Source organism: Mytilus edulis, chromosome 9 (assembly GCF_963676685.1).
Source record: "Mytilus edulis chromosome 9, xbMytEdul2.2, whole genome shotgun sequence".
Lineage (NCBI taxonomy): Eukaryota > Metazoa > Mollusca > Bivalvia > Mytilida > Mytilidae > Mytilus > Mytilus edulis.
In genome coordinates this window covers 83,104,152-83,176,240 of record NC_092352.1, presented here as the reverse complement: position 1 = coordinate 83,176,240, position 72,089 = coordinate 83,104,152, and the positions used below count along the sequence as shown (strand labels likewise).

At 33.2% G+C, this 72,089-nt stretch overlaps 2 protein-coding genes across 2 annotated transcripts; both read right to left on the bottom strand.

Annotated features, from left to right (window-relative positions):
- Positions 1–29,052: 29,052 nt before the first annotated feature.
- On the bottom strand, positions 29,053–42,760 carry LOC139489191 (uncharacterized). Its single transcript, XM_071275376.1, has 5 exons — positions 42,201–42,760; positions 34,615–34,728; positions 33,506–33,646; positions 31,779–31,894; positions 29,053–31,243 (listed from the first exon to the last, which is right to left on the bottom strand). Exons 1-5 carry the CDS (start codon positions 42,433–42,435, stop codon positions 30,866–30,868), a joined length of 984 nt encoding a protein of 327 aa, XP_071131477.1. The 5' UTR covers positions 42,436–42,760; the 3' UTR covers positions 29,053–30,865.
- Positions 42,761–48,297: 5,537 nt separating this feature from the next.
- On the bottom strand, positions 48,298–61,372 carry LOC139489190 (uncharacterized). Its single transcript, XM_071275374.1, has 5 exons — positions 60,819–61,372; positions 53,226–53,336; positions 52,301–52,438; positions 51,368–51,468; positions 48,298–49,761 (listed from the first exon to the last, which is right to left on the bottom strand). Exons 1-5 carry the CDS (start codon positions 61,045–61,047, stop codon positions 49,381–49,383), a joined length of 960 nt encoding a protein of 319 aa, XP_071131475.1. The 5' UTR covers positions 61,048–61,372; the 3' UTR covers positions 48,298–49,380.
- Between the last annotated feature and the right edge of the window lie 10,717 nt (positions 61,373–72,089).

Below are 72,089 nucleotides of genomic sequence, written 5' to 3'. Positions count from 1 at the left end.
TGAAATAGGTTTTTTTTCTATGTCATTCGAAGAACGAAAGGAGACATAATATTATAGAATTCATATAGAACTGTTGTTTTTTTACCATTTTTGATATTGAAACATCCCTTTTAACGTAGGCATTGCAATTGAAACCCTATAAAGAACTTCATAAAACTACGTTAAATACACTTTGAATTAAGCTGATTCACAACATTTTAGATTTTTTATGCGTGACCTTTGATTTCTGACGTTTACCTTACATGTATCGGTATATGACGGGGTCAGCAAAAGGTTAAATATACAAAACTGTTAGAGGTACAAAGGTTATTTGTTTATCTATATTATATATTATGAAGTCCTGTAGAATAACGAGTAAATAAACTCATCATAGATACCAGGAGTAACAGATGGTTGTTATTACTTTGATTTATCGTTTTATCGACCCTTGTTTTTGAAGCACATCAACTTATTTCAAGGAAGGCAATAACTGAATTTTTTCTAGGCAATATGTTCCGTCTACACAAAATATGTTGGCCTATTGACAGAAACGACGATGATTGTGTTTAAGTTACCGTTCACCCAAATTTTTTGTTAGGGGTTTGTGTTGTTTAGTCTTGTTTGTTTGACTTATTTTTTCATAGCCATTGCATTTTCATTTTTTTACTTATGAGTTTGAATGTTCCATTGGTATCTTATACCTTTTTTTCAGAGTTCGAGATATAAGTATTCAGTTTAAACCCCAAAAGACAAATGCGAATTTTTTTAATAGATTACATAAGCAGTGTTTTCCAAATCTGTGGGAAGTGTGGGTCCTCAGTGCTCTACCTCTTTGTACTCTATTCGGTCTTATCAACATTTTAAATGCAAGGGTCAACGATGCATGCTATAAGCAAAGGGAGACCACCAAGAGTGAAAAATAACCACTGGAATTAAGGGTTACTCGATATTTTGAATAAATGACTGAAAAACGAAACAGACGATATCAAAGGAAAAATAATAATAGATTATGTCAAACTGAATACAATCTCATGACCAAATGAAAACCCACGATCAACGACTACCAATAGTCTGCAAAACAAATAAAACCGGAAGAATGAGAACCTCGAAATCCATCAAAAAGTGAGAGTGATTGCAGGTGTTCATGAAGAATAAGCAATTCCAGATCTACTAGTGGACCCTGTCGTATTCCACATGTAAAAAAAATTGTGTAATAAGTTGCATTCGGGGATTTCTATGATGGGATTGTTGAAAACACAAATGAAGCATATGGTCGTTGTCATATGTTCCATAAATTCCATAAAAGCCAAACGATTCATAAGGATGCCCATTAAAATTGTGGTGGAACACAAGGTTCAATAGTGTCGATATACAATTAAGCAGGCACCTATATGAAAGAAATAAGGAAAGGAAACACAAGCTCTGGAATTCCGTATCAATTAGAGATATGGGATCAGTATACATGCGCTGTTTGAACGATTATACATATTAATGGAGTATTTGAAAGGCTAAACTTATATTTTTTGTCGTCAATATTATTTCTTAACCAATTCTCTACACGTCCTTCATACGTAACAAATATATTGAGCATATGAACAACAATCATCTTGATTATGCTACTTTCAGAAAACATTTGTTTGAATCAGAAGATTTCTATGTAAAAATATGATTTCTTTTTTTCGAAAAAACATGATATTAAGTCTTTTTTATGAATCATACTTTCCTTTACTTCTGATCAATGATTCAGATGTGACATGGGAAGGGTCAATTAACAAAAACATCTAAATTTAAGATAAAAATAATTTAACATTCTAAAAGATCGCAAGTCAAATACATAATGAATATTAAAACCAAATATAGATAAATAGTCTATAGAGAAAATATACGTTCCATAATGTAGTATTTGAAAGGCTAAACTTATATTTTTTGTCGTCAATATTATTTCTTAACCAATTCTCTACACGTAACAAATATATTGAGCATATGAACAACAATCATCTTGATTATGCTAGTTTAAGAAAACATTTGTTTGAATCAGAAGATTTGTATGTAAAAATATGATTTTTTTTTTCGAAAACATGATATTAAGTCTTTTTTATGAAGCATACTTTCCTCTCCTTCAGTGATTCAGGTGTGACATGGGAAGGGTCAATGAACAAAAACATCTAAATCTAAGATAAAAATAATTTAACATTCTAAAAGATCGAAAAGTCAAATACATAAAGAACATTAAAACCAAATATAGATAAATAGTCTATTAAGAAAATATACGTTCCATGTAACCTTCTTGTGTATATCTGATTTTAAATACAAATGTTTTGGCTGAAAGATAAGAATAACATATTTTTACAAATTGATCTTCATCATTAACCTTCTTCTTGAAAGCTCAAACCAAAACATTCGAGAGTCTGTGATTTGTGCTGGAACTTAAGGAGCTTTGTGTCAATTTATTACATACAGCAAAATTCATCTAAGGTCATATTCACCTAAGTTAGTTGGAACCTTAGCTTCTTTAAACATAAACAATTTTGGTTTACACAGTTGAAAACTGATAGTTTAAATACCACATCATACTGTACGATAATAATCATAATCATTAATTGAAAAGGGAAATGAAAGGTGTTTCATAGTTGTCGAACTATGAACTATCACTATAAAAGTTTTACTGACAGTATTCAAGCATTATGAACATCCTTTCATATTCATACACGTACATATTCAAACGGTCCAGCAAAAGGAGTAAAAAGTAATTTAACCAATTTGCTAAATCAATTAAACGTAAAAACAGTGGGAATCACATCCTCTCCAAAGGGAGAAAGACCGGGGCGTTAAACGACTAATGGTCTTCTGTAGCCCACGCAATGCAAATCTATAGACTCTTTTTTAAACTGGCGTGAAAGGCTGACTAAATACTATTAATCATTGGTATCATTTTGGTTTCACATGGGGGGGATCTAGAATCTGCTAAAATTTACTTAGCTTCGTTTACACATCATGTTTCATTTCCTGTTATTTTATACTTAAAACACAAACGAATGTAAAAACAAATGTGGTTTGACGTCAATATGCTTTGGAAGTGTCCTTCATGCTAATGTGATGTTGTTAGTCGTTTTCCTCTCGTGTTTATTATGAGGACTGTCGATCCTAAATTCAAAACTAGTTTGAATGGTTAATATTATTACTCATCAATGATATGTCCTTGTTTTCGGATACCAACATTTGATGTATTATTCTTTATGGCTTTTTTTTGGGGGGGAAAAGATTACCCTGGCTGTATTACAAGTATAAAGAAATGATGACAAACAATTCCTCAACCGGTGACGGGCTTCAGCTGGAACATTAACAAAAATGTGTACGTGTACAGTGAAAATGGACGTCTACCTAAACTTTAAAACATATATAAGATTAACAAAGGCAACATACTTCTGACTACAAGCAGGTGCATACATGCAGTGGAATGAAAGATTTTTGTGAGATCTCAATCCCCTCACCTTTACCTCTAGTCAATATAGAATATACAGCACACAACAATACGCACAATAAAACTGAGTTAGAAAAAAGTCTGAGTTCGATAACCGAATAGTTAACAAAAAAAGCAAAATAATAATGATACATAAATTAACAACGGATAACTAGCAGTTAATGAAATGACAGTTTCAGACATCAATTAAACTGATTGAAATGATTATGTTTAAGTTTCCTCACCTTAAGGCCTATTAATACAATTAATTGTAGGCTCTCCAGGAGACATCTAGCATGGCTAAAAAGTAAAATTACAAAAATAGTGAATTCCGAGGAACGTTCAAAACGGAAAGTCTTTAATCAAAAACTTAATCTCATCAAACAAATGGATAAAAACTGTCGAATTCCTGACTTGGAATATGCATATTCTTATGTAGAAATTGGTGTATAAAACCTGGTTTTAAAACTAGCTAAACCTCGCACTTGTATGATAGTCACTTCAAATCCCCCCTGGTAAATATTTATTGTGAGTATAATGGCAGTCCACTTCCTTGTTTATAGAAAGTTTATATGTTATTTTTACAGATATTCTTAATTCTCTTGTTTTATCTATGTAGTATATGGACAATAAAAGATTTTGCCAAATAAACATCAGTAACATGGTTAAGCAAAAGAACAAAGCATTTTTAAAATTGAGAATGGAAATGGGGAATGTGTCAAAGCGACAAACACCCGACCATAGATTTAGGACATTAATCTAAAACAATAAAAGGGATAAAGATTGGTGTACCTAAGTAAAGCCTTCTGTCAATCATACTAAACATATTCTTAAGAATATACTTATAAAAGGTGAAACAAAAAAGTCTAAAATGAAAAAATGACACTACAAATCTAAACAACATTAGTTAAGCATCGAGATAAGCTAAAATAATGATAAGTTATGGAACACTTCTTTAAGATATTCGTTTTTTTTTTAAATTGGCTGGATGAAGCTGACGTTTTATATATCATTGGCATCATTTTCGCGTCTCTCATTAGGGAAACATCTAACATCTGCTTGAATTCATATAGTTTCGTTTACAAATCATCTTGCATTTCCTGTTATTTTGTACTTAAAACACCCACAAATGTAAAACACAAGGTGGTTCGACGTCTATATGCTTTAGAAGTGTCCTTCATGCTTATGTGATGTTGCTAGTCCTTTTCCTCTCGTGTTTATTATAAGGATTGTCGATCCTAAAATCAAAATTGTAGTTTTATTCAATGATCAATATTATTATACATTGGTAATATGTCCTTGTTTCTGAAAACGAACTTTTGATAAACCATTTCTTTTGTTTGTGGAAAAATATGACACTGGCTGTATTACATGTATAAAAAAAGTATGCACAGAGGAAAAATATGACACTGGCTGTATTACATGTATAGAAAAAAGTATGCACAGAGGAAAAATATGACACTGGCTGTATTACATGTATAAAAAAAGTATGCACAGAAATGATATTAAATTGAATAGAAATTAAATTGAAAAAAACAAGATTTTCGAATATTTAACCGAAAAGCGGTAACTTATTTTAGATAAAGTTTAAAAAGAGGGAGGGTAGGAGGGGCCCTGATCCCGAAATGCCGGGCTTAAAAACACGAAATCCCGCTGTCCCGAATTTAAATTAGGTAAATCCCGAAGTCCCGAAATTCGAAAAAAAATTCCCAGATCACGAAAGGGTTAATCGCGAAATCCCGAGCTTAAAAACACCCGATCCCGGAGTCCCGATAAAGGTCCTATCCCCCCTCTAAAAAGTATTGATATATACCGTCAGTATTGGATAAACATGTTGAATGTATAGACTATGAAGCAATTGTATGAAATACAAATGTACGATATAGTTGGGGAAGAGGGAGAGGTATTCGATATAGACAAGAAGGAGACTAAAAGCGGTTAGATATCCAATGAGTATTTTTGTTACATTTTCACATTTATTAGTTAAATCAAAATGTAATAAGTGCAACACATTGCCGTTGAAGATGTTCACATGTTCTATAAAAATAAGGCGGAGGTGGTATAATTGCTAATAGGAAAACTATGTTCACATGTTCTATAAAAATAAGGCGGAGGTGGTATAATTGTTAATAGGAAAACGATGTTCACATGTTCTATAAAAATAAGGCGGAGGTGGTATAATTGCTAATAGGAAAACTATCACCAGGAGGGTTAAGACGAAGGATATAAATGTCACGGTTGGTTCTTGAACTGTAAAACATATGTTTGGACATTTGTTTTTAATCATGTTGCTCTAATTGATCAATAACTGACCTCTTTTGTCTATAAAGTACCATTCTGGAGAACAAAGAGTGTTTTTATTCGAAAAAAATTCATTGAAAAACTCTTATAGTAAAATTTCTTGTATACACATTTACATGAAACAGCTGTAAAACTATTAGTATGTATATAGATCAACAAGTAAGTTTTGATGTACTTAAAAGGAAGATCTACAAGAAGTCATACAAGCAACTAAATAACATCAAACAGTCGGCTGGTTGATAGATTTTAAATCTGATATCAAGGATGAGTATAGTTGTTCAGCTTGACAGTTCAGTAAACTTTTAATCAAGACTTTGGTGAAATATGAAACGAGATAGGTAAACATACCAAAGGGATATTCAGATTCATCAGTCGAAAACTGACAATCACTAGACAAACAAGAAATAAAATGACGGAAAGACAAACACAAGTACACACACAATGATATAGAAATCTGAATACCGTGCAACACGAGTATCGGAATGTCGCTGCTCTGCATTCAAATAAGCTTTTATTCTATATCACTGTGCTGATTTTACATAACCTTGCCCTTTTATAGTTCTGTTTATCTGTATAATTGGTTTAATTATGTTTGTTCAGAGTTTACCTCTATGCGTGCCTTTATGTTTAGTTTGCTTGTATTGTTGTGTTTCAATGTTTAATGAATGTATGCTTTGTAGTTTGAAGCCCTACCGAATCTTAATAAAGCTCGAGCATATTTGTATTCATATTCATTAGTAGGATTGTGCTACTTTAAAGAATATCGACACTTCAAAGGTTTGAGTCATTATGGCGAATTGGCACGACATGTCTCTGTCTAATTTCACTAGTGTCATGTTTTTCTGGTACTATTTCTGCTTATACCAGAGAAGTTGTCCAATTTGTATTAAAACAATTATGTCTTATTGCAATTTTGACATTTTGACGGACTTTGATCCGCACATTGCGTGATGTAAGCATATCAGGCGATGCTTTCTCTGTCGATACATCCGGCATTGAAGGCATAACACTTTCGAGTCAGTTTTTTGTACTCATACTCCAAAATAAACCAATAGAAATGTTGGATTTCATGTTTTGATCATTATTTGTATTTGCTCTGAGCACTGAGCAAAGCTTAACGACTTTAATCCCCGGTGTTGTTTTAAGTTTTCAACTTTGCCATCAGTTTTTGTTTGATACATTGATTTGTCTTTTTAATCGATTTATCAGATTTGAACATCGATTACCTACATAAATGTATCTTTGCCTTCATTGCCTAAACATGTTGAAAGAGAAGACACGTTTTTTGATTGAGGACATTCATTGTTTTTATAGATACTCTACAATTGCCACAATCTTGCAAAATAGATCTATTTTTTATAGACATTTCTACATACAAATGTATTAAGTTATGCGACATGATACTGTAAGAACATTGCAGAACTCCAGCCATGCTCCTTCATTATTGAAATCAATTACCGAAAAAATATTCCATCACGAAAATAGACCTGGGCAGAAATAAATCCTAGGCAATTTTGGCCTACCTCTTATGTATCATACAAGATTCAAATAAATTTGTAAAAAGTATATATTACATTTAGGTTGACTGCAATATCTTCTAGTATCATGTTATTGTAAAAATTCCTTACTTCTAATCAGAGAAGATAAAGATAGAACATGCATTAATAACTATGTAACATACAGGTCAAACCAAAATATGTTAATTGACAAATCTATACAAATATAGAGAACAATTGTTTGTTTCGGGAAAAATAAATGAAGACATTTGAGAGTTGTTATTATATCTTGGCGTGAGATAACATATAAGTATATTATTAGATTTTATCTGATGACATATTGGTATGCAAATTGACTCCTAGAAATAGTTGGAGAAAGTCACATGATTTTTTATGTTCCAATCGTCTTTTGTTTAAAAATAGAAATCAACCCTTTATCAGAAGACGATCTTTTCAATACGGATCAGTTCAAACGCCGGCCTGGCTGCAACAAGTAAGTATTATAACTCTAGTATAACTGAACTCAGATAAAATAAAATTGTGCATAAAAAGTAAAATATCTAGCAAATTGTGTTTTTAATGTTAATAAATCTTACGGTTATAAGCGATTTCTTATTTTCAATATTATTTGAAACAAGATATACTGAAATATTTCATAAAAGGACAGAGGTAATTATACAGAAATAATTTGTAGAATATTTTATTGATCAGGACATAGAATAACATGCCTTTTTCCGTCCAGTTGTCATAAGATATTTTTTTTGCAGAAATATTTTTTACACCATCTCTATCCTGATCATGTCTTTCTCCCCAAAATAAAAATAAAAAAAACCTTTATATCCATTTAAACTATTTCAGTTTTAAAACTATATCGTTAAGTATGTTAAATGTCCGTATGATTAATAAAAAAAAATAAATAATAATAATACTATGTGGTCATATATTCATCCTGATAGTGTTATCATTTTTAAGCAAGGAGCATTTCTAGACAAATTCTTCAGTACACAATCAGATAGAGACAAGCAGACGACAAGGGCATTGTGACAATCCAAATATGGTAAGGTTATCATACAAGATATCAATTAATGACTATTGAACATTAGTATACTACTGTTGCCTTCCTTTATTGTGTATTGCAGCACTGATTTTGTTCATTCTATATTCTATCAGTAAATTTATATACATTGTATAAAATTGAGAATGGAAATGGGGAATGTGCCAAAGAGACAACAACCCGACCATAGAAAAAAAAATCAAAAAAATCAACAACAAAAAAATCTTATCCATAAATTATTCATTTAATATTTACAGATAATGAATTTCTGTTGCAGAAATTTCACTAAACAATATGTCCGTCAGTATTCGTCAATTTGCCATTTCAACTCTATTGCAATTTGGGTAATATTTTCAAAAGTGAAATGAAACGTAGTGAATTGTCAACATTGTTTTAAACAATGATCGTCTAGCTATCAAACGAACGGGTTTTTTTATTGAGGGTATGCATAAATATACTACACAGTTAAAACGTCAAATTTTCAATGGATAATATTTTTCATTTGATTTTATGTTTGTTTAATCAGGAGGATATTACAGATAGAATGTCGCTTTTCGTAATGAGAGATATCAATAACGAGGATGGTAACTCTGGAATAAAACAAAAAGGTGAGCTATACAATAAGTTTAGTTCTCTCTTTTGGCATCCAAGCAAATCTTCAAACAATGACGTCAAAGTTCGATTTGAAGAACAAATATAACGTTTCATATATAACCACCAAAATATTCACCAATCTATATTTAATACATTTACGTAGCCGTGCTGGTTTTTACCGTTGGTTCCCAGTAAAGATAAATAAAACAAGCTCCATATGTACGAAATGAACATTCACATCTTGTTTGTGTTTTTATATTTATATGTGTATTAATTTGCTGAAATGGATTTGCGACTGATGTATAAATACCTTGCCACGTAAAGTCTGTGTTTTTGTAAGATGTTTTTTCTGCTTTATATCTAACTGATGAGTTACGCCTTTTTCAACTGATTTATAATGTTTATTCTTTATGATGTACTGTTACAACACTGTTTCACGTAAGGGGAGAGTTCATCGCTTACAAACACGTTTAACCCCGCCCAATTATTTGTGTCTGTTCCAAGTCAGAAAACTGTGATTATTGTTATTGTAAGTCTCATATATATATATGTTTCGTGTCGGGTCATTGATAGCCGGCCATAAGGTTTTTTGTTATTATTGTTGAAGGCCGTATGGTTGCTTGTAATTGTTTACATCCACTTCATTTAAACTTTGATGAAAGTAGTCTCATTGGCAATGATACCACATCTCCTTGTTTTTAAATCAATGGTTTGTTTTCCGTCAAAAGTAGTATGAAAATTCTACCACATTTAACGTTGTCTTGTCATATATTTTGTCACATGACGTGAATTTGCACGACATCACAGAGCCTGATGACTATTTCGGCGTTACATAGTACGTTTATTAATTACGATTAACTAACCAGATTTATTTTGGTGGTTGAAATGTTATTTCATATATGTTGTTTTTATTTGTTTATTCCTATTTTTTAGTGACTACAAAGAAACAAAGGAAAATCAGAAAAACGAGCGTCACGTTGCCAGAGTTACAGAGTATAAAACGCAAACGCAAAATATCCGCCCCAGATCAAATAAAAATGAGACCACTCATATACCCACGATTTCCGGAATGCAAGGACGACCTAATGGTTTCACGAAATACTTCGTCAGCTAATTCAAAATGGTCTGGAGGTGATGACGTTTTGTCCGAGGAAGAAGTTTCATCCCCAGAACCATCAGAGATGACTCCTCATTCGCCTGTACTAGAAGAGTCTAGTTTACCATCTGGTCCCACTGGATATGCAGGCACGTGTACCCATAAACCAGCCACGTGTTTATGTATGAGGTGTCAATTAATGTCAAAAATTTCAAGAGAATCCGAGAAGAATGTCCAGTTCTGGGGGAAATCTCAATGCTTTAGATTCTGATCTGCATAGTTCAATGTATTTTGTCTACAATACATTTATATACAAACAATCAAAAATAATTCAGATTGTTTATTTGTAGTAGTTTGTAAATTAAACTGTAGTTCAATACTTTAACTACTTATTGTTAGAAGACTTTGCAAGATTACTTTATTTGCGAACTTATGACAAATAATCTTAACAGAAAAAGAAAAGTGTGCTACAAAACTTTGATTCTATTTTTATTGTCGCACAGAAGACTCTGTATCTCTCTATCGATATTGTGTTTGTTATTGTTATTTTGAATAAATTTGTTATCAATTGAATGCGATTATAATATATTAGAATTTAATAATCTTTTATTTAAATGATGCATTGGAACACGTTGAACAAATGACTCAATTAAAAAAAAAAGAATTCTATTACTTATGTGTCGTTCCTTAAAACGGAAATAATCTGAATTGGAAAAGCACATCCATTATCAGTGAAATTGAACTATATTTCTGAACTGTTCCAAAATTAAGATGTAAGGGACATATCTGAAGAAACTAGAAGATCTACTTCTCATCTTGATCTTTGCCGTGATATTGACACATAGGAAGACTATAATATAGTGAGGGAAAACGATTGAAATTGACAATTCATGATTTTTTACGGTCACAATCACGAATATGTTGATCCACACATATTATTACGAATATTGTAAAATAAGTTATTTACGGAATAAAGGGTATATAATATGTGCTCCAACAGGCACTAATTTTTAAAAAAAACCCGAAATGTCGTCTATTCAATATTTTTATCAACTGTGTCCTAATCCGTAGTAAGACATTTTGAGTATGAAAAAGAATAGCAAACATTCTGATCTTAAGGCAACTGTAAAAAGGGGAAGGCAATAAAACTGACAAAATCAACAAGCGAGCTGCATCGCTGATGTTGGATGCATAATAGATGACACTTTCTCTGTCGACGTTCTATCTCTTGTAACTTTTGGAAGTCATACAAATCTCGCCATTCTTAACATAATCATCTTTGAGGGCCCTCATGGGGTTTTTGATTATGTGATTACTTGGCCGTTTTTTTAATGATTATTTGATTATTAAGCCAAATATTTCATGATTATTTGATTACCTAGGACTGTATTTTTAGTTTATGATTATTTGATTACTAAAGATAAGCAAATATTTAATGATTATGTGATTATATTGGCAAAAAAATTGTGATTATGTAATTACTAGGACCCCCCCCCCCCCCCCCCCCCCCCCCCATGAGGGGCCTCATCTTTTTCGTGGATTTGTGAGATTTGAACATTGGACAACTGCTTCATCTTTTTCTATTTGATGAATGATCTTTTTAATTGTATTGCCGTATAAGAAGGCATCTGTCTATACTTTTATAAACCATTTGACTAACAGTGGAACCAAAATGACTCTAGATAGATAACTGACTAAAGAAATTAAACTCTAGAATAGCTATATGTATTTCAACATAGACTGGTTTTAAAAAAAAAAGGTTACGTGTAAATGTAGATACGAGTTGAAATAAGTTTTAAAATATTGTTTCTGGAGAGGTATATATCTGTTCCGAAATCGTGTGGTCTTTTGTAAAATCTAATGAGTTAGATATAAGTTGATTTACGCCGGTATATATACATGTAATGGACTTATAAACATCGGCAAAAAGTAAAAGCACAAAAATACTGAACTCCGAGGAAAATGCAAAACGGAAAGTCCCTAATCAAACAACAAAATCAAAGGATAAAATACATCAAACGATGGACAACAACTGTCATATTCCTGACTTGGTACAGGCATTTTAAAATGTAGACAATGGTGGTTTGAAACTGATTTTATAGCGCTAAACCTCTCACTTGTACGACAGTCGCATCAATTCCCATTCTATTAACAATGATGCGTGAAAAAATGTCACAAATACAACACGAACCCCACCACAACTACGGGTGATTTTAGGTGCTCCGGAAGGGGAAGCAGATCCTGCTCCGCGTGTGGCACTCTTCGTGTTGCTCATTTTGTTCAAAAGCAATGTGTCTGAACATAAATGAGTTTATTGCAGTGAATATGTTTAGGAAATGATTGAAAAACTGATCAAGATATACTTGGTAAGTTAATTAATTTTAACAATTGTCAACACATCGGCAAAATACCAAAGATCCCCATGTTGATCAGATCTGTTCACCCTTTTTCATAACCTGAGATCATTCGGGTTTTAATGGGGTCCGTGTTGCTCAATTTTTCGTTTTTCGATATTGTGTTTAGTATTGTTTTGTTTGTCATTTAGTCATACAGGGAGGTATTTATAAACCTGGGGCCGTGTCAATGAAAGTATCCTAGAATATTTCCTAAGACATGTCTTAGGACATTATTTAGGATGGTCTTAGGACGTGTCTGAGACATGTCTTATGATGTAAAACAAAGCTGTCTTAGGACAGTACTAACTACGATGGTCCTAGGACCATCCTAACACACTTTTTTAAGAGAAAAAAAGTAGATATTTGTATGTCATAGATTTAATGGTATTTTAGTATCCACTCTTAAACGGAAACATTTGACGCAAAATAAAAGATAAAGTTTTAACGTCATAGTTAATAAATTATTAAATATGATAAAAGATATAAATGAATTTTATACGAAAACGAAAGTACATAGTCACAAAACTTTGTTAAATGCGATATTCGTGCTGCAATTTTAGTACATAAACTAGTTTCACTCGATTTCATTACATGTATGGAATTAGGATTAGTTAAAAAAATCAACTTTTTCCCATGTCTAAATTAGTATTGCACCGTTTTGGTTAGTCGCAAAAATGTTGCTTATAATGATAGTTTTTGTTGGCTTTAAAATAAACAGCACGAAATAATTTAATGTAATACAATTGAATCTATAACAAATATTGAAAATAATTCGATTATTAATTCAATTCTAATAACAGTATGATAGTTTACTATTGTATTAGTATTTTTAGTATTAAGTTTGTGCTGTATTTATTGTTTTTATTTCGTTTTAGGACATTGTAACCTTTAGGACTATCCTAAGACACCTATTTGTATATTCTAACTTTAGGACCAAATTTAAGACATATCTTATTTTAGGAGACTTTCGTTAACCTGACTTAGGACGAAGACGTGTCCTAGGACCATCCTAATAGTTATCAAAGGTACCAGGATTATAATTTAGTACGCCAGACGCGCGTTTCGTCTACATCAGACTCATCAGTCACGCTCATATCGAAATATTTATAAAGCCAAACAAGAACAAAGTTGAAGAGCATTGAGGATCCAAAATTTCAAAAAGTGGTGCCAAATACGGTTAAGGTTATCTATGCCTGGGATAAGAAAATCCTTAGTTTTTCGTAAAATTCAAAGTTTTGTAAACAGGAAATTTATAAAAATGACCACATTATTGATATTCATGTCAACACCGAAATGCGACTACTTGGCTGGTGATACCCTCGGGAACGAAACGTCCACCAGCAGTGGCATCCACCCAGTGGTGTAAATAGTTATCAAAGGTATCAGGATTATAATTTAGTCCTAGTCCTTGAACAGCTTCGTTGACACGGCCCCTGATTGATATCTAAATATAAAATCTTTCATACCACGTATTAAAATACACCAAAAGTGCGAATGACGTAGATATTAACATTCAATGAAATAAACAAAATTGCGGCAGCTGCATCCAAAAGCGTGTGACAGAATAAACAAATCAACGGCATCTAACCCATACACCGCTACTTTTGCATAGGTATTATTTCTGTACTAAAAATCTGTAGTACTGGAAATTTACTTTTAATATTCAGTACTATTTTGTTACTTTAAAATTATTGTAATATTTAGGTACCTGTATTTTACAGAACTTAATTTGTACTTGAAATTTAGGTACTACAGATTTTTGGTTACTACCGTTACATTTTCAGCATTTTGAAAGTTTTTCTATTTCAAATCTCTTAAAATTATGATTTTCAAACATAAAATATTGTATTATTTCTGTACCAAAATATTTAGGCCAAATCAAGTACTGTAAAATACAAGTACCTAAATATTACAATAATTTTAAAGAAAAGAAATGGTACTAAATATTAAAAGTAAATTTCCAGTACTGCATATTTTTAGTACAGAAATAGTACCTATGCAAAAGTAGCTGTGTACACTGATGAAATAACATAGGTTTGATTTGCATATATATTATTAAGTAGGCGAAACAAATAATGACATTGTAAACTACACAGATATTCTTGATTGTAATTTGGCAATCACATATTGTAAAATTTATTAAAACAAACTATATATTTTGATCTGTTTTTTTATCAGTTTTCTCTCAAGCCAAAGGATAATCTATAAAGGCAAACACATTTAGATTCTGTTGATTTTTGTTAACCAAATTATACTTTTTGTTAAATAATTTCCGTACTCCATATATACATTACAATAAAATAATTTTTATTTAGCGGAGTACGTTAATCATTTTGTCAAAGGTTGTAATCAGGAAATAATTATATACCGTCCCCGCCCGACCCTATTGTGAGTTACGTGAATGTTATTCAATAGAATATAAGAATATCTTATTAGTTGATCATTTGATAGAGCAAAAGGTATAAATAAATTTCAAAAAGTTGAGAATTGACACTAGGACGAGTATAAATACATGTAGGTCAACGTATGATTTCCTATCCAGTGTGTATCGTCTTGAACATTCATGAAATATTTGCCACTGAACGTTAAGCAACCAATCAACAATCAATCAACTTATTCAGTGTGACTCAATAAGATTTTCAAAATCTTACACACGAATAAGTTAAATGTGGCTTTATTTTATGAAAGTCTACATTAAAATTCATCTCGCATATATGATGATGTTTCTGTATTGTAACGATAAATAAACAAACCTTAACGTTATATTTGTTTATAAAATTAAATGCGGGCAATGACGATTTCTATTCAGCCATGATCGATTGAACTTTAAAGAATAAATTCCCAAATCGGCAACAAAAAACTATTAGACGAATATAATTTCGAAGTAACTTATCATTGCATGTTTAGCAAGGAAAATAATGACCTCACACAGGTCATTATTTTATGTCTTTGAGCATATTTCTTTGAAAATGGTATCGTCCGAGTTGATTCTGAGAAAGAATAACCTAATAACTCAGTATAGGTATATAACTTCATATAACCCCTCTTCTTTTAATTAATATTGTATTAACATTGTGTCATAGATTAAACTTATTCGTTCGTGTATGTTCACGTGTTAAATACGTTAATATGTCTTTTGACTGAGTAAACCATTTCAACTGATATTGGTTAGTATTTCTTTGTATGTTGTGATGTAACATCATTGTTTCAGCATGTTCAGGTAGGGTAAAGGCAACTTGGCGTCTATAAAAGGGTTGGACCCGCTGGAGGAACCTGGTATTCAGTGGTTGTCATTTGTCAATGCGATTCATTGGTGTTTCTTGATTCTCATTATTTTATATAGATTAGACCATTGTGTTTCCTGTATTACACCAGTCATTTTTGGGGCCCTTTATAGCTAGCTGTTCGGTGTGAGCCAAGGCTTTGTGTTGAAGGTCATACTTTGACCGATATTGATTTACGTTTACAAATTGTGACTTTGGTGGAGATCTGTCGTATGTTGCATTCATACCAACAGGGTAGACCCTCTGAAAAAAAGAGGTAGAAGATGAATAATATTTTGCTTTAAAAGTCAGATTTTTAAAAAGTGTAGGTAAAACATTTTGAGGAAGTAGAGAGTATAGTTCCATCTTCATGATCTTTCAACAAAATGTCTGATGATGACAAACAAAAATTTAAGTTCACATTTAATGAGTATGGCATAACTAATACTATGTTTAAGGGAGTTCATGATTTATATGTATTAAGAAATAACATAGCTGATAAGAAATACGAATTGATGTATTACAAAGTTGTGACTATTTTATGTTTTTCTTATATATTTGTTATTTTATATTTCATATCAAATACATTAGGAAAATTGTAATTTTACTTTCAATTTTTTGCAGAAAATCACTTCCTCCAAATTATCTAAAAAATATACTTATAGAATATAAATCATGTTGCAAGGCAACAGTAGTATACCGCTGTTCAAAATTCATAAATCGATTGAGAAAAAAAAATCCGAGTTACAAACTAAAACTGAGGGAAACGTATCACATATAAGAGAACTACGACACAACAGAAACACAACATTAAAATGTAACACACACAGAAACGCGCTATAATATAACAATGGCCATTTTCCTGACTTGGTACAGGGCATTTTAAGAATAAAAATCGTGGGTTGAACCTGGTTTAAATTTAGATATTGTATGTTTGTAAATATTGTCATGTTTGTCTTGGAAAAAATCCAATTTTTGGATTATACACTAGTATAAAAATTTGATTGGATTTGATTTGACAAGATTTGATTCCCCACATCTTCTTTTATCTTCCTACATAGATATAATTCAAAAGTCGACAAAAATCGAAGAACAGTTTAGTCTTCCAGAAAGGATACTGTTATTTCACACAATCTGTGTTTTGACATAAGTTGTTTAATATACTATATGTGTGAGTGCAAAATGACTCATCTATGGTATAATCGTTAATTTTGTATTAAGTGTAAACTGTCTTCGCTGTTGGTATTCTTTTACGATTGTTGTGTTAATGCTATGATTAAGGATAGCCAAGGTGTCTAGTCAAAATACCACGCTCTACATGCCCTCTTTCGGAAACGTCGTAAGAAAAATAAATATAAACTATTATGTCGGAACGATACAAACTTAGACATTTATTATCATCTTCGAAACAAAACACAAACAAACGTATATATTTAACATTTCGTTAGAAATAGAGCAAGTTCAATGTCTTTACCTTACAAATATTGTTGTAGACCTTTAATTTTTGTAGACCTTTGTAAAAAAAGTTCCCTTGAATCATACAATTGACATACAGGAACACAAAAATATTCTGACCTTAAGCTTAACACTTTTATATTACATAGTACTTAATTTACCTCTGAGATTTAATTCGATTAAGGAGTTCAATGTCTTGGAAACAAGCTTGGATTTTTCTTGGGAAATAACATAATTCCCCCCTTTACTTATCCATGATATATTAACTGTTTAACGTCTATTATTTATATGATAGATTATTTTATTGTTCAAAGTCCTGACAATTCATGAATATATTATACTTGTGTTTATGTTTTGTTTAGTTCATGAATCATTGTAAATATAACGGAATTTGATGAGACTGCCGTTTGATTGTGCCATGTGCTTATGGTCTTTCCGATTTTATTTTTGTGATTCTACTTTTTAACTCTTTAAATCTATTTTTATGATAGATAATATACTTAATTATAATTCTGGTACCTTTGATAATTATATGCTGAGGACATGCATTTTTAACGCAAAGAGTTATATTAATTTAGTTTAGTTTAAACATATTTATTTATAATGGATTGGAAAACAAGTTTTGCAACTTATATTAATCCCTTTCCACTTTTCGGGAGTGAGTTCTGCCTTTTAGCGGCATTAGCCTGCTCTTTTTCGAAATCTACAAGTGTGTCTTTAACGTGCAAAAGCTACGGCTCTCTCTTAACACGGGTCAGCCATTTATCGTCCCCTTCCGACGGATTATCATCGTTTCCTTAAGACCATACTCGCAAATGGTGTCAAGAGAGAGCTGAAAATTCAGTTCCTGACATTTTCATCCCGGGCGGGAATCGAACCAGGAACCTTTGTGTTAGTAGTCCGATGCACTAACCACTACACCACGGCTCTTAATAATTTAGTTTTATGTATGGAGAAAAACACTTTCATTTCTAGTGTTCGAAACAGTTTTCAATGTCCACCTTCATAAGGAAAGCTCACATCCAAAAACTTGAAAGCCAATATTGTATAAGGCTAGTTCACTTCAGGAGATGTACATTTTATATTGAATCTTTAAAAAAAAGCCAAATTCGTCTAAGGTCATTTTCCTAAAGAATTTTAACTTTATTTTCTGAAAAAATGATATTTTTTATGGGTCTGTCTTGTTACTAAGAAATGAATCCAAAACAGTCCGTTTATAGTTAATTTGTTTCCTCGGTTTTGGTTTGTGACCCGGATTTGTTTCACTCAGGTTTATGATTATTGAACAGTGATATACATTAAGTAATGTTTACCTATATTAATATGCGACTATAATACAAGTGAGAGATTTAGCAAGCTATAAAAACAGGTTCAACCCACCATTTTCTGCACAAGAAAATTCCTGTACCAATAGTTATCAAAGGTACCAGGATTTTAATTTGGTACGCCAGACGCATGTTTCGTCTACATATAAGACTCATCAGTGACGCTCATATCAAAATATTTATAAAGCCAAACAAGTACAAAGTTGAAGAGCATTGATGATTAAAATTCCAAAATATTGTGCCAAATACGGCCAAGGTTATCTATGCCTGGGATAAGAAAATCCTTAGTTTTTCGAAAATTCAATATTTTGTAAACAGTATTTATAAAAATGACCACATTATTGATATTAATGTCAACACCGAAGTATTGACTACTGGCCGGTGACCCTCGGGGACGAAACGTCCACCAGCAGTGGCATCGACCCAGTGGTGTAAATAGTTATCAAAGGTACCAGGATTATCATTTAGTACGCCAGACGCGCATTTCGTCTACATAAGACTCATCAGTGACGTTCATATCATAATATTTATAAAGCCAAACAAGTACAAAGATGAAGAGCATTGATGATTCAAAATTCCAAAAAGTTGTGCCAAATACGGCGAAGGTTATCTATGTCTTGGATAAGAAAGTCCTTAGTTTTTCGAAAAATTCAATATTTTGTAAACAGGAAATTTATAAAAATGAACACATTATTGATATTCATGTCAACAAGTGAGGAATATGACAGTTATTATCCAGTTATCCAGTTATTATCCATTTTTATGTGTTTTAAAAGAGGGACGAAAGATACCAAAGGGACAGTCAAACTCATAAATCTAAAACAAACTGACAACGCCATGGTCAAAAATGAGAAAGACAAACAGAAAAACAATAGTACACATGACACAACATAGAAAACTCTAGAATAAACAACACGAACCCCTCCAAAAACTAGGGGTGATCTCAGGTGCTCCGGAAGGGTAAGCAGATCCTGCTCCACATGTGGCATCCGTCGTGTTGCTTATGTGTTTACAAATCGGGTAAAAAGTCTCATTCGGTAGGTCACATTCATGAAAGGGAAGGGGATTGTAGTTACGACGTAAGGAACATATCCGATATCATTTGTGAAACGGTTATTCCATAACGGTCAACCAACTCGTGATGGCGTCCGTAAAATTTACGAAGGGATGATTTCAACTTCACCATTTGGAACTCTTGGTTTAATAGCTTCCTTGTGAGCAGTAACCCTCTATCAAGAAAATCATGATAGGAAATGCAAGCACGGGAATATCGCATCAATTGGGAGATATATACCCCGTATGCAGGTGCTGCTGGAATGTTGCTGCTTAGAAATGGAAAGTTCACAATTGGAAAGCTGAAATCATCTCTTTTGTCGTAAAGTTTTGTTTTCAACCGACCCTCATTGTCAATGTCTAGATGTAAGTCAAGATATGAAGCCGACTTTACTGTATCTGTAGTATCCTTTATCTCCAATTCGATGGGATAGATGCGTTCTACATAGTCACCAAATTTTGAATTGTTTAGTGAAAGAACGTCATCTATATAGCGGAAAGTAGAGTTAAAGGATATTACTAACTTCTTATCTTTCTTCCTAAGAAGTTCCTGCATGAAGTCAGCCTCATTATAATAAAGAAACAAGTCGGCAAGTAGAGGGGCACAGTTTGTTCCCATTGGGATGCCGACAGTCTGTTGAAAAACACGTCCTCCGAACGTTACAAATATGTTGTCAATCAAGAAATCAAGCATCTTGATAATATCGGTTTCAGAGAATTTTTTGTTTGAATCAGAGTGATTCTTTACAAAGTATGATTTATCCCTTCCTAAGACAAGATACTTGTATCTACGTTGGCCATTCTTTTTTATGAAGCAAAGTAATACCAACTCTTTCAATTTGTCCTTTAGTTTGGAATGTGGAATACTTGTATAAAGAGTAGAAAAGTCAAATGTTTTTAACTTTTGATTTTACCATTTGATTACGACCTTTTCGCTTTGAAGTGTCCAAGGAGTTCGGTAGTCTGGTTATTTTACTTTATTGTACTATTGTCTTTGTATAGTCTACAGTATAATTATAACACTTATTGTATCATTACAGCATTCATTACGAATATGGTTGTTCCATCACATATTAACTATAAGTTTATGCCAGGATTATCGTCTGGTTAGTTTGATCGTTGTGTAAATAATATATAGATATATCCCAAAAAGTTATGAGTTTGCTATTCAGGACATACTATATTTTTATTTCTACCGTAAATTTATCATTATTGTAAATATCAGAAGTTGATGGTTTCTCCCAAGGAAATAATCTGATGAACTGCTGTTCTGTTTGTGTATAATATAAAATATATAATACATGCTGTAGTTGTTCTGCTTTCTATGGACAAAAGTTGAAATTGAATACTCGTTTTGTTGTACTTAATTTCAGTTTCCTTCGGAATAAGCTCATCATAAGTACCAGGCTTTAAATGTTGTACGTCCGAAGTGCGTTCTGTATACAAAAAATCATCAATTTCTTAAGGCTCCTGAATATCATACCAACTAGGATATACAGACTCTGTATGTATGTGCAATTAGAATCGACCCTCATTGTCATTTTCTAGTTGTAAGTCATTTATTGATTTACCGTCATCTGAAACGCTCCAAATTAACTTATTATACCAGGCAGAGATGTATAAATACATCAAAATATGAAATCTATTTTAATAAAAGGACCTACGACATTTTTAGATTTTTTTCAATCAAAAGACTCGGCAGTCCTATTATGTGATATGGAATTTTTTAAAGAGTGAACGACACATCATATATATCAAAATGATTTCCAGCCCTGAATTTTTGAAGTTGAAATATTTATAATAAAACCTAAATTTGTTTTGATTGAATGTTGACTGATGGGGTTTTATTGCATACATGATGAGCTTTTTTTGAAGAATGAAGATAAGCTAGCAATGCAATGCACGTTAATCTCACATTCCGCTTAATATATTATGTTCTCTCACCAAATATGTAAAGTTTAGTTACAACGTCCAACGAATATTTCCCATCAATCTGAAAATAAAGTCAACAGATAACTAAATAATGGCCAACACGAACGCGACTAAAAACTGAGGTTGATCTAAGGTATTCTGGAACATTCACACAGCTCCTCCAAATTAAGTTTTTATCTTCAGGTCATATTTGTACGTGATCAAAATGACAATGGCAATGGAATGACACTTAGCCTGCATTACGAGTACTTTACTAATACCCCACCGGGTGTGGGATTTTCATGCTGGGTTTGGTAATCTTGTGATGTTTTTCTGCTCTATTGTCGTGTTGCAGTCTCTTTGGCAAATTCACTGTATACACTTTATTCTATTTTATATAAGTGTTTAGTTGGTTTATGTTTGTTGTTTTTGCGCCTGATGCCGATCGTTTGAGTTCAACCAATTGCAGTTTTGATTTGTCCATTTAGTTCTTATTTTGTGCTACTACATCACCATGATCACTGTCCAAAGTTTTGAGAGTGTTAAGTGCTCACAAACATATTTATCACCCCAAAATTATTTTTGTGCTTGTCTCAAACTTAAGTCAACACAGCCTGTAGTTTAGTGGTTGTCGTTGTTTTATGTCCGTCATATTTACTTTTTTGAATAAATTGCTTTGTACTGAATTAGGCCTTTTGTTTTTCGATTGAATGGTTTAATCTTGTTAATTTTTGGGCCTTTTCTAGCCGATTATGCGATATGGCTGGTTATCATTGTTCAAGGCCGTAACATTGCCTATAATGCTTATAGCAGATCACTTCATTTGAACATTTGTGGATAGTTGATTCATTGTCGAAGCCGGTACAGCGGCATTTATAATTGCTTCTATCCACTTTATTTGAACTCTGGTGGGTATTTTTTTTTATTGTTGAAGGTCGTACATTGGTCTAAAATTTCTCAGATCTACATCGTTTGGTTTCTGATAGACATAAAATTGAGAATGGAAATGGGGAATGTGTCAAAGAGAAAACAACCCGTTCATAGAGCAGACAACAGCAGAAGGTCACCAACAGGTCTTCAATGCAGCGAGAAATTCCTGCACCCGGAGGCGTCCTTCAGTTGGCCCCTAAACAAATATATATATACTAATTCAGTGATAATGAACGCCTTACTAAACTCCAAATTGTACACAAGAAACTAAAAGTTGAAATAATACAAGACTAGCAAAGGCCAGAGGCTCCCGACTTGGGACAGGCGCAAAAAAATGCGACGGGGTAAAACATGTTTGTGAGATCTCAACCCTCCCCCTATATTTCTAGCAAATGCAGAAAAGTAAACGCATAACAATACGCACATTAAATTTCAGTTCAAGAGAAGTCCGAGTCTGATGTCAGAAGATGTAACCAGAGAAAATAAACAAAATGACAATAATACATAAATTACATCAGACTACTAGCAGTTAACTAACATGCCAGCTCCAAACTTCAATTAAACTGATTGAAAAATTATGTCTTCATCATATGAATATCAGGCACAATCCTCCCCGTGAGGAGTTTAGTATCATGCTTTCATAATATATATGAGAAGAACATAACCCGTGTCATGCCAACAACTGGTGGACTCATTAACAGTCGTACCACTAACTTTTTGTTATAAATTTATTATAGTCTATAAGCGTGGTTCTTCACGTTGGTCATACAATGGTGTGAAAAGTTTGACCTTTGTTTTATTATATCACAGCTTCTGCTGTCAGGTAAACTATTGACTTTATACATGTACCTGCAAGTAAAATCCATCCTTATGCAATTACCAAGTAATAATATGTTACGTCAGCTTTTAAAGTCACTTAAATTAATGCCAAAGGACGAACACTTTACTTAGGGCTTTTCATATTAAAAAGTAGCATATTCAGTGCAATTAGTTATTCATTGTAAACAAAATGATATTTAGTTTTTGTACTTCGCAACAATTCATTACACAAATGATACAGGAGAATAACTAATTGACGTCAATCATCAATACTTAATTAGATCTAAACTTCAGAAAACCAAATATGTCACAAAGCCTCTGGCCTTTGTTAGTCTTATATTATTTTAATTTTAGTTTCTTGTGTACTATTTAGAGTTTAGTATGGCGTTCATTATCACTGAACTAGTATATATTTGTTTAGGGGCCAGCTGAAGGACGCCTCCGTGTGCGGGAATTTCCCGCTACATTGAAGACCTGTTGGTGACCTTCTGCTGTTGTCTTTTCTATGGTCGGGTTGTTGTCTCTTTGACACATTCCCCATTTCCATTCTCAATTTTATAAGTTGTGATTTTGAAAACTATATTTAAAAAATAATTGATGCATCTATACTTTATTGTAGTTTTAACATGGGTAGGCATTATATTCGTGATTATTTTTGCCAGAGCGATAGTGCGGGCTAAAATAACACGATATAGTGCCTACCCATGTTAAAACTACAATAAAGTATAGCTTGCACCAATTATTGGATTCTGATTAGAACAATCAAGTTAATTTCTATGTCCGATGTGTAAAAATGTAGCGCATTAGTGTAGGCTCTTCCATGAACCTACATTTTATGTTTGTAAACAAGCATACAACTTGCAATATGATTTTTGAGAGGAAGGATTTTTCAACAGACAGCATGAACAGTTCTCTTATTTAGGTTAAATATGTCAATTTTGAATTGCAACACATTACAGTCATAATAAATGAATTACTAACAACAACATGTGCATCATTTGGAAGTGTTTAAAGTTAATGAAAGACATGTATATTAAATGCATGACAATTTGATAAAATTCATTATTCTGCAGTAGCCAAGATACGCATGTGCAACCAAATTTTATTGGATTTAGAGCATGGGTTTATTCACGAAGCGAAAGAAGCACGTCATATTAGAATAATCAATAGTGATTTTGTACAAGATTGTTCTCAACGTACAAATTTTCAATATTTTATAATAAGATAATTTGAGGTCTTAAGAAAAAGACTTTATTTTCGCTAAATAATCGTAACTAGTAATCCAAAAAGTGTTGCCAAATACAGCTAAGGTAATCTATGCCTGAGGTAGAAAGGCCTTAGTATTTTAAAAAATTCTAAATTTTGTAAACAGTTAATTTATAAATATAACAATATCAATGATAATTCATGTCAGCACAAAAATGTTGGCGTTTGTTTTTGTTGCACTTCAGTGTTCCTATTGTTTCTTTGTTTTCCTGTTATGGTCGATGTGTTTCCCTCGGTTTTAGCTTGTAACCCGGATTTGTCTTCTCTCAATCAATTTGTAACTTTTGAACACCGATAAACTACTGTTGCCTTTATTTGTATTTCCTATCATGATTTTTTAGCTTGATACAGGATTGCTGCTCACAAAGGAAATTATTAAACAAAGAGTTCAAAGTGGTGAAGTTGAAATCATCCCTTCGTAAATTTTACGGACGCTATCACGAGTTGGTTGGCTGTTATGGAATATCTGTTTCACAGATGATAACGGATATTTGGTTCCGAATGCCGTAACTGGAATCCCGTGTTGAAACTCTTTCATCTTTTTGTCTAGAACAAAAAAATACCCAACACCATAGAAAATAAAAGACGGAAAGTTCCGTAACAAATGGTAATTTCAATAGCTCAAACACATCAAACGAATGGTAAACAACTGTTTTATTCCTGACGAAATTGGTACAAGCATTTCTTTATGTAGAAAATTGTGGATTAAAACTGGTTAGATAGCTTGCTTAACTCTCTCTGTATGACAGTCGCGTGGAATTCCATTATACCGACAACAGTGTGTGTGCCAAACAAACAGACACAATAGGTAAATAAGTCGATAATTGGGGTACAGCAGTCCAACATTGTGTTAAATCTTAATCACTATCAAAACAAATCACTGTTTCTACAAAGAACAACTAAATTACATATGGACACTTGTTTGACAAAGTAAATAAGCAAAAAAGGAATGACATTGAAATATCCCATAGCACAATAACACAATGGCGGGATATGACAATAAAAAAATGGAAGGATATAACAATAACACAATGGCGAGATATGATAATAACAAAATGGCGGGATATAACAATATCACAATGGTGGGATATAACAATATCACAATTGCTGGATATAACAATATCACAATGGCGGTATATAACAATATCACAATGGCGGGATATAACAATAACTCAATAGCGGGATATAACAATATCGCAATGGCGGGATAAAACAATATCACGCAATGGCGGGATATAACAATATCAAGCCCCGCCAAAAGTATATTTCCAAAAATTTTAAAATATACAAAGATAAATAAAAGAACACTTCGACACGTTATGAAGATGATAAACAACTTCCATACCTAGACTCTATACTTCAAGATCATTATTTAATATAGCTAAAAAGGTCAAATATTGGGGTACAATTTTTAACTGACTGTTTCTGAAGAGGACCAACACAATGCTCTGGACGTTTGTCAACATTATTGCAGTTAGTGAAAATTATATTAAAATTAACCAATATGTTTTTGTTTCTACGAGTTTATAGTGTTGAAATACTTGGATCAAATATTAAAATTATCGATTCTTTTTCATATGTTGGCCATTGTTCAACTATAAAAGACTGTTATCTGTTGCAGATAAAAAGTTCTACAAATAAAAGGATATGATATGATTCCCAATTAGACGACTTTCAATCCAGGAACAACAAACAAATTAACAGTTGTATGTCACCATACGGCTATAAAACTAAGAGCAAAATGCATACCCTATAGTATTCTACAAAAGATTTCGGTATGAAAAAATGTAAACAATGAAAAACTAAAACTAAAATAACGACCAAATGATTCTGCAACAAAGAATAAGGAACCCCAACTATAACAGAATCCAATCACCACTGAATTATTTGTTCCTGACTTCGACTGTGCGTGGTGTCACGGAATAGAAGTTCCTTCATAATATAAGTTCCAAAAGGAAAATATATTCTGGAATATTATTTCCACAGGAATAAATATTACAGTATATGTTCCTAACGGAATAAATGGTATAGAATATTTATTCCAACAGGAATAGATATTATTACAATATTTATAACAAAGTTTCCATTGGAACTTCTGTTAGGCGGAACAAATAAACGTTGACAGTGGCAACCAACAACTCAACAACCAGACAATTACAAGTTTCTGACTAGGAATAGGCGTGGAAACCAACGAAATCCACTGTATCACAAGTTCCTGACTTCGAATATGCGTGGCAACCAACGACAACCACTGAATTACAGGTTCTGACTTGCAATAGGCGTGGCAACCAACGACAAACACTGAATTACACGTTTCTGACTTTTAATAGTCGTGACAACCAACGACAAACACTGAATTACAGGTTCCGGACTTTGAATAGGCGTGGCAACCAACGACAAACACTGAATTACAGGTTCTTGACTTGTGATAGGCGTTGTAACTAACGACAAACACTAAATTACAGGTTCCTGACTTTAAATAGGCGTGGCAACCAACGACAAACACTAAATTACAGGTTCCTGACTTTAGATAGGCGTGGCAACCAACGACAAACACTGAATTACACGTTTCTGACTTTTAATAGGCGTGGCAACCAACAACAAACACTGAATTACAGGTTCCTGACTTGTAATAGGCGTGGCAACCAACGACAACCACTGAATTACAGGTTCCTGACTTGTAATAGGCGTGGCAACTAACGACAAACACTAAATTACAGGTTTCTGACTTTAAATAGGCGTGGCAACCAACGACAAACACTGAATTCCAGTTTCCTGACTTGTAATAGGCGTGGCAACCAACGACAACCACTGAATTACAGGTTCCTGACTTGTAATAGGCGTGGCAGCCAACGACAAACACTGAATTACAGGTTCTTGACTTGTAATAGGTGTGGCAACCAACGACAACCACTGAATTACAGGTTCCTGACTTAGAATAGACGATACCTAGTACATTTTTGCATTGTACAAGGTCATGTTTTCTCTGACTGTTAATGACGTGTTTATTCGTAATCCATTGAATGTAAAATGTATACTGATTGATACTTTAGTTTTAGATACATGATTTGTTGTTAGTTGTCATTAACTTTGAACTAATTTAGCTATCAGTAACTGTGAGTAATCTCAGATATGTACCATGTGTTTTTGTTGTTGTAATTGATGTACAAATACCCTGTCATGACAAATCTGTGTTTTGTTAGATGTTTTTATGCTTTGTATCGAACTCTTCATTTTAAGTTTGGTTGATAGTTTTCTCATTGGCAATCACACTATATGCCATTTATGCTATATTTATATATTAAGATATGATTTAATCATAATTTACATATAAATTGTGAATATTAACTTTAAGATCTTTTCCAAAAACATTTTCTTTTTTTCCGCAGCCTTTGCCAATGCCTAATCTTCAAACAGTGTCAAATGTGTGTTTTAATCTATACATATGATGTGAAGAATACATTTCTCTAAGATGATAAATATAGTTCGACCAGTGCATGTTTACATAAAATACTGTCAAAAGTCGAAATCCCCCTAAAAACCAGGTCTTTACACCTTGTGTTATGTCAACTAAGTCAGAATATTTGTAGGTCCGCATTACCCACCCATGATATCAGTGAAACATCTCTCTAAGAACCCGGATTCAAAGGGTTTCCTTTCATTCATTTTTAATGAATAGGTAAAACTATACCTAATGTTTTATGTCTCGATGTATATTTGTATTCAAATCTTATCTAACAATTTGATATAACGATAGAAATAAATAAATAGTTGATTTTTAGTAAATAAAATATATTAAATCATGACACAGTACTAAATACCGCTGGAAACGGGGTGGACCCGTACAACGACGCGGTCAAGTGCCGCTATAGCATATACATATATTATATACAGGGACTATGTGGCGATTGACACACATACAGGGACTATGTGGCGATTGACACATATACAGGGACTATGTGGCGATTGACACATATACAGGGACTATGTGGCGATTGACACACATACAGGGACTATGTGGCGATTGACACACATACAGGGACTATGTGGCGATTGACACACATACAGGGACTATGTGGCGATTGACACACATACAGGGACTATGTGGCGATTGACACACATACAGGGACTATGTGGCGATTGACACACATACAGGGACTATGTGGCGATTGACACACATACAGGGACTATGTGGCGATTGACACACATACAGGGACTATGTGGCGATTGACACACATACAGGGACTATGTGGCGATTGACACATATACAGGGACTATGTGGCGATTGACACATAGTTTGTGATATTTAATTGATGATGAAAACTCACAGGACATAAACATGAAAACATTTAGAAGTTCGTATAGTTTTATTGCTTTTATAGATTATACAATTTATGAAATATTTATGATAAAAACGATAAACGAAATGTATGTTTGAAAGATAAGTATATGGAATTTCGGGAGAATACACCTTATCGCTATTCCCGGCTGACCCGTCCGCTTGAACTTTTGACGTCAACAACAATCACTTTTCCATTGTGGCGTCAGACATTTTGTTTTATGACGTCAAAATTTTACGGGAACCTGTGTGATTTCCAGCAATGGCGGACAAATAGCGATAAGGTGTATTGATTTTCACTCTCCCCCATTTAAAAAGAGAAACCTAAAATGTTTGCTGTTTTTATTTCGAATGCACACAATAAGAAGACAACCTAAAACAGATGTCTTATTTACAAAGGTTCATGATGTTGCATTTAATCATAGTCCTCAACTTTGTTAATAGATCGTGTGAACTAGAACTCTTGTAATGACGAATTATATATCTTATTTGATGAACTTTGGAATGAGACACCATTTTTGGAATATCATACGTGTACTATTGCTTACATAACAAGAAGGCAGTGTCGAAAATACTGTTCCAGTATTATTATCTAAAATGGAGAATGGAAATGGGGAATATATACACAAAATGAATGATCATGTATTTCTATAAAAAGACAATTATATAATTTTCATAAAATAAACATAATCAATATAACTTTATATAAAAAAAGGTAATATAATTTGTGAGTAAAACTTTTATTTTATTTAAAATACTTGTTCACTTTTTGTTATCAGAGACACATATAATACTCGAATTTGGGATCTGCAAAGTTGCGTCAAAATCTCGTTTTGGTACCAAAGTATCAAACCAAGTCATTTTTTTTTGTACTCGTGTAATCTTGGAGAATTGATACAAACGGTTTCTGATTTTTTATATATTGATATGTCTCTGATATTACAATCTTGAAGTTAGCAGTATGTCATTATAACAGTTGTTATATTTGTGAAATAAGTGTGTTTTAAACACATACAAGTGTATAAATGTATTAAAAAGATACACAAATTAAAATGCTGACTAAAATAAACTAAATTTTCAAATAATGGTAAATTAAAGCATATTAATTTAAAAGAAAGAACAAAGAGAACGAAAAATTTTAATAAATCGAAAATCTATCAAATTCAAAAAACAAGAACTACGTTCAAGTGTATTGCTGGAATTGCTATCAAAACGTTTTAACCTAGGAGTACGAATAAACTCATTTAAGTGCTTTGTTTTATTTGATATATTTTTATCCATGTCTGGTGACTTAACATTGTGTAAAATTTGTTAATTTTTGTATACCTTATGATGGCTTATCAATTCAGTATCCGTATATATGACAAGAGTTATACTATGTTTACAAAACTTGCAAGCTAGTACTGAAATTGTGTTTCTTACGATTGTTTAACTTTGGGCCGAATTGTATAAAAAAAGGAAGTATATGTACAAAGACATGCAAATGCATGTACTATAAAATCTTACAAAAATATAATTTTAAAAATATGGCATTAAGAAAGGTAAAAGAATATTATGCTGGTTTTCTTAATTGGTCCTAATCTCATTGTATAACAGTTCACCTAATAACGCCTTACTATATTTATATTTCAAATTTTTAAAAAGATATGACTCCATTTATTTAACCTGGCCAAGCAATTTGAGCTATTTGAGAATGATAATATGCCTAGTATGCAAGTGAGACATATGATCAATACAAATTAATAGGGTGTTTTGAAATGAATACATATAAACTAACTTGCATCAACGTACGAACTCAAATATTGCATTCTCTACAACACAACTTGCTAACCACAGGCACTTGTCTCAGAATTTTTTTTCTTATATACCTTAAAATAAAATGTATTAGATAATATCATATTTTTATGTAAGGTGCTTGTGATTACAACACGGGTTGCCGTAAGACAATGTGTGGAACAATATCCTTACATTTTCTCTGCATAGTTGAAGTGATATATACTAGCAAGGATGTTAGAACGCACTTTGTAGTTTATGAATAAAAGCTAGATTCCAGACAAATATCTACGGTATATATTGTAAAATCACGCATATAAATGCACCACGACGAATGTCTCCCGCCAAATATTATTTAACTCCATGACCAGTATGGCATAGGTTGCAATTGTCGTCCATTATCCAGATCTTGTACGTATGGGCCTTGTGGATAAGCCATTGGTGGTGGAGGGACGGGATATCCTTGTCCTGGGTATGGATATGCTCCTGGGTAGGGACGATCCATCATCTGAGGAGGGAAGGCTCTGTTGTCGTATCCGTTACCCATTGCGTAATCTTGTCCACGACCACGTGATGATGACTTGTCGAGGTATTCACGGTCTTCGTAGCGTTCATCACCTACGTAAAATCCGGCGATGACGTAAAAGATGGCCGTAATAATGGCACAGCCGACACCAACCCATCCCAAAGCGTATGACCAATCGTAATCGCTGTCGGAATTAATTTTTATGTCCTGAAATAAAAAAAATATAAATAAAGATATTTGTACAGGTCAATATAAAAAAATAAGATGTAGTATTATCTTAAACATAGCAACAAACTTGGAGAATGTGATGCAACACGACTTTAAAGAGCTATCTCTTGACCATATCGTTCATTTCCCTTAAACGTTTGAAATGAGCATGTCACCCTATCATAACACATAACTCCTACTGGGAGTCTATAATTCCCCCGAGTCTCGTTTTTTATATAGATTATACCGTTTGTATTGCTGTTTGAATTGCTTTACGCTAGTCATTTTTGGTGCCCTGTATAGCTTGTTGTTCGGTTTGAGCCATGGCTTTGTGTCGAAGGCCGTACTTTGACCTATATTTTTTCAACTTTTTATACACTGTGACTTGGATTGAGGGTTATTGTTGTCGCATTGGCATACGTACCACAACTTCTTGTTTCTATAAATCAAAGTAATACGAGTGTTTGAAGACATACACCTATAATCGATTGACATACATGTACGTGGTAAAAAGGAAATGAATTCATTAACTTACGTCTTCCCACGATTGGTAAAACTTGATTTTACCGCCATCTATTAAATCTGTTATTTTTCTTTTTTCAAGATATTCGGCTCCATGGAAAAATGCCATTCCTCCAGCAACGAAAAATGCTGTAAAAGACAAATAAAAACTAATTAGGGAACTACCATTTCATTTTTAACATGTTTAAGGGGTAGGGTTGGGGGGGGGGCGCTAGAATGGAATTTGAAAAAAAGCAGTACTGAAGTTTTGAGTAAAAAAAAGGCAGGATGAGCAACTTGGCAAAAAAATGCAGGTTAACAATTAATGAAAAAAGTCAGAAAAACTAATAAAATAAAGGCAGGACCGAATACAATGAGAAATAAAAAAAAAAAGCAGGACAGTAATGACAACTTAAGTATACGACAAAATTTTTCATCCTAGGAAAAATAATATATATGTATTATTGCATTTCAAATAAAATTGAGAATGGAAGCGGGGATTTGTCAAAGAGACAACAAACCGACATAAATAACACAAGGACGTCAAGGGGTCTTCAACCCAACAAAATCCTGCACCCGGAGAGAGGCTTCACCTGGCCCCGAAACAAAAATTGGTACTAGTTCAGAGAAAATGGACGTCTCAATAAAATCGAAAACACATAGATTAACCAAAATAAAAAAACATGTTTGCCAGCTTAATACTATACCATAATGGCATTATCGCTTACATATTGTTGTTGATATAGTATATTTTGAATTCTGGATGGTTAAATCATTGACCTCTATCCCAAATCTGCCTTTATACACGTGCACTCTACTATCAGAAGAATTTGTATGACAACTTATCAACTAAGAAGACTGAGAAGGCCGATATAAAATTTTTATGACAATTTGTCAACTAAGAAAGCTATGAAGCCCATTGTAATCATTTATAACAATTTGTCCACTAAGAAAGATAAAAGCCCGCTGTTCACTTTTATGACAACTTTGACTGTCCCTCTGGTATCTTTCGTCCCTCTTTTGCCAACTAAGAAAGGTTGAAAGTCCGCTGTAAACTTTTATGACAACTTACTAACTAAGATATCTAAAAAGCCCGCTGTAAACTTTTATGACAACTTACCAACTAAGAAAGCTAAAAAGCCCGCTGTAAACTTTTATGACAACTTACCAACTAAGAAAGCTGAAAAGCCCGCTGTAAACTTTTGTGACAACTTACCAACTAAAAAAGCTAAAAAGCCTGCTGCAAACTTTTATGACAACTTACCAAAAAATTAAGGTTAAAAAGCCTGCTGTAAACGTTTTGTGACAACTTTCCAACTTAGAAAGCTAAGAAGCCCGCTGTAAAGGATTTATGACAACTTTTAAACCACTAAGAAAGCTAAAAAGCCTGTAATAAAAGTTTTGTGACAATTTGTCAACTTAGAAACCTAAGCAACCCGCTGTAAAGGTTTTATGACAATTTGTCAACTACGAAAGCTAATAAAAGAGACCCGCTGTAAAAGTTTTATGACATCTTACCAACTAAGAAAGCTAAAATGCGCGCTGTAAAGTTTTATGAAAGTTGACCAACTAAGACAGATAAAAAGCCTGCTGTAAACTTTTATGATAACTTATCAATTCATAAAGGTTAAAAAGCCCGCTGCAAACCTTTTATGACAACTTTCCAACTTAGAAAGCTAAAAAGCCTGCTGTAAATTTTAATGACAACTTACCAAATAATAAAGGTTAAAAGGCCGCTGTAAACGTTTTATGAGAACTTACCAACTAAGAAAGCTAAGAAGCCCGCTGTAAAAGCCCATTTCGATCGTCTGCTGCAACTTAGTGGAATTAATCCAACAATAAATGTTACGATGATTAAAAATAATCCGACTGCGATGAAAGCTATGCAGGATCTAAGTAAATCTATAATAAATAAAAGAAGAAAATATAAATACATATCGTAAACAGTATAAATTAAAAGATATAGTATTTTAAAACAAATGTGAATTTTACGCGAGTCGTCTAACTTGTATTTCGACTGTATGAATAGTAACGACGAATTCGACTGTTATTCAAAACTATGGACCTATATTGATTATATTAGGCCAAGCCCAAATTTTTACCCGGACTGTTTTAAATCATTCTTATTTTGAATTTGTCAAATACATGTATCATACATGCAGTACAATATTGGTGCTGTATACTTCGCATATTGTGCTTAAATTCAGTTCAGTACTTGACAAGTATAGTTCACATCGTGTTAAGTACAGGTCAAACTATTTTTAGCTTTGAGCATACATGTATTTAAGCTGTCTCAATGAAGTGTATATACCAGTTTAGGCAAATCAAATAAATTTCAACATAAATAAGGCCGTTAGTTTTCTTGTTTGAATTGTTTTACATTGTCATTTCGGGGCCTTTTCTAGCTGACTATGCGGTATGGGTTTTGCTCATTGTTGAAGGCCGTACAATGACCTGTTGTTGTTAATTTCTATGTCATTTTTGTCTCTGGTGGGGAGTCGTCTTATTGGCAATCATACCACATCTTCTTTTTTATATATGATAAAAAATGTATTCTGGTACATGAATCGATAACCGTTGTTTAACCTTTCCATGGCCTATTGTTAAATTTTGCTCTAATGAAGTTATTTGCAGAAAAGGTGCGAATGGTAATATGGCAATATGCATATGACCTCAATGCTTTGAAAATTTAAAAAAAAACTTGAGGATGATGAAATACATGACATTCTTTTTTTTTTTTGTAAAGCAGTGAACAATTTGGGGAAAAAGTGAGAATATGTAAAAAGGTGCGAATAATTTAACAGCTATATTGTTTCAGTAAAGTTTTTTACACATCAGTGTAAAATAAGTTTATTTTTAATCGAACTTACGTATTCTAGATATATAATGATTTGTCAAACTATCTGCTGTAGCATCCGGGATATCCAAGTCTACTTTAAAACACTCCCCGTCTGATACATCAGCTGACTGGGCTGACAAAAAGGCTAAAAAAACAAGAACAGACAATTAGAATATGTATGACTGTGCATAAGGCTATGCAAATTCTATGTTTGTTTACTGTCAAGTCAAATTTTTACAACTTTCTTCGAGCCAGCTAGCAAGAAACACAAACAAAATAAAAGCTCACTCAAAGACTAAACAAGCAAGTTTGGTGCCATTTTTAACAGCAAAAACATTTGAACATTGATTTTATATCTTGCCATTTAATTAACATAATTAAAAAAAATAGCAAAACCACATCCTATTTACAATATAAACATAATAAGATTTGATATGCTTGCCCAAGAGACAACCATGTTAATACAGTAGCTGTTTAATATATAATATGTATAATGAGTTCATGTGTATAGATATAGGAAGATGTGGTGTGAGTGCCAAGATGTGGTGTGAGTATGAACATTTCAAATAGCTATTTTTGTTTTAATTCAGAAGCTTTGTAGCTTTATTTTTGTTTTTTAAAGTTTATTCAAATTTTTACCAAGTTACCATTAAAAAAGTAGGAATTGATTTATTACTAATTGCAAGCACCAAATTGGGTTTTATCTTTAAAAAAATCCTATTTAGTAGGGTGCCCAGTATAAAAAAAAAAGACATCTAGTTAACGAGTTTAAGTTAACGAATAACACACGGATATATATTTATATGCAAACTATTGGAAAATCTTTATATTTTCCAATCATGAATGTCGTCGTAAGCTCCCGTGGTCACGTTTTTTCAAAATTTAGTGGTTTCTTAGGGTACCCAAAGATGCCTAGTCATACAGGTAAGCCTAGTCATACAGGTAATCTTCAACACGAAAAATAAAATTATTGCTTTCTGTGTTATTTGTTCAAATGATTCTTATCATGAATAAAAACGTGGCCACGACAAACAACGACGACAACGCTATTTCGATGAGACTTGTTCTCCTCTTTCCAATGATATAAAATATAGCCGTGTGTTATTCCGTTAAGGCAAATCGATAACATTTGTTAATTGGGCACCCTACTAATTGTTTCCTAAGCAAAATTAAACTTCACGAAAACAATACCTTGAGAATGTTACTCGTTTCTATTATAATTTTAACACTTTTAGCAATTTGAGTTATGTTAGTCTCTGTGTTGAATCATCAAATATGTTAAGTTAGAAAAAAACTAGAGGCTCTAAAGAGCCGGTGTCGCTCACCTTGGTCTATGTGTATATTAAACAATGGACACAGATGGATTCATGACAAAATTATGTTTTGGTGATGGTGATGTGTTTGTAGATCTTACTTTACTAAACATTCTTGCTGATTACAATTATCTCTATCTATAACAGTACTTTCTGTGGAAAATGTTATTGAAAATCTTCAAATTTTAAGAAAATTGTTAAAAAATTACTATGAAGGGCAATAACTCCTTAGGGGGTCAATTGACTATTTTGGTCATACTGACTTATTTTTAGTTCTTGCTTTGCTGTACATTATTGTTTACAGTTTATCTCTATCTATAATAATATTCAAGATAATAACAAAAAAACAGCATAATTTCCTCAAAATTCCCCCAATTCAGGGACAGCAACCTAACAACCGATTATCCGATTCATCTGAAAATTCCAGGGCAGATAGGTCGTGACCTGATCAACAATTTTACTTCCTGTCAGATTTGCTCTTAATGCTTTGGATTTTGAGTTATAAGCCAAAAACTGCATTTTACCCCTATGTTCTATTTTTAGCCATGGCGGCCATCTTGGTTGGTTGGGCGGGGCATCGGACACATTTTTTAAACTAGATATCCCAATGATGATTATGGCCAAGTTTGGTTAAATTTGTCCTAGTAGTTTCAGAGGAGAAGATTTTTCTAAAAGATTACTAAAATTTACGAAAAATTGTTAAAAATTGACTATAAAGGGCAATAACTCCTAAAGTGGTCAACTGACCATTTTGATCATGTTGACTTATTTGTAGATCTTACTTTGCTGAACATTATTGCTGTTTACAGTTTATCTATATCTATAAAAATATTTAAGATAATAACCAAAAACAGCAAAATTTCCTTAAAATTACCATTTCAGGGGCAGCAACCCAACAACGGAATGTCCTATTCATCTGAAAATTTCAGGGCAGATAGATCTTGACCTGATGAATAATTTTACCCCCATGTCAGATTTGCTCTAAATGCTTTAGTTTTTGAGTTATAAGCCAAAAACTTCATTTTACCCCTATGTTCTATTTTTAGCCATGGCGGCCATCTTGGTTGATTGGGCGGGGCATCGGACACATTTTTTTTTTAACTATATACCCCAATGATGATTATGGCCTAGTTTGGTTAAATTTGGCCCAGTAGTTTCAGAGGAGAAGATTTTTCTAAAAGATAACTAAGATTTACGAAAATTGGTTAAAAATTGACTATAAAGGGCAATAACTCCTAAAGTGGTCAACTGACCATTTTGATCATGTTGACTTATTTGTAGATCTTACTTTGCTGAACATTATTGCTGTTTACAGTTTATCTCTTTTTATAATAATATTCAAGATATTAACCAAAAACAGCAAAATTTCCTTAAAATTACCATTTCAGGGGCAGCAACCCAACAACGAAATGTCCGATTCATCTGAAAATTTCAGGGCAGATAGATCTTGACCTGATGAACAATATTTTTCCTGTCAGATTTGCTCTAAATGCTGTCAGATTTGCTCTAAATGCTTTGGTTTTTGAGTTATAAGCCGAAAACGGCATTTTACCCCTATGTTCTATTTTTAGCCATGGCGGCCATCTTGGTTGGTTGGCCGGGTCACCGGACACATTTTTTAAACTAGATACCCCAATGATGATTGTGGCCAAGTTTGGTTAAATTTGGCCCAGTAGTTTCAGAGGAGAAGATTTTTGTAAAAGTTAACGCAGGACGACGACGACGGACGACGACGACGACGGACGCCGGACGCCAAGTGATGAGAAAAGCTCACTTGGCCTTTCGGCCAGGTGAGCTAAAAAGGTTTGACTGGACGATATCGATATGAAGTAGAATCCAAATAATCCATACAATACCACAACTGGACATTTAACAACAAACATTATACAAATATAAAGAATGGCAACCGAAATAAGAAAAATTAAACGGACTGAAAGTAAGCACGGAAAACAAGGACATTACTGGACACATTATAAACATGTATGTGGGCGTAAGGACTAATGACAAATCCGAGAAGATTGGAATACAAACATGGTGATATAACCATACTTTCAGTGACATTATGAACACAATGTTAAGGAGCCTAGGTCCGTGACTGATGATAGTAATATGAATCTATTCATATAGGTTCGTAGCCTAAGGCATTTTACATTTCATATTTTGATATTTTGAAACGGTACAATTTTAACATATAATATGAAATTAAGAATGGGAATGGGGAATGTGTCAAAGAAACAACAACCCAACCATAGAGCAGAAAACAGATGAAGTCCACCCAAAGGTCGTCAACACAGCAAGAAAATCCCGAACCTAGAAGTGGGCTTCAGCTGGCCCCTAAATAACAACCTAGAAGTGGGCTTCAGCTGGCCCCTAAATAACAACCTAGAAGTGGGCTTCAGCTGGCCCCTAAATAACAACCTAGAAGTGGGCTTCAGCTGGCCCCTAAATAACGAACCTAGAAGTGGGCTTCAGCTGGCCCCTAAATAACAACCTAGAAGTGGGCTTCAGCTGGCCCCTAAATAACAACCTAGAAGTGGGCTTCAGCTGGCCCCTAAATAACAACCTAGAAGTGGGCTTCAGCTGGCCCCTAAATAACAAACCTAGAAGTGGGCTTCAGCTGGCCCCTAAATAACAACCTAGAAGTGGGCTTCAGCTGGCCCCTAAATAACAACCTAGAAGTGGGCTTCAGCTGGCCCCTAAATAACAAACCTAGAAGTGGGCTTCAGCTGGCCCCTAAATAACACTGTATTTGTCACTTCTGTGATATAATAAACCAAATTACTTGAAGCATCCATGTCGTGAGAGGTTGATCTTCTTGACAAATCATTATACTTTTTTCATCATTTAAAACGAATATAGTTTATTGAATATAATGCACATTTGTACCCATATGGGTTGAAGGCATACACAAATCAACATAGTAATTTTACAATACATCATACAGAAAAAATCAACAAAAGAACCAAACATTATATACATATATGTATTATACTAAAGAACCGGAAGATCAATGGGGATTAGCTTAAAATTTCATATGTTTAGTAGTATGTAAATGCACTGTATTAATTTCACATACCCTTATTTCATGTATATATATAATGGCATTGAGTTGAATGTGCATATACATGATTTGATCATTCCGGTTACTGGATTTTCGTTTCAGATGGGAAGAGCATTTTTTATAATGACAAAATTATTAAACTAGATTCTCATAAAACCCGAGACCTTCCTCCTTTGAATGTAACAATATTCCCCAGCATTCTTCTTTTTAAAGATTTTGCATATCAAATTTCGGGAGAATAATGAAATCGCTCAACTATATCAAAGTTTGAACATGAACTCGGATATTTTATTACACTGTTGATGTATATTTATATTTACTAATGCATCAGGATTTTTTAAAAACGTTTTTTACTACCTACATGTATATGATTTTAAAATTGCTTCAATTTTTAAAACGACGATTTTTAGTACGAGGGTCTGGATTTATATGGGGTCTTAATATCTCAATAATTTATTCTTTATAAGTTAAATTATACAAAAAGAAGGCTTAGTATGATTTTCAATGAGACAATTCTTTTCAAGAGACCAAATGACTCAGAAATTTACAGCTATACAATGTAGGTCACCATACGGCCTTCAACAAAAAGCACAGCCCATACCACATAGTAAGTGGTAAAAAGCCCAGAAATCACAAATGTAGAGCAATTCAAACGGGCATAGTATAGTCTCTCTAAACTTTTTGTTCTCCGATATTCTGTATTCTTATTTATCCCCCTATATTTCTCTATTCAGTAAGCTCCACCTAGACCCTCTTCAATGCACTATTTGTTCATTCACTGATCGTTATAATGATGAGGTTAGGGTTGAGTGCTATCTATTATATCTATTATTGAAAGAAGTGCTTAGAAGCGGAATAAAATATCTAGCAACAGTAGTCCATGTTAACTAGTCTTTAGTTGAAACCCATGCATACGTGTAATTTAACTATCTCTGAATGTTTAGTTAAGTTCAGTTGTGATGTTTGGATTTGTGTCGATTGATTGTGACCCATTTTAGAAAAACATTCTACCATCAAGTGGTAGTGTAGAATTTGAATGCTATTTTCTAATAGTAACTGTACACTAGTGTATATGTATATAGTATCCATTTCAATATGTTAAGCAAACAAAACTGAATTTTAAAATTCCTTTTAACTTACAAACAAATATACATGAATAACTGTTTCTATGTTATATGCTCATTGCAAGTACATATGAACTCCTTGTTCAATGTATCCATGGAGATCACAAACACATTAACAGCTATTGAAAAAATCAAATTTTACACATTTTTCTTTCATCGAAACTTTTACGTCATAACTTGAACTGCACCTTCAAATAATTAATTGTCGATTGAAGAATTATGTAAAATGGAAATTTTGCAAAGAATTTGTTTTAATAAAGGAGTTGGTCGTCTCAAATTTCTGTCAAGCCGGTTTAGATGCATATCAAAAGTTCTTCAACTTAAATAGGGTAACAGGTTACTTGTACGCCCACAATAGGCTATTAATAATGGTGTTTAATGTACTTTTTCTACATTATTTAAATGGATTTTAATACATATCTACCAAACCGTATATGTATAAGGCCATTAATTGAAATCTTGTTTTAAAATCTTTGTTCATAAGTAAAAGCCAGTGTCATACAACTACATATGGATGCTTTGTGAATTGAAAAAGTATTGTCAAAATGTAAGGTTAAAATGTTTATATGGCTTTCTCTAAAGTAATACATCACGGTACATGTCAAATGCTTGACACCTGTTTTATTTTTCCGTTTTTTGTAGGTACTGATTATAATACAAAACAATGCATGAGGACAGTTTGTCTCATTGACAATCATAAGACATCTCATTTGCTGTTGTTTTTATATGAAACTTGTTTGCATGTGTTGTTGGATTGCTTCTCAGTTGAGCCACCATCTCCTTATATTCATAAATTATGATTAATTCAATTTGATTAGTTGTTGTACGTGACACAATATTCAAAGATCTTCTGTGAAATCAGAAATGAAATGGCCATTGTATTGATGTGAATCAATTTCATATTTGGTATTCAAGCTCTCCAGCTTTAGACTATACAGTAGAGATTCACAAGACAGTATAACTTACTTTTCTATTAGCTACACTAGTCGTCGACTAAAGCACTAAAGCAGAATTATTTAATGGCATGAACCAAAATATTATAGTACATCGGTAACAGAGGCGGATGTACATGTAGGAGAGGTAAGGGAAATATTTTGTGGATTATATAGGGAATCACCCAATATGAATGGAGCGAGCCCTTTTTTAGACAGTCAGTATCCCTTATGAGAATTTTTGGATCCGCCACTGATCAGATATGGAAAAGAAGATATCTGTGGATCCCCTAAACAAGTGTAGGCTTTTAGTACAAATCCTTCTTATCCATATTAACAGAAGCTTTTTATAACAATACAAACAAGCACTGAAGACCTGTTGGTGACCTTTTGCTGTTGTCTTCTCTATGGTCGGGTTGTTGTCTCTTTAACAAATTCCCAATTTCTATTCTCAATTTTATGTGGCATTCTTAAGACATTTGTAGGAAGGAGACTAGTGAACATAGGGTTGAAATTGTTAACTGGAGTGGGTGGACTGATTTAACCTTAGAACACAGTCACATAGTTAAAGGAGACGCTCAAATGATCACGATTTTATTTTATTTGAATAGATTCCATAAATTTCAAACGCATGGTATATTTTTATACAATACGTAAAAGTACACACTACTATTTTATTTCAACTGAGTCCATACAGCTGACTTGACAACGGTAAAATAAAAATAATAACATTTTTTCCAACTTTCTTGGGTTGTGGATAAAATACATAAAATTATCTGATATCACATTTCAATGAAAGGAAACACGTTAATTTTACATACAAGTGTATTAATTACATAGACATATAGCTTGGTAGTTATTTGAAAATAGCGAAAATAATTTCACACGAGAATTAAATATCTGAAACCAGTTTTCTATTTACTTTAAATACAGATCGATCAACTACTAAGTACATTAACCTTAAAACTAATAGAACCAGTCGTTCTATTGAATATGTATATAACATCGAAGTTCAATGCATATCTTTCGTTAAATTCAAACTTTAAAATCTAATAAAAATTTACAAATGTTCCTTCACCTTAAATTCTAAAGACGTGTTATTGTGACTAAATGTACCCGTATTGAATTCTGCGGACGCCATTTTGGAAATCAACATATGGGTGGGGTTTATTAATATATATACTCACCATCAGAAGCATTTGGGTAACACTCTCTAAAAAGTCCACGGTTGCGGGAAAATGTGTATCTGCCATTTACTGCTTCGTCAATTTTCACAACGGTTGGTAAGTTATCTCTTTTAACTGTATATGATATCCAATAGTCTGTTGCAAAGGAAATCGCAACAAATATCAATGTGAGTATTGTGAAACAAGTCCCCGCAACAAGCATCACAGTACCGCACGTGCTTCTAGAAGCTGCCATTTTAAAAGAAGCAGATGTCTAATTTCCAAATTCCACAAATTTCCACTCAACGGGTGGTGTCGAAAACCGAAACGCTCTGTTCAAGGTAGTAAATATCCGATGAAGTCATGTGTCGCAAAGCTCTGTTCTACTTGGTTAAGTTTGTATAATAGCTTTAAAAGTCTACTTTAAAATAAGTTGAAAGACATTTACACATTTATATATAGTAAATATCCATTGTACTAACATCTTGATTGTAATCTTGAAATTCATATAATTAGAAAGGGATTTCCTACCCATCGGCCATTGTTCAAAATGTCAGGTAACAATCGACTATAATTAAATCAATGACTTTTTTACCTGATTAACAATAAATAATTGAGCAATTAAAGCCAATCCGAGATTATGAATCAATAAGCCAATAGGTGTGCACAAATCCACTACGATTACTCATGTTGTTAAACAACCAATTGTTTACAAACAAACAAAATAGCGGAATGTAAAAAAAGTTTGGATTAAAAGTAATTTTAATTTTACTTTTTGACAGGTTTAGCAATTCTTTATATTCAAATTCTTTAAAAAATGTATAATTAGAGATCAAGCAGTGTAGCAAATTAAATATACACGTTAATTAACAGTGGATATAAAGTGTGGATCCTAAAATACCATTTTCACTGTATATGCCATGCATTTCTGATGTAGAATGGTAAATAAACAGACGAAAAAATTATGATTTTTGTAGAAAATGAAAAAAATTGTTCACATGTATTATATTTAGTAATAAATAATACAAGTTATACAAAGTAAGAGATGGGAACGGGTTTTTATCGCGCCGAGAGCCATCCATACGTGAAATATATACCGAAATAGGTGAATATTTACTAGGACGTTTTACGAACAAATCGTGCAGGTGATTAAAAACTAGCAGGAAATATTCATTACAACACAATTATTAATGTTGTATAAAGTAGAATAGCTTTTGCTATTCAGTTTGCCCATATTGTATTGAATTCCACTATGATGCTATCTTTATGCGAGTTCACTGTTGAATAATGATACTTTACTGTCATTTTCACTGTAGAGCGATTCATTAGTATTGTATATGCGGTGAAATTTCACTGTATGAATTTTATTAATTTTTATGCATTAAATTCCAAATTCAGCCGGCTTGCTCAAACAATGATTAAAGTAAGAAAAGGATTTGATAGTGCTGACTTTGAGATGAAAAGTTTGATTGAACACTCCAATAAATTCAATAGAACTAATATTTATTTCAAATAAAACACATCGTTGTCATAATATAACAATACTAGAACACACCCGTGATATCGCGGTTCCGTGACTGAATTAAAGTATATAACTATGCGCAAGCCTTATTTTAGTATTAGTACTGTCATCTGATAAAGTCATGCCGATTATAAGATACACAATTTTCTCTGCTTTCAAATCTTTCTGTTTGAACCCGTCGAACTGGAACTTATCAATTATTGGTAATATTAATTATTTGGAAAACAAAAGGTCCTGGAATGGAGTATTTTTTAATCAACAGCATTGTCCTATATTAGTTATAAATAAAGTTGAATTCTTTGATTCGCTGTTTTACGTCATGCCCGCTAACAAATTGAAACTTTCCGGATTTTTAGTATTCGTATTGTTATCTTAGAAAGTCTTACGGATTAAAATACTACAATAGGTAACAATTTGACAATTAAGTAGTGTCAACCCTGTGATTATGACCCGTGTATATAACATATTAATCCTGAATACACCGTTTGGTGGTGCGCCTGTCAGGTGCGGAACGTACAGATAAAGTAATAGGTAACAGGTGATTATACTATTGGTATCGGTATCGGACTCGACCCGGAACTTCCTAATTATTGGCAATATTAATTACGTGGAAAACAAAAGGGCCTGGAGTGGTCTAATTTTTAATCTACACCTTTGTACTCTATTAGTTGTATATAAAGTTGAATTCTTTGATTCGTCGTTTTTACGTGATGACGGCTGACAAATTGGACCTCGTAATTTTAGTATTATAGATGTGGATCATTTCAGAGTTGAAAGTGTTTTTAGATTAATGCAAAATATTTTCAAATGCATGCCAATTTGATAAAATTCATGTTTCTGCAGTAGTCATTATATGCATGTGCAAACAAATTTTATCATTTGATTTCGAGTATGGGTCTATTTACCAATCAGAAGAAGCATGTAATAGAATTTTTTATAGTTCATCAGAATCTTTATTTAAAGTGTAGTTATATTTATCCAATGCATTGAAACTTCATCACTGAATACGTACATCTCTCATGTTTATCGAAATAGAATGGGATAAAAAGGGATAAAAACAACAATACTTTCTACCAATTTTTTATAAATCACTTCTTGACCAATTTCAATGAGGTTTTGAAGTACGATTTTGATTTAGGGTCCGGTTTTAAATTGGCCCACAGGGTCCAAAATAAAATTTGAGGTTCTTTGGTAGGCTGAATCCATACATGATTGTGTGTATTATTATTTTTTTAATTTTTGACCCATTTAACAAGTTTGTGGGGTCCAACCTGTCAAGAAATAGATTCTTTTGGATTTCAACAACAGTTGAATATTTGGGGTATTTTGGAATGCTGAATCTTACCGTGTTTTTAAATTTTGGATTTTGGTATTTTTGGCAAAGTTATCGACATGGTCCACATTGAGGCCCAAAGGGTCCGAAATTCAACATTTATTTTATTTCATCAAAAACTGAAGTCTAGCTTGAATGTTGTGTACATACTTACCCCAAACTGTTCAGGCTTCGACCTCTGCGGTAGTATCAAGGGTGCTCTACAACGCGTACATCATGTTCCAATGCAACTTTATCAGTATACTACAAATAAAGTTTGCCCTACACAACTTGACTTGCATTTCAAGCTTTAATGACTTTGGATAATTATATGTCACATTGTCGTTTCATTTTATGCAGTAAGGAACCTGCAAGCAACAATCGAGCTAAAACTATCTTTCCTTCAGAATATGGATGTTGAAGCAATTGGGGGCTCAACAATAGGGGAGGCAAGTGAAGATGAATCACAGAAAAAAGAACTACAGTTAAGGAGGGGTCTTCATACCAATGCACATATTGTCCTTTCAAGACAAAATGGGTAGCTAGTTTTCCCAGGCATAAGAAGATCCACACTAATGGGTAAAACAAATGTGACCAGTGTGAATTAAAATTTTAAGACTTCTCAATAAGCATAACAACTGATAGTATGGAGAAGCCTGATTTGTACTCATTGTTCCAAACACTTCAAAAGCAGAACTGGGCAGTGGCGGATCCAGAACTTTTTGTAAGGCGGGCCCGATGGCTGACCTAAAAGGGAAGAGGGGGGTTCAAGTTATGCTTCAGTGATTTAAATAAATTGTTTAAATTAAGCAGTCTCTTTGAAACACACATATTTCGTGAGATGATAAGTGACTGCATGGGGAATGATACATTTTCCGTATCCTCAGTGGCGGATCAAGAAATTTTCATAAAGGGGGGAGTGAGCACTGACTGCCTAAGAGGGGCCCGCTCCAGTCATGCTTCAGTGATTCCCTACTTAATCAACCCAAAATTAAATCCGCCTCTGATCCATTCTTTTCCAATTCTTAAAAAAAAAATACTATCCCCACTCTTTTTTTAGAATTTGTACTGAAAACCTAATTGTTAATGTTTATGTTTTTATGATAGTAAACATGTGTAATAAAAGTGACAGAAAAGAATCATCTTATTAACAATATCTCAATTGTACTCATTTGTACGTAGGAATGTTGGTCTCATGATACAGACAAAGAGTTGTGTTTCTTTTAAGTCAAGCGCTGGAAATGTAAATTCTAGCGATTGATGTAATAAAAAAAGTACAGCACTGGAGATGTGAATAGAAGTACAGCGCTTGAGATGCAAAGTCCGGCGCTGTACACGGTAAAGTCAAACGCTGATGATCTAAAGTCAAGCGCTGGGAAAATATATGATGTACAGCGCAGTAAATATAAATGTCAACGCTTCAAATGTAAAAGTGTAGCCCTGTAGATATTTTGGCTGATGCGTGTTTGTTGTAATCAGTTATGTTAAGGTGTCAGTAACCGAGTGGTATAAATAAGCCGAACTACTGTATCACTAGCCTGTCAACAATGAGGTTAATTTATTCGAATCCATACAGGGCAGATGCATTCGGCTCCAACCTAAGGGAGCTACCATTTGATTTTTAGGGGGGGGGGGGGGGGGGGCTAGGATGAAATTTAAAAAAAATAAGCAGGACAGGAGTTTTGAGTAAAAAAAAGGCAGGAAGAGACACTTGCAAAAAAAAAAGTCAGGACGACAATTTAGGTAAAAAAAGGTCAGGATAAACTAAAAAAAAAAGGCAGGACCGAACAGAGTGAAAAATAAAAAGACAGGACAGAGATTACAGCTAATAAAAATGCAGGACACAATTTTCCATCCTAGCCCCCCCCCCCCCCCCCTAAAAATCAAATGGTAGCTCCCTTAACTGACTAGGATTGTCAGATTTCCTACCGAAGGTTGGTGTTTCTCTCCAGGCACCCTATCTTTACCTCCACCAATGAAAATTTACCGCAACAAAATAGCACATTAATGTTGAAACGTTGTTTCATAATGCAAAAAAGAGGTCCACATTGGTCGATATATACTTATGTACATATCTATTATTAATATCAGCGAGACTTATTCAAAACTTTTTTCCTGTATTAATTTTTCTTATGTTTATGTCTATTATGTTTGCATTTTAATCTATCAGGGTTTCACTTTTTGAAATAAACAAGACTTATTTAAAACTTTTATGTATTATTGTTTCTTATGTGTATGTCTATTATGTTTGCATCTTAACCCGTCAGAGTTTCACTATTTGCAATAAAGTATTCATAATTATCTTGAATGCAGTATAATTTTCTCCCATTATTTTTTTTTTATTGTTTTACATGTATATACTTTGAGCGGGGTTCATAACCATTAAACTTGTCCTTGAGTAATATATATTTTCTCTCCAAATTGACAATCAGATTCATCAGCATCCTACTTACCATTTGCAAAAGTTTTGATAAGTGAAATAAAACTGGGTGTTTAAAAAACACTCAATAAATAAAATCTCAATTCGGATTATTATCGTGGCCTCCATTATTTGAATCCCAGTCAATTAAGCCATACGTAAAGATGCATCTCTATGTACATGCATGTATTTGTAATTCCGTCGTATAATCAGAAAACAAAACATACGTTTACTACAATGAACCGTTATAGAAACTTTTATACTTGAAATTTAGTAAAGATTCGTATACCTTTCGAAAATAAATATTTTGAAAAAAAAAATACTGGGGAAATTGGCCCTTACTACTATTTTGAGCATTAAAACGATAGTTTACCATACTGACAAAGATGTAAATGCAGACACTGTATTATGATCCTAAAGAAGTAGGTTGGTGTCATGTGGCCAGGCAAAAACGATAAGACAAACTAAAACGTGATTCATAGATACAATGTGTTATTCTGTTCCGTCATGTTCAAAGTGTCGCGAATTAACCAAGTATGAACCGTTATCTACCAAACATTACAAAGACAACAGAAAAACTAAGTATCTTGCAACACGAACTCAATCAAAACCCTAGGATTTGCACCGACATGGTTAGTTGACCTTGTGTCGTTTTACTTCTGTTAAAATCCGCCGGAAACATAGCCGGAAATTCTTATTGATCAGGTGCGGATCCTGGATTGTGAAAAAAAACCGGGAGAGACTTGGTAAGTCAACATCTGGAGTATGATCCTTGTAAAAATTCATGCATTTATCATAAAGGTCCATAAGCCCCATTGCCTTAAATCCGCCTCTGTTGTTGATGGCAAATAAACTCAGAATTGTCTTTTTGTTCAGTTATTTATTACAATCTAACAAACTGATCATAATTAATAAGCTATATTTGTATATATGTATCATCCTGGTCGGTTCTCTTCATAAAAGAACATGTTTAACCTAGAAAATGTTTTTGTAACTATGATATTTCAATATTATTCTTTAAAAAAATAACTATGATCAGGTCTTGCGATTTTTTTCGTGATTTTTTTCTCTCGATTAAAATCAAAATAAAAAGCTGTTAACTAATTTCTTTTTTTTTTCAAAAATAATCTGTAAATATTTTTAAAAAACTTTGACTTCTGTCTAACTCAAAAGTAAATGATATTTTCCTATTTTGAATCTAGCTTTGACAACGTAGTAAATATCTATTTAAAATATTTATGAAGTTCTATGTACGTGAAAATAAATGTTTCAAATAATGTATAATAATATAATATTATGCGCTATCTAATCTTTAGATAATGAAAAAAAAACATGTCTGTTTATTTCAATGGTATAAATATATTATGCAATAGATATATATAAAAACATTGAAAATGTAAAGTAGGTACTTTGAAATGAATACCCCAACACAAAGAGCAAACATGTAAAGTACACTGCACCAAAAGAACAATAATTGTATTCACAAAAGGAAAAACAAAAGAATAACGTTAAGAGGTATTCAACAAGGTAATTTAGATTTCTGTTTTTTTTCTACTTTTTATTCTATTTTAAGGGCATTTTATTTCAACAGTGTAATAAAGAAAAATGAGTTAAAAAGCTCTAGATTTATTTAAATATAGTTAAAATTTCGTTGAAGATTGACTAGAGTTATCTGACTGTTTAATAGAATTATGCAAATGTAATGCCCTTGACTGTTTTACATGACTTTTGTATACATGACTTTGTCTACCTTTCCCTAATTTACGTCTACTTCCAAAAACGTTCTTACACTGTATGATATTTTGTGAGAATAAAACTTATTTCACATACAAAACGAACATTCATTGCTGAATCATTTCGCTATAATATAGTACGGAGTTCTGTCTTCGCATTATATCTATATTTTTCTAATCAGAGTTATCTCTCTTTCGTCTATTTTCGCCTCTACTTAGCCACTCCACGTCCAATATGGTGCACCTTGTTCGCCGCCGTAACCAACAGCTGGAAGAGGTCGACGTGTGTCCATGTCATATACATATGGGCCGGGGTAATAAGGAGGTCCAGGATATGGACCAGCACGATGAGGTGGAGGATATGCGTAGGGGTCCGGATAAGCGAGTTCCATAGGAAAAGCCCTATTGTCATACGCTTGATATCCGTATTCTCGACCACGTCTCTTTTCTAAATAGTCTTTGTCTTCGTAACGCTCTGATCCTATGTAACATCCAGCTACTGCGTAAAGCGTTGCCGTGAGTGCTGCAACTCCCATACCAACCCAACCTAGTATGTAGGACCACCTGTAGTCACGAACTGTTGCTGTCTTTATCGACTACAAGTACACAAAATTAATGATTAAATTAACCATGTTAACATTTGAGCAGGAAATATATACTTATGATATCATGCGCACAATTTTAGAAGGAAGCGGAACTTCGGTCAACGCTGTTTCACACCAATTAATTTACAAAAAGAAGCATTCAATTCTAGATCTTAAATGAAGAAGTAACCATATTAACATCTGGGATTTGCCACCAAGTTTAAATATTAGAACAGATTGATCAATCTTTTATGCTAGAAAAGATGATTGCATGTATATCAAACAAAGTATAATTAAGATATATACCTAAATGAGGAGATGCTGAATGATTGCCAAAAGTACAACCACAGTCCAAAATGGATGTATAAAAAAGAAGATTTGGTATGATTGCCAATGAGACAACTGTCCACAAGAGACCAAAATGACACAGACATTAACAACTATAGGTCACCGTACGGCCGTCAACAATGAGCAAAGCCCATACCGCATAGTCAGCTATAAAAGATAAGACAATGTAAAACAATTCAAACGAGAAAACTAACAGCCTTATTTATATAAAAAAAAAATGAACGAATAACAAATATGTAACACATAAACAAACGACAACCACTGAATTACAGGCTCCTGACTTGGGAGAGGCACATACATAAATAATGTGGCAGAGTTAAACATGTTAGCGGGTACCCAACCCTCCCCCTAACCTGGGACAGTGGTATAACAGTACAACATAAGAACGAACTATAAAAATCAGTTGAAAAAGGCTTAACTCATCAGATGGACAAAAATACAAGTGGACGTGGCCGGGTACTCATACATCCCGACACAAAAAGACACAATAAACGGATCTTAGAGTACTCACAGTTATCTGACAGCTAGTTCAAAGCCACTAACAACTAATAAAGAAAATCATGCATCTAAGACTAAACTATCAATCCGTACACATCCAACATCCAACGGATTTAGTGTAAAGACGTCATAAACAGCCAGAAAAAAACATGACCTTGTGCAATGCCAAGTTACAGGTATTGACAGATTGTAGATCCACGAATATGTATACATGTATAACATACTAGTAATATTTAGTTCGCTTTTAATTAACTGATAACAAAATCAATATGTATACCAATAAAAACAATATTCAATGATCTTATTACAGTGTTAAATAGATAACCTTTTAGAATTAGTTTATTTAAAGGAGCGACAAGTTTCATGGATCATTTCTAAATTTCCGGGCACGGTTAACAACATTTCCGTAAAAATGAGGATGTGCTTTCCCGTTTGAAACGTATTCATTTATAGGTCATCCTTCAACCTTTAACCATGAAAAACCCATATCGTAAACTAGTAGTGAGCTATAAAAGGCCCCGTTATGACAAAATGTGACTTTCAAACGAGAGAATCAAAGGTCCGATTTTGACAAAATATCAAGTGAAAAACAAGTATGCAAGGAGAGAGTACTCATTGGCAATCATACCACATCTTCTTTTTTATAAGACAGGAACCAATTGCAACCATTGAATTACATGTTCCTACAAAATGCAAATTTTTACATGTACAAGCATCAACATCAGTATTACAAAACTGGCTCATGAAGAAATATAAATCCAATTATACATACTGGGTCCCATGCCTGGTAAAACTGAGGTTCATCTCTTATTTTATTCCTTTCTAAATATTCAGCTCCATGGAAGAAGGCTATAGCTGCTGCAGTACAAAATGCTGAAAACAAATTGATCATTTTAGTTACTCTTTACATAATAAACGTTTTCCATCTCAATACATTTCGTATTACAGTATGTGTTCCTAACGGAATAAATGGTATAGAATATTTGTTCCAACAGGAATAGATATTATGACAATATTTATAACAAAGTTTCCATTGGAACTTCTGTAAAGCAGAACAAATATACGTTGACAGTCTTGTGTTCACTATAGTCTCCATTTTTTTGTGTCATTTTTTCTAAATTCTTTATTCTTTTGTCATGTTTTGTCAACTCTTCTCTATTCTTTAATTTCTTTTCTAGTGTTAAATTCTTTATGTTTAATAAAAGCAAAATGATTCGGTTTGGTTGCCAATGAGACAACTCTCCACCAGAAACCAAATGACATACATGAAGAAACTCGGAACTTTGCGTCACCGTAGTCTACACAGGCAAATTTTGTTCACGTAAATTTCACGTGAGATTCACCTCAATCGAGCTTTTACATGAAACTCACGTGAAATTTTTCACGTGAAATTAACGTGAATTTGATGTGAAATTCACGTGAATTGATCATGAGCCTTCACGTGAACTTTTCACGTGAAATTAACGTGAATCGAGCTTAAGAGTCTAACCACAACTCAAACCCTTTCATATCTGGTCCAACTGGAAGTAGCAAAACATGCGAGTTCATTCGCATTACAGGGTCGCAGTAACATGCCTTACACCATTATAAAATGTATGCACTTAAGAGCATGTTTGTTTTTTATCTTAAAGGATGAAAATTAGCTTCTATGCAAGTGATGCATACGTGTACGTGTATATTACAGTGAGAAAAATTAAAATAATACCTGAAAAATATGCACAGAAACCTGCACAGTATGCCCATTTTGACCTTCGCCAACAGCAAACAACAGCACCAAACACGTATGAAATTAAGAAAAACACTAAGGCCATAATAAAGAAGGCCATATGACATCTCATTAAATCTGAAAAGACAAAACAATAGTTAGCATTAACTTCTCAAATATGTTAAGTGCTACTGATTTTTTAATTGAAGTGCATCCACATTAAATTTATAGGTTCTAGGAATAAAATTCAAATCAGTTTGCCAGTTTAGTACAATCTGAGACTACTATAACACATCTGTGTTGTTATAGTCTCAGGTACAATCAATGTAGATTAATGTACTCTTTTCATGCTCTACCCTTGAATATACATGCATGTATCAATTGCCTCTTGATCTTTAACTGCAATCGATCAAGCAGTTAACATAATCACATGTTAAAGAAATTGAGAAGGTACAATCTCCTTAGCTGATACATATTGGTTTATAAACTTTATTCAGTGTGCTACCGAACTGAAGTTATCATCAAGAAACCGTTCTACAGCTATAGGATACATTGTACTAGCATAAAAGATAAAATAAACAAATCAATTTAAAATCATATAAATTTATTCATCATTTATTGTGCGTTAACTTTATTGTGTTAAAAAATCCTAATATTGTTTATATCTCTAAAAACTTCATAAACTCGAAAATTTCTTCGAAAGAAATTAATGTAATCAGTATGTTAACGTTTTTATCAAAGTGTTGAGGTTTATTTTGTTCTAGACGTACCAACATAGAGACGGGTTCGAAAACAGGAGAACTGTTTCCTGAACCGAGTTACTTGTGTCAGTTCTTATTGTTATGTGATTTGTGAATGATGTGATTATCACAAGTGACTCTAAATACACCGACATGAAATTATATATCAAACGTATAAAACTTACGTATACGTGTGGAAAAATCCGCTGAATAATCAACATTTGTGGTTTCTGGGAATTTATAGGAAATATGGAAACAATTGCTATCAACAATACCGTCCGCATTTCGGAATATCACTGAAAAGAAAGTCATATTTAGAATTATATGAGGACAAAATTTTTAATGTTTAATAAAATGATGTAAATCGAAGATGTATCACTAAAAAGCAATGCTTCACATTCAAAAAGTACCAACAAGAAGGGGCCTTTTTTAGAACTAAAGCAAATATATTTGTTTGCTTTATAAGCGCGGGTGGAGGTAAAATAAAATACTATCATCTGGACTAAACTTAACTTACAGTTGTCCGTATTGTTATAATCACTTCAGATCATGTAACTGCAGGTATGTTTAACGCCATACACTATTTATGAGGGTCTCTCAAGAACAAGTGGTTTCTCCTATATACATAATACTTGTAGCATGCAGAATCTAAGTATGATGGACATACATGTACTAGTATTATTGATTGTTTTCATTTTCCTGCTTGCATACCAGAGGAGGATTTAGGGGGTTCCCTTTATAAAGCTATATATAGATTTTATGCTTGTCCCGCTCAAAACGTTGCTCAGTTTGCCAGTCCACCTTTTTCAAAACCTTTGACGCACATGTGCATATATTTTGTTCAAACACCGATTGGCACAAATGATTGGTACCGACTGTAAGGATGTACTTACTAGGTGAAATAATAAATAAAGACTTTAAAAATTGATACTTTTTGACAGAAGAGCATTTTAGTTAAATAAAGGAACAAAATAAGCTAAAAATATCGATAGGTTATGAAGTTCCTTTCGAAATATCAGAGTTACGATCTGAGATACGATTTGATCACGAAAACTAACCTTGTTCACTAATCTATGAAATGATATATTAAGGTCAAGTGAAAAAAGTTAGACAGGTATAAGGACCTTGCAAGGTAAACACAAAAGGCATACACAATATAGTTATCATATTACATTGTACTAATAAGACAAAAAATAACTTTACTAAACTGCAGGTCATTAAAATTAATGTTTCAACACATTCTTTGTCTTTATAATTAAAATGTAATTGTAATTAGCATATTTAATTTATCCTGCCCGATATGCAAATATTTTGTAATAAAAAAACACAAATATGACAATCAATAATAAGAATGTCATATTATGACGCCTTTATGTTGTTGTTTGTTAAGTGTATAATAATCGTTTTATTTTCTCGGATTATTACATATCTATGTAATTTTATTTATTGCTTGAGGTTATCAACTAGTTTGTTAAAAACTGCACTAGTAAGACTTCTTATGATAGTAAATCTTCCACAATTGTGCTGTAGGCTGATGTATCAGTGCAAATTTTAGATATATTTCAATTAAAAATGACGAATAAGTTAGCAAAAATGACTTTAACCTGTATGAGTATTTTCAGTACACAACAAACATATTACGATACAATTAAATTGATTGATTGAGTGTGTAATATACTTGCTAAACGACCGGTGGCATTTGTTTTTTATAGGCGAGAACAAATTAATAAAAAGTTAAGTTTGGTTTGTAAAGTGGATCGACCAAAATAGCGCCAAATTAAGAGGAATTTATTGGACTGGTACTAAAACTAAGGGTACTTTACATATAATCAGACATTGTATACTACCTTGCAACAAGTCAACTAGAAACCCTTGAAATAATGTTTGCACGTTTCTGTTTTAACGTGAAGAACGGTGGCGCTGTCTTCAGACAGATCATTCATCTAGAGTTAATAGACATGTATTCAACTATATCTTGCATTGTCGAACTGACGCCTCTCATCAAGGATTGGACAATTCTGCGCCAAATTCCCATTGTATTATAAGGTTCCATGTTTATGAGAAAATAAGAGGTGAGGTGTGGCATACATAGTTATTATAATTTAAGATGGCATTGGTAAGATAGAGCGCACGACGTTAATAGCAGAAGATATTAAGCTGAACTTATAAATATCTAGTAAATATTTAATAAAACATATTTGAAAATTACCGGACAAACAGATTATTATATTAATAAGAAAAAGTGCATAGGTAATCTATTATATTATCTAAGAGCCTGTTGATGTAAAGTTCCTCGAGTTTGTATCTTTTACTCTTTTGAGTCTGTGTTCAATCTATGAGTTCATACATGTAACGTTATTTTTGTAACAGTTGATCTTTATTGCCTGAACTTTTCCTGTTGGTAAAATTTAAACTGTTTTATCAGAATAATTATAATAATCAGGTCATCAAAATTCACAAACACGACATTGCAGCGCTAAAACAGAACTATTAAAATCGACTCAGATATGCAAATTTCTTATAAAAATGTTATCTTCAAAGTGATACAAGTTTTGTTACATACGAAATTGAATGTACAAATGGTAGATACATTCGTTTAAATGGGTTTAAAATATTTAAACCATCATATCTTTTACATCTTTTAAATACCTGACTGTCCTGACCTATTGTCCTATTGTCAGTTTCTTTTGACATGAAATTTGAAATATAAATCCTGTGAAAATGACAATATCCCATTGTATTTGCTTGATCCGGTATTCAGTGATTTTATGGTGGACTTTATATTGTTTGTGCTTCGATGATTTTAAAAATGATCCGATTGTTTGCGTGATTCAGTGCATACAAGATATAAGCTCGATCGTAGTATTTGAAATATTTTATTGATATTTTGTTGAATAGCGAATCGAAAAAAGGCTTTTGAGTGAGATAACCTAAAGCTGATTCAAAAAAGGCTTTAAAGGGAGAATCCTATTGTCAGCGAATTGAAAGAAGGAGTTTAAGGGAGATACCCCAACGTCAGCGAATCGCAAAAATAAGGCTTTAAAGGAAGAAATCATAATGTCAGTGAATAGATAAAAAGGGCTTTTGATGGGTAATATTCTAATGTCAGCGAGCCAAAAAAGGCTTTTGAGTGAGAAATCCTAGCATCAGCGAATCGCAAAAAGGCTTTTGAGTGAGATATCCTAGCGTCAGCGAATAGTAAAAAGGCTTTTGAGTGAGAAATCCTTAAGTTCCTAACGTCAGCGAAGGCTTTTGATGGAGATAACCCAACGTCAGTGTTAATCTGATGATGCTACCAGATAAGGACGATAACCATCATTGCTCAATATGACAAAGAAAAGAAAGGAACAAAAAATACAGAATTCAAATATATTGTTTATGAATTAACTAGGCAGTATAAAACATATAGGGAATTTTCTTTGACGAGCCCCTTATAGTTTAGCTCTTGTTAAATAGCTTCCTTGTAATCAGCAATCCTTTATCGAGGAAACCATGATAGCAAATGCAAGCTCCATAGATAGTATCTGCTGAAATTGCTACTTGGAAATCGGGTTCACAATTAGAAAGCTGAACCGATGTGTTTATAGACCTTTCCGTCAATCTGATCTCAATATATCTACAGCTACATTGTTTGATGAAAGGCATAAGCATTACTATCAACTACATGAAAGGCATAAGCATTACTATCAACTACATGTTCATGCTTACAGTGAGTTAAAAGCTTCATAAAATACATTAGGTATTTAAAGCCATAATTTGCCCATACCACCCAGTGGGGATGACTATAGAGTAACTGATATATATCTAATTGAATGGACTGACAATATTTGAAAGAGAGACAGATAGATAATGTGATAGATATAAGAAGATGTGGTATGAGTGCCAATGAGACAACTCTCCATCCAATTGCAAGTCACAATGTTTAAAAGTAAACCATTATAGGTCAAAGTATGGTCTTCAACACGAAGTCTTGGCTCACACCGAACAACAAACAAGTGACAACAAATGGTTTTTGGCAAGAGATTATGACCTTAATCAGTCAAAACTTTAAGCAATACAATGTAAAACAAAGAGAAACTATTTTCGTTGATGCCATGTTTTAAATTTTACCTTTAAGTTAGGACTAGTGTTTTAGAACTTACAATGATTGATGGTGACAATTTGAAATTTATGAATAATTTCATGTTTCATGTTGAATTGACACTTATTTATTGCATTAAGCATGTTTATATTAAATTGTGTACTTTTTTTAAGAAGTTATAATATAAAGAGTCATGTGTGAAACTTTCAAATTGTATATGTTTTAAAAATGCATTAGGTATGTTTTATTATATTATATTAAATTGTGTATTTTAAGAAGTTGTAATATAAATATGCATATGTAAAACTTTCATTTGACAAAATTCATGCATTTATTGTACATGTTATACAAATGCACTTAACCATGTGATATACAAATTAAAGTGTTACGTACAATGAAACAATACGGACAAATCACATGCATGTACCTGCCAGTAAACTCAAACTATCAACATTGCTATATATTAGCATAGTGACACATAATAACAATTTAAAGAGTATACAAAACGTTATCAGTTGGGTGATTTCGTGTACCTTAATGAACAATCAGAAGGATGAACAGGAACGTTTTTATTGACTGGGCAGTAGGGGGATTCATGTTCTTCAATGATCATCAATCAGCAGTGTTTCAGAAACACAGGCTAGGGGACTACAGTCATGTCTTCAATGATCAATCAGCAGTGTTCCAGGAACACAGGCTAGGGGACTACAGTCATGTCTTCAATGATCAATCAGCAGTGTTTCAAGAACACAGACTAGGGGACTACAGTCATGTTCTTCAATGATCAATCAGCAGTGTTCCAGGAACACAGGCTAGGGGACTACAGTCATGTTCTTCAATGACCAACCAGCAGTGTTTCAGGAAAACAGGCTAGGGGACTACAGTCATGTTCTTCAATGATCAATCAGCAGTGTTCCAGGAACACAGGCTAGGGGACTACAGTCATGTTCTTCAATGATCAACCAGCAGTTTTTCAGAAACACAGGCTAGGGGACTACAGTCATGTTCTTCAATGATCAACCAACAGTGTTTCAGAAACACAGGCTAGGGGAATACAGTCATGTTCTTCAATGATCAATCAGCAGTGTTCCAGGAACACAGGCTAGGGGACTACAGTCATGTTCTTCAATGATCAATCAGCAGTGTTTCAGGAACACAGGCTAGGGGACTACCGTCATGTTCTTTAATGATCAATCAACAGTGTTTCAGGAACACAGGCTAGGTGATTACACATATATATAAGAAGATGTGGTATGAGTTCCCAAATAACAATTAACAGTGTTTCAGATACGTCAGCATGGGAAGTTAATGTACCTTTCTGTTCTGGGAAGCTTCAGGAATGGTCGAGCTTTTTCCGATCGTTCGGTCATATACGACATTAACCGCTTCGAATTCATCATCCGAAACTTCTATTTACGTGTTCTCATCTAGATTCGTTTATCAAATTCCTGGGATGATTCAAGAAATTGTTAAATCCATCCCGAATAGATAGTAAATTCCAATCTCTTTGTTATAGTTATGCTCTACTAAGTGATAGAACTGTCTAGGTCAACTTGTAAAAAGATATTTCTACCCGCTTCATGTCAACGCACAATTTTACACTCAATGGTTATAACAAAAACACAATTCAATTAACCGAAAAAAAAACGAAAAGCCCTTTTTACGGTCGCTAATGTTAGATATGGTTCTTGTATGTTACAGTGTACGTACTTATTTGAAAATGAATATACTACTACTTGTATTTGTTAAAAGTTAATAAATGTTCGATGGTCTTTCCTATTCGTCCCCCCCCACCCATCCAAAAAAAGCCCACCCTCACCGGAAATTATTATATGTAGCAAGTGTCAACATTTAACTTGTATTATATTTTTATTAATATAGTTAAAGATTTAAAGATGTATTCATACCACATGTCTACAAGATGACAGTCATTAGTAGAACAAGCAGAGTTAATATTATTCAGATGATTAATACAGAAAGATCATTTTGGTCATACATAACATTACATATAAATAAAATACAAACTGTTTTAATCATTTTCGTACACACTAGAAAACACACATATTTCAACAGGATATCAAGACAGCCCTTGTGATCTTTTCTCGGTTTTAGTATGTTTTTTCTATAAAGGCATTTATCAATTGTAGGTTAAAACTTAAGTTTATATTATTTATTTGTAAATTGAACGTACTAGGTTCTTATCCCGTTTTAAAAGTTGTTCTTCGCGGCATAAATATCAAATTTGAATTTCCTAATATTTTATAAAATTCAAGTTTAGTTTAAATATCACATTGTCCCCTTCTCTTGAATAGTCCTTGATGATAGAAAATGTCAAAATCTACATTAGTAATATATCGAGAGATGTGGTATAGTTGCCAACGAGACAAATATCCAACAAGTATTATCTTTACGTACAAGTGTTACAATCTAATGGATGTACATTTAAACAAGACTTCAGGTACCGTACAGAGGAGGGTTGGGATCCCGCTAACATGATTAACCCCGCCACATTCTGTATGTATGACTATATGCATTTCCCAAGTTAGGCTGTAATTCAGTGGTTGTCGTTTGATGCTATGTTACATTTTTGTTTTTCGTTCATTTTTTTTTCAAAGATGTATTAGGCCTTTAGTTTTCTGGTTTGAATTGTGTTACATCTGTCATAGCGGGGCATTTTTATGATAGCTGACAATTCGATTTGGGCTTTGTTCATGTTGAAGGACGTACGGTAACTTAAATCCGTTCAAGTTTTTTTTTTTATCCTTCATTGAACTTTTGATGTCGTCCCTTAGGGTGAGGGTCTTGATGACATTACTGGTTGCACCTTAGGGCTTCTGAGTTAGTAATCAAGTTATCGGTAATGAGTTAACTAACCTTGTAAGAACCGAACAAAAATAAGACAAGACATGATGAACATTATGTCAAAAAAAAAAAAAAAATTACAGGAAAATTTTATTTATATACAAAAGTTTAAATGAATATACATCCTGACAAAAATGAAATAGAATGTACCTCCTGGAGAAATTCCTCCTAGCTCCTTATAATATCAAATTATCGTTCCCTTAACTAGTTTGGGACCAACTTTTCTAAAAGACAGATCCACGCATTTTTTTATAATAAAGAAGTTATAAGTCGTTGAAAAAAACTAAATTCTTGGACATGTTTTGACCATATAAAAAACACCAGATATATATATTGCTCTTCGGGAAAAGTTCCTTCAAATAGTACTAAGAAGTGCAATAACAATAAAAAAATGTATCACTTGAAATGTACCCCTCATAAAAGGGTAAGTAATATTAACATTGATGTGTTACCCATTGTTTAAGGGGTTGTTCTTAACCTGTTATGGGGGAGTACAGGTGGGAAAAAATTGACCGTACACATCAGAAAAAAATTACGAATTTCAAACTGAACGTTATGCTGCTGTGAATCGAGTGTACGAATTTCAAACTGAACGTTATGCTGCTAGCGAGGAATCGAGTTCACCATTCGTCGATATAGCATGCAGTTTATACTTTGTATAGGCACTGCCTTTTGTCCAATCCCTTTGTTTAAATGTACATTTGATATTTGAACAATGCAGTTTATATATGGTTTAACTTTTAACATTTTATGCAGTGTTCACAAAATAAATAAAAAACAAATAACTAAAACAAAACATGTAGATACATCATTTAAATGTTAACAGAGTACTCACAATCAGTATCATTCCCATAATAGCATTCACGAAATATTCCCCTATTTCTGGTGAAGGTGTATCTAGCTCTAGTAGCATCTGTTTTTAAAGAAGCCCCTAGTCTGTTTCTATCTACTGTGAATTCTATCCAGTAGTCCGTAGCAAAAGAAACTGCCAAAAGAGCAATAGCCACTGGTCCCAGACACGTAGCCAGGACCAGGCTGAATGTCCCACACGAACTCCGTCGCATATTTCACTTAAAATCCAAAATAAGTTAAAATATCACTGAAATTCCCTGTAGCCAACGGAAGGCTAAGACGAAAGCGAAAGAATGTTCACTTCAATGTGTCATAAGTAATGATGTTAATAACCCGCGAGAGTGAGATATGCACTGGTGAACAATAATAAAGAAAGATGTCCACACGGAATCTCAAAGCCGTTGATGATCTACTTTTGTTATTTTATCCCGAGGTCTCAAATGGTCAATCCTATGCCTGCTCCTTCGGACAGGTATAATTACAAGTTATATGTACATTCAACTTTTAAAGAAATCGCCCACAGGTACAATTTATAATGTAAGGTAAATAACATACATGTATTTTACTGATGACTGCACGTGACACGACTCGGTGATACAGTTATGATTGATGAACAAAATATGAGGAAACAAACCTTGTAAAACTATATAAAATGCACGTTAAGCACATGAATCATTTTAAGAACTACAAAGAAAATACACAATCATACATCAAATTTCGAAGTCAGATCGAGAGCAATCAACATAAAATGATGTATTGGTACAGTATTTATTACTAGTAACTACTCTCTCAATTACTTATTTATCAAGCTAGCCTAACAACTATTAATAAAAGGCATTATTTATTTTTCAAAAATCGTATAAAATTGAGAAAGGAAATGGGGATGTGTCAAAGCGACAACAACCCGACCATAGAGCAGGCAACAGCTGAAGGCAACCAATGGGTCTTCAATGTAGCGAGAAACTCCCGCACCCGGAGGCGTATACCTGTAACAAGGAAAATTTGTGTTTTTTCAGTTGATATGTTCAATCAGCAACAAGACAAATGTCTTTAATTAACGGGAACTGTTTACCTTTCCAGAGCACCTCACTACACAGACGTCAGCGTTTCTTTGTTGGGTATATTTTGTGTAATATGTTGTTTTCTCTGCAGTGTTTTGTTTTCATTGTCTAGTTTACTATCTCTTTTTTTTAGGGTCTTTATTAGATTTATGTATATGTTTATTTGAATTTTTAGTCGATTTTTTTGTTTGTCTGTGATGTATGTTTACACAGTTTTGGCTGCTGGATCCCAATTATTGTCACGCTAACCTATTGTTTCTGTTATGGTTGCATGCCCAAATTTTGCAATATTACCATAACCGAACTATAAACAACTATCGGCCTCACAAGTGGGAGGTTTTAATTAGCTAGATACAAAACCAGATTTAATCAACATTTTCTTCGAACAATGCTTATACCACATCTGGTATATGGCAGCTGTTTTCACTTATTTTGTTGAAAGAAAAAGCTTGATTTTGTCAGTTTTTCTAGACTTTTCCTTTTTGAAATGTTCCCTGGAGTTCAATATTTTTGATATATAGATATAGGAAGATGTGGTGTGAGTGCCAATGAGACAACTCTCCATACAAATAACAATTTAAAAAGTAAACCATTATAGGTTAAAGTACGGCCTTCAACACGGAGCCTTAGCTCACACCGAACAACAAGCTATAAAGGGCCCCAAAATTACTAGTGTAAAACCATTCAAACGGGAAAACCAACGGTCTAATCTATATAAACAAAACGAGAAACGAGAAACACGTATATATTACATAAACAAACGACAACTACTGTACATCAGATTCCTGACTTAGGACAGGTGCAAACATTTGCAGCGGGATTAAACGTTTTAATGGATCCAAACCTTCTCCCTTTTTCTGAAACAATAGCATAACATCACAACAAAGAAAAACATACGATAAAATATCAATTGGCAGACTTAACTCAATCAAAAAACGTATGATTAAACAATGAACGAATAAATTTGATCTGCGATATCTGAATACAAATGCACAGTTAATTAAATATTAGAGACAAACATTGCTTACATCAAATGTATTTTTACCGCTTCTCGCTACTCTTCTGTCGGGGTATTATTTGTGCTTTTTGAACTCATTTTATTTTTTAGAATTGCGACCTTGTTATTGATTTTTCCCCCTTTTGAAAAAGTGTTCCTCCGATAATTTCGTAGAATATAGAATATTAGAAAAAAAAAACCACAATAATATAACACTTGGAATATGCATGGGGTACACGAAGATGGTCTCAAAAATGGAATTGTTGTTTGAGACGAACAGTCGTGGTAAGATGAAAACCAAAAGAGCAGCAATTGTGAGTAAGAGTAAAAGTACCCTTGAAATTTGTGCGTGTAACTGGAACTTGAAGGACTGGCAAACTTTCTGCTAGCAGAGATTGCTTCTTGATACTTAAAGTACGCTCTAAGATTACTTATTATAAATAATAAGATGTGACATGAGTGCCAATGAGACAACCCTCCATACAAGTTCCACAATGTATCAAAACAACTTTGAACAAAAATTTAAATTTCCAGTTTTTGTTAAAATTTTTGCTCCAATAGTCCATACAATACATTTGTATAACAATACCTATATAATATACACGCTGCATTTGGCGGATCCAAGGAAAAGGGGGGATGTTGAGGGGAGTGGAGCAACCCTTTTATTAATTTTCATTTTTTAGAAAATGAACGTTTAATGTTGAACCCTTTTTCAAAATGACTTTTCTTATTTCCAAAGCTCATAAGCACATGTTATTTAAATTAATATTATTATTCAATATTTATATTTTAAGTCAAATACAAATGAGACAAAATTGCTGAAGTACCAAACCTAAAAAATTAAGTATGAAAACAGCACTAGAATGAGAAGATTTATTAATACAAAATGAGATGGTCATGGAAGACTATCATATAATGTATAAAATACAATAAACAAAAAGAAAAACTTTTAATTGCATAGTTCTTTTAAGTGGTTAGTAAACAACAAGAAATTGAATACGAAAAAGTCTGTCTAGATCTAAAGGGGTTTCAACACTTTTATTTGCATCTTATTATTGGTTATATAAGTTATTATAAACTAAAAAAATATAAATATGGGAAGTATCTTTTAAAATTTGCATCACAACTTGTCCCTTCTGTGTTTAATAACATGTCTTCAAAAATCTTGCACGTTTTACAAATTAAATCAATAATCCTTTTTCCAAGTTCTGCATTTTGACAATATCCTGCAAAAAGAAAACAAATATTATACGAATTTCAATCGATATATATCTTAATTATGAATACTAAATGGGCGCTGTTAGATTTATTGTATGCTGAGAGTCTTTCTCTCGAAAACAGAAACACAATTGAAAACCCGATTTTTTTTTGATTTTTTATTAGCGCTTGAAAATTTTAATATAATCTAGATTTTTACGGATAAAGTATGGGACTATTTCTTTGAATTGTTGACAATAAAATAAAATCGTAGTTTCGTGCTTTCTTTCAGGTAATCCCGCCGACCCTACAAAATACGTCAGCCACGAAATATAAATAGAAAAAAATGTCGGCTCTAGTAAAGTTAAATTAAAGGCAGTTGCTATTTGTCCGGCTAGCCGGACGAATAGTACCATGACTATTTGTCCGGCCACTACAATGCGCATGTCACTATTTGTGTGTGCATGTAATATTATCACCAGCAGCACCAGGGGCAGCAAATGTCTAATCTTTATAATTAGGGTCTTATCTTGTTACTGGTAATTGAAATTGTTGTTTTCTTTATACCAATACAATTCCAATGTGGATATCGAATAATTAGGGGAAAAATCTTATTCATTCCATATGTATTACTTCATTTATGGTTACTTTGTAAGAAGAGAAAAGAAATTACTTGTAAAACAAATTCGGTTCGTGTTTTACTCGTGCATTTAAGTTAACGTAAAGGATTTTTTTGTCTAGCAGAAAAAGGTTCAAAATTACTATGTCTGTAGCTGACAAAGAGAACTATAGACCCCTTCACATAAAGATGTCCATAGTTTGGGTGAGAGGTGGGAGATTTTTCTATAATCCCCCCCCCCCTAAAAAAACAACACTGTCAGAATCTTATGAAGAAATTCCAGGTGGGATTTTTTATTATTTACGTGAGGGGATAAGGGTGACACGGTGTGCTCCTTTTTCCTCTTTTCTTTCTTTTTTCCTGATCCCACCTTTGTTGTCCTCTATATTTCATTACCCCACTTTTTATAATCCTTTACCCAATATCCCCACTTTTTGTAACCTCAACACCCCCCCCCCCCTTTATATCCCATTTCGAGGCCTACTTGCAAGATTCATTTTCGGAATATGATTAAATTTTATTAAGTTAGACATAACATTGTAAATTGCTATCTCAATTACTCTTGCTTTGAAAGTCTTTTCCACCATTTATACAGCTGTAGCGAGTTGAATAATTTTGTAAAACTATAGTTCTTCGATCAATTATCTTTTATTTACCATTTTCCTTGTGATTTCAATTATTTTTTAGTCCCTTTCATATGATTATATCATTCTTTGAAGTTCATGCTATCGTATTCAATTAAATTCCGAAAACTGCAAAATTTATCATAAATTTTGATATCGTTGTTTTCAGCCATGATCTTAAAAATTGAATATCAATGATCGGATTACACGCGACCTCTGGTGCTACTGAAGATAATATTACACGTACTTCCGAACACTCATAATATGACATGAACATTACAATGGCCGGAAAAATAGCCCTGGCACTATTCGTCCGGCTAGCCGGACAAATAGCCACTCCGTAAATTACTGTGTCATTTGTAAGTGTCTGTTCCGAGCCACGAAATTAGTATAGTAGCATAATTATTTTTTGTGTTAAATGTTTCTGTCAGCCAAGTTACTTTCATCATTTGATTTTTAAAAATGTTTCTATAGAGTCTTTTATACTTTAACATATATACAATGTGGTATAGATTTTGCTTATTGTAAAAGAATGAACTGTAATAGGACACATGTACAAATGTGCCATAAAATGTAGTAGTTGTTTGGTGCTTGTTTTTAAAAATTCAAATTCCAATATTTATTGCCATGTAAACTTTAAACATTAACTTAAGTTTGTGACATACAAAATAATAACTATATTTCACATATATATATATATATATATATATATATATATATATATATATATATATATATATATATATATATATATGTCACGTGATTACTGAAAAATGGACGTATATTTTTTCTCTCTCAAATCAGTGTTCGAAATTTGATATTTATGTTGGATATATAGACTATGCAAAGACTTTTGATGTTAGTATATAATGTCAAAAAACAATAGTAAGAAAAGAAAGGATAGAAATAGTAGTGGAAGTGGAACTGATTCTAAACACAACAAACAAAGTAAACAGTCACGACGAAGAGAGTTAACAGAGTACATACACGACTCAGATATATCGGTGAGTGAAATATTAAATCACACGAACTCAATTTTATATAATTCTGATGACGATCTAGAAAGCAGTATCTTTAGTGAAACATCCAAACCAGATCATAACCCTACGAAAAAACACTCAGAAACAAAAATGGCCTCAGATGCGAAAAATGTGAATAAAAACAAAGACCCTACAGTCTCTGAAAAACTTGATACTATCGTAAATGCTATACAAGATCTCAAAACAAACCAAGAAGGGATGAAACGAATGTTCGAGTCAAAACTTGATAAACTTAGAACTGATTTAATGGCAAATGTAGACAACAAAATTAGAGCACTACGTGATGAGTTATCAGTTGACATTGGTAGTGAAACAAGACGTACAGATCAACTCCTAATTACTGTTCAATCATTACAAACACGTCTAGAGGGCATTGAAGAACACAATAACACTCAATCTGCATTTAACGGTATCGGTGTCTTAAACCCGGTCAATCCGCTTGACAATCCAGAAATAACTATAACAGCCAGCGGCATACCCGTTACGGAAAGTGAAGATTTGCTATATAAAACTGAAAATCTTATCCGCGCACTTGGCGAAGATGTGTTTTCATATGTTCATGTTACCGCTGCAACTCGTCTGCCGAATAGATTTGATGATCGCCCAGGGATTGTAAAATTCAGTCTAAGAAATAAAGATGAAAAGGACAAAGTTTTGAGAAATAAAATGAAACTTAAAGACAATGAAATTTACAAAAATGTATACATTAAAAGCAGCAAGTCGCGTGTGGAACGTATAATAGAGATGAACGCTCGTGCTGTTCTTAGAAATCTGCCACAGGGTAAATCGTTCCGTGTTGACGCAAATGGTCGTATTAAACCAAAGAACAACCAATCACCGCCAACTGAAAATCAGCAAAATGAAAACGAGAACCCACATCCATAGGACCAGAACCGGCCCATTTCATCTATTAAACTCGGACACATTAATGTTGGGGGATGGACTAGAGAAAATTGTGATTTAAGAAGAGGCATCATCAATGCAATTGAATGTGATATAATTTCGGTGTGCGAGACTCACTTAAAAGCGCAAGACAATATTTTTATGGCGGGTTATAGATGGTTCGGATTTAATAGAACAGAAATACATATCAATGCACCAAAAGCCTCGGGAGGAGTTGGAATCTTTGTGAAAGATCTGATATTTAAAATTTTCAATGTTTCGGTAATTGACAAGTCGGTCGATGGAATACTTGGACTAAAATTCGAAAGCCGCAATACAGATTTCAGTTTTATAGTTTTCGCATGTTATTTGCCTCCTGAAAATTCAAACAGAGGACGTGATGCCCAAGGATTTTTCGCACATTTGCTTGCTCAAATTTACATGAATAATGATAGCGATGACCTTTTTCTTCTTGGTGACTTTAATTCACGAATTGGATCCCTGTCCGAACTGTTATTCGAGACCGATGAAATTGCAAAAAGAATCCAAATAGACAAGTGTATTAACCAGCACGGGCATGAATTTATGGAATTTCTAAACGAATCAAAATTTTGTGTACTGAACGGTAGATTTGCCGACGGGGATAATTTTACTTCAATTTCGAAGAAAGGAAAAGCGGTAGTTGATTTCATATGTGTCCCGCAGGATATTTTTCAAGATATTAGTTACTTCAAGGTGTTAACGGTTCAATCGATTGTTGATGACTTTCAATTACACGATCTTATAGGTGCCAAGTCTAAATTGCCTGATCACTCAGCTATTGTGGCGGAATTCAATATCATGCGTCACTGCATCGCAACGCAAACAAAAGAAAAACGCAACTCAAATCTTCGTTATAAACTTAATCAGATACCGTTAGATTTTATGACTAGTGATATTCAACGGTCTGCCTTACTTACTTTAATAGAAAACATCGAGCGTTGTAGAGAAACTCAGGATAATATTGATAAAATCTACAATGAATTGTGCGAAATAATTTTTTCAGAGATGAACGATAAAATTCCAAAATTCGAGGATAATAGCTCTAAGAAACGTTACAAACACAGAAAACCGTATTGGAATGACAATTTGATGAGTCTTTGGAACAAGATGTCGATTAAGGAAAAGGAATTCACCCACTGTAAAGGAAATCGTAATACAAGAGCGTCATTACGGAACAGTTATATACAAGCCAGAGATATTTTCGATAAAACACTGCGACGAACCGAAAGAACATATAGAAAAATGAAAGCGGTAGATATTGAAGCTATGACTACGAAAAAACCGAACGACTTTTGGGAAAAAATTCGCAACCTCGGACCGAGAAATCACAAGTCTATTCCAAAAGAAATTGTCGACGAAAGTGGGAATATAGAAACAGATGAGCAATTAGTGTTGGATAAATGGCGGATTGACTTTGAAAATTTGTACACCGGAAGCAATAGTGACGAATTTGATTATGAACACTATAGAACTGTCATGTCACACAAATATCTACTAGAGACTAACATGGAGGATCCTTTATTTATACAGAATGAATACTTGAACCGAAACATTACATTAGATGAAATCCACGATATCGTTATGCACTCAAAATCAAAGTCGGCCAGTGGTTTCGACGAAATCCCGTACATTGTACTGAAGTTTCCGATTGTGATAGAGACTATATTAAAACTATTTCAACTCATTTTGGACACTAGCCTTATACCGTCAATTTGGAGAAAATCTGTGATATGTCCGATACTTAAAGATCCTTCATCGGATGCACGAATGCCTATGAACTACAGAGGTGTAAGCCTGTTGTCTTGCATAAGCAAATTATATAGTGCTTTTATGAATAAAAGGATAACATTCTACTTAGAAAACGAGGACATACTGGCAGACGAACAGAACGGCTTTAGGAAAGATCGATCTTGTGAGGATCACATTTACACACTCAATTCTATCGTCCGCAACAATAAATCACTCTTTGTGGCGTTTATTGACCTCAGAAAATGTTTTGACTTCATAGACAGGGATATGATGCTATATAAGCTACTTAAAAACAACATCGATGGCAAACTGTATAACTCTATCAAAAGCATTTATCAGAATTCCGAATCCTGCGTCCGATTAAATGGCAAGCTTACAAGTTGGTTTGACTGTAAATCCGGTGTAAAACAAGGGGACGACAATTTATCACCAACACTTTTCTCTATATTTATTAATGATTTGGTTAATGAACTGAACGATCTAGGTGTAGGAATCGATTTAGCTGATAAGAACTTGTCAGTTTTATTGTACGCTGATGATATTGCACTGATAGCTAAATCAGAATTGGACCTGCAGTGTATGTTGGATAAACTTCATCGGTGGTGTAAACAATGGCGAGTCTTGATTAATACTGACAAATCGAAATGTATCCACTTTCGAAATGGGAAATCCAAACAAACAGAATATAATTTTAGTGTTGGTAGAAATTCTTTAGAAATAGTGAATCAGTATAAGTACTTAGGTGTAACATTTAGCTATAATGGCAGTTTTTTATTAAATGCGGAAATACTTGCTAAAAGTGCTGGCCGAGGACTTGGACACATAATTGGTAAAATACACGGATTCAAAGACTTTGGATATAAATCGTATGAGAAATTGTTTAATTCTTGCATTGTTCCTATACTTGATTACTCGTCTGGTGTATGGGGTATCGGAAATATCAATCAATAGACAACATTCAGAATCGAGCTATTCGGTACTATTTGGGAGTTCATAGGTACGCACCAAATCTTGCTATACACGGAGATATTGGTTGGATCCCGAGTCAATATAGACACTGGAAAAATATGGTTAGATATTGGAATAGACTAATTCGATTTGACAGAAACCGCATTACAAGAATAGCATTCGACTTTGATTATGAACGATGTGAAAATAATTGGTGTAGCGATTTAAAGGATATTTTCTACAAGCTTGAATTAGGACATTATTACGAACTGAAATTACAGGTTGATATGTCATTGGTGGAACTTAACATTTCTCGTTTTTATTCAGACATTTGGAGTAATTCTATCGAAAGCGTCTCAAAATTACGTACCTATAAGACATTCAAAACTATTTTCGAAACTGAACACTATATTGAATTAAATTTAAGTAAAATTGAACGGTCGTACTTGGCACAGTTAAGATGTGGAATTTTACCATTAAGAGTTGAAACAGGCAGATATTCAAGTGAAAAACCTGAAGAAAGACTTTGTATTTTTTGTAATCTTCAAGAAGCCGAAACTGAACTACACTTTATCTTTAATTGTCCGCTTTATTTGAATTGTCGAAATAACATTTTTGGTGAACTTTTAACTACAGAACTCTTCTTAGATCTGAATCATGAACAAAAACTGAACATTTTAATGTCTCTTCACACAAGAAAATTAGCAAAATATATCGTTCGTGCTTTTCATATCCGACGTCAGGTGCTATATAATCTATGAACATTTAATTTTTGTGTATATTTATTCTAACTTTTTGAACTTTAATTTCAAATGATTTGAGAAATTGTGTATATATACATGTATAACGTGATTATGTTTAACCTTACTGATATTTTAAAAAGGTGACTTATAGGTCCAATGGGCCGGGTGTAACTTTGACTATAAACTTTGTAATTGTATTATATTTATGTTCACAAGTCACTATAATAAACAAATTACTTACTTACTTACTATATATACACAATCATTCATTTACAGTAAATATTCCAGCGTCCCCTGTCCTCAGTTCTAATGACCTTTTGATGTAGGACCCCAATTTATTTAACATATTTTTATTCGAGCATCACTGATGAGTCTTTTGTAAACAAAACGCGCGTCCGGCGCAAATAAAAAAAAATCAATTATGGTAGTCATGACGAGTTATTTATCTAAAATATATTAACACATAAATAAGTAGAAACAATCGGGAAAATTGTTGTGTCTCTGATACCCTGTGGTATATTGATCAAGACCGTCATATCGAGGTTAACCCAAATTTAGCACATATTTTCAACCGCGCTAATGAAGTTATTAATTAGAATGTCAACTCCATGTAACGGTGTCCTTCATGATAAACACTTTTATATAAAACTAGACTAACGAACAAAAAACATTATGGCCCGCCCCTACCATATCTTGTTTAACCATTACCCCCCCCCCCAAAAAAAAGAGTAAAAAAATACCCCAAAAACTAAACAAAACAAAAAAAAACAAAAAAAATAATTAAAAAAAAACCAAACACCACAACCCTGGATTCGTCTTAAATTCCTGTTACTTTGATTGAAATAAACGTACTATTAATTAGTTGCATGTATACCAAACTTCTCATCGTCAATATTCCTTAGCATGACATCCATGTTTCTAGGATCAGCTGGGTTCGATCTTTTCCATATAAATCTATACATTCCATGTTGATCCTGTGGTTCAGGTATGGTTGGTAATTGTGAATCCCAGGCTGTAAGGATTTCTTCCACCACTTGTTGTATAGCTGGTACAATGGACACATCAGTACTGACTTTTGCTGCTATCATTGACATCTCAATACATGTATTGACCTTTATTTGTGTTGTGTTCGCATCAATGTTTAGTTTTATATTGCATGGTCGAGTTGATTCCTGTGCTGCTGCTGAAAATTAGAGTGATTGGTTCAGAATTGAAACAAGGCAAGATAAACGTTACAAGGTAAGTTTAAGGTAGATAGGGTGTCTTCCTCCATTTTGGATTTTGAAATACTAGAAAACGAGGTCTAATTCTTTGATGAAATGTGCAAATTTTTATCGAAGTAGGTAATTCATG

Coding starts and splice junctions, on each gene's coding strand:
- LOC139489191 (XM_071275376.1), bottom strand. CDS start 42,435: ATGGCAGCTTCTAGAAGCACGTGCGGTACTGTGATGCTTGTTGCGGGG. Junction 33,647..34,614: donor TCATTATATATCTAGAATAC/GTAAGTTCGATT, acceptor TATTTATTATAG/ATTTACTTAGATCCTGCATA. Junction 31,895..33,505: donor CTTCTTAGCTTTCTTAGTTG/GTAAGTTCTCAT, acceptor TGTCTTTTACAG/CATTTTTCGTTGCTGGAGGA.
- LOC139489190 (XM_071275374.1), bottom strand. CDS start 61,047: ATGCGACGGAGTTCGTGTGGGACATTCAGCCTGGTCCTGGCTACGTGT. Junction 53,337..60,818: donor TTATGGGAATGATACTGATT/GTGAGTACTCTG, acceptor CTTTCTTTTCAG/TGATATTCCGAAATGCGGAC. Junction 49,762..51,367: donor TTTACCAGGCATGGGACCCA/GTATGTATAATT, acceptor GTGTACTTGTAG/TCGATAAAGACAGCAACAGT.